The 72,089-nt window shown below is 42.6% G+C and overlaps 2 long non-coding RNA genes across 4 annotated transcripts; both read right to left on the bottom strand.

Moving 5' to 3' along the window:
* Positions 1-17,261: 17,261 nt before the first annotated feature.
* Positions 17,262-38,948, bottom strand: LOC110016929 (uncharacterized). 3 transcript variants are annotated; one of them, XR_013650573.1, is made up of 5 exons: positions 38,701-38,948; positions 38,335-38,373; positions 38,065-38,112; positions 21,449-21,528; positions 17,262-21,361 (listed from the first exon to the last, which is right to left on the bottom strand). It is a non-coding gene; the product is annotated as an uncharacterized LOC110016929 (long non-coding RNA). The 3 variants fall into 3 exon arrangements; XR_013650572.1 differs by having other exon boundaries at positions 38,335-38,948; XR_002875097.2 differs by lacking the exons at positions 17,262-21,361; positions 21,449-21,528 and adding an exon at positions 34,615-37,747.
* A 15,040-nt stretch (positions 38,949-53,988) lies between these two features.
* On the bottom strand, positions 53,989-63,757 carry LOC110016928 (uncharacterized). The gene is made up of 3 exons (XR_002292247.3): positions 63,400-63,757; positions 62,713-63,000; positions 53,989-56,730 (listed from the first exon to the last, which is right to left on the bottom strand). It is a non-coding gene; the product is annotated as an uncharacterized LOC110016928 (long non-coding RNA).
* Between the last annotated feature and the right edge of the window lie 8,332 nt (positions 63,758-72,089).

Genomic DNA, 72,089 nt, shown 5'->3' with positions numbered 1-72,089 from the left:
AAGGACGGTAGAGGGGCTTCAAGGACACGTAGACCTTTTTGTGTTGATGTGTTTCTTACTTTGGTGATTGTACATGTACAACCATTTTCTCCACATGCATCAAACTGCATCATATAAAGTCATGGTTCATTATTCCTATTATTCCTGAACCATCTGAGCACACAGACATGAGACACCTGACCACCATGATGCACCAACGGCCTCATCCATGTAGTTTCAGCAAAGGCTTTGTGAATTATTTAGCCTTTGTGATATTTACGGGCCCGAGGCTTTGTCCTCAAACATGCACGACCTATAAGGAGCTCCTCGCCTTTTGTTTGAGAGGCAGCATCATGTGACAAGCAGCCTCAATGGAAATGAAATGACGAGCAGAGCAGAGCAAAGGTTTTTGTGTGTGGCTATTTATGGAGGAAGATTTGGGTGTGCATGGACCACATGGAGAACTAGGTCCTGATGAAGAAGCTGCAGACATGGGTGGGGGGGGTCCATTCATCTGATCCACAGGGAAAAAGCATTTAACGCCACAGCATGCTAATGCTGACCAACGATAAAAACAAAACTAAAAATAACTCGGGAGCTCGCTAAGCGTTTGGTAATGAATGAGCAGCATTCATCTGTCTGAAAGCAACAACAAAAAAAAGCTTTTATCTCGATGAATAATTAGGTTTCCAGGTTAAACTTACAAATGAATCTATTTTGTGGCCTCCTGCTGCAGCCCATTGATACATGTTTCTAAAGCTTTTATCTTTTCTCCTTCCAGTCAAAAGTTTTTAAAAATCAAAGTTTTCCAAAATTCTGAGTTTTACTTCTGCTGAGGTGAGTTTATGTCCAAGCAGACGGTAGAAGATGCTAAACCTTCACTTTAAAGGAAGAAAAACCCTTTCTTTTTTTTTCCAAAGCGACAGAAAAGAATGCTTGATTAGAATAATTAGCACCAACTTCAATTTATCGGAAATTCAATTAAAAACGCTTCAACTAAATTGAAATAAACTGATTTCAGCTCAACAGGTTTTCACGAGTCATTGTTTCAGAGTTATTCATCATGGTTTGGTCATAACATCCCCTATGGGTGCATTTGGAGTTTTTAAAAGTGAAAAATGGGGGCTTGTGCGGGGCGCGCAGGTCACTGGCGTGCTGCGGGGGGCGACAGGTCGTGTTGAGCGTTTATACAACACGTACGAGTAAGTCAGGGGGACATCGGTGAGATGCAGGGGTGTCACACAGATTCAATCCCCCAAATCCTCCAGGCTGTAGTTTGACTAAGTGCAGTTTGTGTAGATGTTCCCACGGGCACTTCACGTGCACACCCCGTGCACGTGGCATTTCTTCGTTGTCAGTAAGGAGCCCGAACTCCCACCTCCCTACTGACTATAGAGTGTGGCGTAAGGACGCTGTACGACAGCATCACCCATACGCCATAACTGTGTGTAACCTTACAAATACGTCCCGAACACACTTGCACACAAACAACAACGGTACGTTTCCGATCCCCTCAAGGGAACGGCGAGACACACCTGCACTCCCCTTAAGATGCGATGGCTCCTTTCTACGACCTCTACAGCCCAGACAACCCAAAAACCCACAGACCCCATATGGGTCCATGTGACGAAGGCTTTCAGCGATTTGTTGTGGTGCAAAAACAGCAAAGTGATTGCCACGTTACACCACCTCCAGTTCAGTACAGGTGAAGCTGTTACACCCATCAAAACTGTCCTATGTATTTATTTCTGGTAACCAACAAGACTCACAATTCTATCATCATCATATCCGGTTCTTTGTCTGGAGTGGTGCAGACTTGCAGTATCAGCTGTTTTAGTCTGGAGTTCACGTCTTCACCTCATGCCGGATTGGCTTTTATCCAGAGACTCTTGCTTCCCCTGCGGATTCACACCTCGCTTGTTAGAGCCAAGATGGATTAGTGGGATGCCCCCCCCGACCTCTCCCTCCACGCCAGCTGAGACTGGGTCCGGTCCCACAGGCAGGACGGGGCTGGTACCAGCAGGGAAGGATGGATGGAGGAGTCGAGTGATGTGCCGTCCAGGCGTAGTCTCCAAAAGCCCCCACTATGCTGTCTGGTACTGTGTTGGGGGGGTAAATTGGGCTTCAGAGCCGCCTGCACAGCAAACAGAAGCTTTGGTTTGTTTTGTTTTTCTAACTCGACACTTCTGATCAGGTCGACAGTTTGCAGCAGTGTTCATTAACTGTGGATGCTTCATTCATTCGTTCGTTTATCTATGCACCCCCCCCCCCCCACACCTCTCACCCACCTCCCCACAATGATGGAAGAAAACGTTCTAAAACAAATGGGGCCGGATATCTCTCATGGGAATGGAAGAAAAAAGTTTCAAAATCAACTGATGAAACCAAAACAGGTGTGGGGATAACCACATATTTTGTAATTATTATGGGATGGCCACATGACCTCCGGTTTGGTGTCCAATTTGAGGGCAAAGTGTGACATCTTGTTGACAAATTGTACCTGCTTTTACTGCAGGATTAAGTCTACAACCAGACCTGAAGTTTTGTTAACCTTTGACCTCAGGAAGAGGGAGCCGAGGGAACATTCTTAAACAAAACAAAAAATCAACTTTAGTACCAGCAACAAAATTCACTGCCTACTTGGGATTTTGCTCTTTTGCCTCCAACCTCATTGGGAAGCTACTTGGGACAAAATGTTGGTCTTTAAGCTCAAATAGTTTAAATGGTGATAGTGTGGAGAGTTCAAAGAGGTGGCATTCCTGTCTTGTTTGAACATTTTTACTGGAATCTTGTGAATATTTTATACACGAATCAAGCTGAACGAAACAATACAACATATGATATGACTATAAGAAATGTGGGCGTGGTTAACCATAAACCTCTGTTGTCAAGGAAATCCTTAATTGCTCCTGATTCTTCCAAAAATGTCATCGACCCGTTTGTCACTTACACACAACCAAAAAATAAAATGGTTGCTATGGAGATAAAACCAACAGAAAAGGCGCCAAATTTGTATGAATCTGTCACATGACCAGGGTGGTAGAGGCAGATGGGGGGGGGGGGGGGGGGGGCACATGACAGCCGCTCAGCCAGCGTGGGCCAGACAGCACTGCTCACGGCTTTGATGTTAAACGTGCGTTTTAAAAGCAGAAACATCTTCGACGTGGTAAAACCTACATTCTAATGTAAGTTGCCAGATCCTGTCTCCAAACAAGCTCTTCAGCTTTCCCCATTATAAGTGCATCAGTTTTGTCAGTATTTAGAGGAGCTGTTGAATGTAAATTCCTCCTGAGGTATGTGTTCTGTAGTTTTAATATTTTGCAGCATCAAATCTTAGTTTTTTGGGCTCCTTTGCACCTCTGAAGGAGTGAGAGTAAGTGGAGAAAACATGGAAAATCCTCCTCTGGCAGGAACGTTCTTGCTATGAGGCAGCAGAGTTAGGCTCCAACGCTGTGTGTTTCCTGTTGAGACTGACGGGCATTAATTTAGGATGATACATACTGCAGCTCTGTTCTGCCGCAGCGGCCATATAACATGTTTGCTCCTCGCCTGGCATGTCTGGATGGGGCTTTGACGTGGGTGGATTCCTGCTATGGCAAAGTCCTATTTTCAGCTAATTTTAAAGTACAGCAGGAATACAGTCAGAGGAAGCTATGACTTCCATATCCTGTTTCCATCCATCAGTGCGCACAACATGCAAGCTGCACGGCAAGGACAAAAACAATCTGCTTCATGGCTGTGAGTGGGTGCATCGCACGCTGAGGATTTTTGAGTCATTCACAGGAACTTTCTGAAAAGGTTGACCGCATTTCTCTCCTCGTCCAGAGGCTCCATCTGTGGGCTTTGTTGCCCAGCTGCTGGTTCCTCATTCACTTCCTCAGCCTGATCCAGCTGTAATCCACCCCCCACGCCCCCAGCTCAGCTAGAAGAGACACCCCCCCCCCCCCCCCTCAAATTCTTGCGTGCTCGAACGTTGAGCCTTAAATCCCGGTCATGGAGAGGCATGATTAAAATCCCGGGCCCTGCAGTGCAGACGTTTGGAGGACGGCACGCTCCGTTCCAGCTCTGCAAAGCATGTGAATGGGATTTTTGGAAGTCGTGGAACAACAATTGGATAACCGGAGCCGAATAACCAAACCTCTCGCCGTATATTACGGAGCCCGTGTCCTGACATTAAAAAAACAAAAATATATCTCGTTCCCACAAATTAATATCTTGTTCCCACGAATTACTATTTGGTTCCCTCGAAATAAATAAGTTGTGTGAACTAAGTATTTATTTACTTATAAGTCATTCATAAACACAGATTGCTGCTGCGCCTAACGGACATAGCTCCTAGCGTCATAAACACGGATGTGAGCAATATTTGGATTTACAGCAGAGACCTTCTGTGTGTGTCTCATTACATTGCATTGAAGACACGGAGGATGTTTAGAGATCAGATTTATTTATTTTAATTAGCAAAAAAGTTTCATACTCGTTAGCAGTCACTTTACATCCGAAGGCTAGTAGGCTACATACTACATATCCCATAATGCATTATGACCAACCAATCAATTGTCTTGTTGTTCCACTACAGTTATAGGGACACAGTGATTGGTCGAGATGCATTATGGGGAAAACGTAATGCATGATGGGACAGGTAGCATACTAGCCTACTAGCCTTCGGATGTAAAGTGACTGCTAACGAGTATGATGCTTGTGTAGAGATTTTTAAAATAAATAAATCTGATCTCTAAACATCCTCCGTGTCTTCAGTGCAACGTTATGAGACACACACAGACAGAAATGGGAACGTATCTGCTGTAAATCCAAATATTGCTCACAACCATGTTCATGAATGCCTTATGACGCGAGTGTCAGGTTAATGATGGGCTAGTTAGCATGTAGTCTACTAGCCTTCGGATGTAAAGTGACTGTTAACGAGTATGTTAATAAAAGACAAGTCCTCAATATTATTATTCCTATTCGACCCTAAACTACAATATCACGTACCGCACCTGGCTGGCCGGCATAACAAGCTGAAGAGCTCTGCGGCGGAGATAGGAGCTATGTCTGGAGAATCGCTTTGGTGTGGCAAACAGCAAGCCATTCCACTTGTCTCCTTTGTGCGGAATGAAGAAACACTTTGTTTTCTCCTGGCATGGATCTGATTGGCTGGTCCAAGCAGCAGATTGATTGGGTGACAGTGAAAGGCTGCTGATTGGTTGATTTATTGAAGAATTGTACTTGCTCACTGCAGACCTCCTTTTTTACCTGCAGCACACACAGTTCACCCACAGGGAGCCGGTTTAGCTCGTGCTGGTTTGCGGCGCCTTCCGTCCGTGTAACCAGGGTTCGACTCCGGGCTGCTCCCTGTTCCCTTCTCTACCTCTGTGCCGGTCCTAAGCCCGGTTGCTTTGAGAAGGTTGCGTCAGGAAGGGCATCCGGCGTAAAACATTGCCAAGTTTACCATGCGACTTGTTCGCTGTGGCGACCCCTGATGGGAAAAAGCCGAAAGAGAAACAACAACACACAGTTCACCCACACCACCATACATGCATGGGTGGGGTCGAGGAGGGGCGGCCGGACTTCACCCTTGTGGGGGGGACCCTCTCGGCTGTAGTGGTTGTGGGGCGTGTGGCGCTGGGGGGGGGGTTACTGCGTGGCGACTGGGGGTGGGAAGAAGATCGTAAATGTGTGTGGGACAGACCTGGAGGCTGGCTCACCGGGATCAACTGGGGCTCTCCCTCCCCATCACAGATTGGGGAGGGCATTAGGGGGGCGGTGGGAGGAGGGGGTCAGATAACATGGCGGGTGAGGAGGGTTGTAGACGGCAGAGTAGTGGAGGGGTGGTGGGGGGGGAGCTGTGGTTGCGCTGTGATCTCTGGATGACTTGGGTCAGGTGCCGGGGCTGGCTTGCGGAGACGGGGCTCAGGCTGGGTGGTGGGGGGGTCATGGGTCCTCTGGGCCCTGGCTTCGTCCTTGGCCTGTGTCTCGGTGTCCGGCGGCCCCCATGGCTGCCGCCTGGTACGGCGAAGCGCGCCTGTCCTGTGGCCTGGGGCCCCCCCCGCCGGGTTCACCAATCATAAGCCTATGCCTCCCGGCGTCGGGGGGGGAGGGGAGGGGCCCTGTAGGGGTCCCCCTCTGCGCCTGGCTGGCTGGACTTTTTTTTTTTTCTATAGTTACAAAACATTTTTACAGACACACAACTATGGAATCTGTCCGTTACAAACATATTCATAAAAACATGAATACATTTCTTATTGACATTTATCCTACTCTAAAAACAACTAGACACTACACTCTTATTACAAGTACGAAGTGCACAGACAATCCTTTAGCAACAAATCTAACATCATACGATCAGACGTGGTGTTTGAAGAAACAGAACCTTCACGCTCTGAATTAAGCTGACGTTTTTTTGTGCGTTTGTGCCCACAGAGTTTTTTCTCAGTTAACGGCCTCGCTCTGTCCTTCTGTGGTCGTTGGACGCATCGATTTTGTAGGTACATTCTGCCGCCATCTGACCCAAGATGGGTTTCACTCCTGCAAAGTCAGCAGGGCTGGGCCTTAGATCGATGAGTAAATTGTATCAGAGACCTTCTGCTGCTTTACAAATATGAATTTTAATGTTTCTAATCTGTGCGTCACTCGTTGAATTAGATCTCTGTAAAGTGGAGATGGTTTTAAAGGGAAGAGGAAGAAAATGGTTTGCTCCGTTTCAGATGTTTTTATTAATTCATCAGTGACATATCTCCCCAGGAAATGAGTCTTTTTTTAATATGTTCCTAATGGCCCACTTAAAGGTTATGTCTATCAGATGGCTTAAGCTGGAGACTCTGTGGTGTTTTAATCAGAGAAGGCAATTTTGTTTCTCAATGAATTCTCCTTTTGTATACTTTACACAAGAAATGTCAGTTTTTTTATCAGAATAATGCTGAAATGGTCTCTTTTGAGGAAAAACTATCATCCAAGTTCTGCATGAATTTGTTGACGTCGATGCCCCACTTTCCACTCCTGAAGTTGAAGGATCACATGTTGCAGTTCCTCCAATGACCACTGGAGGCTGGTGGCAAAAGAGAGCAAATCATTTTGACTCTCATGTTAAAGAAGTCCAACCTCAAATGGTTGCACAGCATGGTTTTCATATTTTATTTTAGGATCTAAATTACCCTCATTCTGTTCGTGACAACTGTGTGGGTAAAGGGAGGGGGGATTTTATTCTGAAACAATTATTTTTGCTTATTCAAGCTCTTATTTCGTTATTTTTAGGGGTGTGTCCATTTAATTGGCTAAGGAGTGAACCACTGCTGATCTGACTCAATTCAGGTCTCATTTTTGCCGTCCAGATTTCAGTGTTCGCTGAAGCAACAGAGAGGCTGTAGGTTAATGGGACTTTCAGAACCACTTAAGTGTCTTTAACCCTTTTTCACCAGAACTTAAGTTCCAGGGTTGACGTTCTTTGAGCCCCATTATCTCTTCAACCACTTAGATAGTTTTTTAAAGACTTTTTTTCTTTTTCATGCATTTTGTAATCCAGTTGTAATCCATGGGCATCGCAAATAATATTTCATTTTTTTGACTGGACAGTGGAGATCATGGAAAGGTTCAAACGTTTTTTTCAAAAAATATTCTTTCATATTCATCAACACTTTGTTTTTGGTCAATTTTATCCCATTTCCGTGTCTGTAAATCTTGAAATGCAATGATAGATTCCTCTGTATGAATTTGTCTGCATTCTGTTGAGAAATCTGATTTATTATTGACATCACTGTTTACATATAATGTGAATACTGGAAGATGGCGATCACTGTCATTGATTAACAATTCATGAACTGTTTTATTGTTGATGTCACTGGTGAATATATATTATCAATTAATGGTGTGCCATTAAACGACGGGGACTACAGTAAAATCTGCAAATGTTATATTTTGTTGACAACATAAGACTTAATGGAACATGTTTTATTTGCTCTAACTATTAACAAAGTGTCTGTTGCAAAGTGTGTGTTTGGACACTGCCATAAAAGCATAAATACAACCTCTGTTTTTCTTATCTGTGATGGATTTCTATTGAACCAAAGTCCTGGTCTGTCCTGTCCTTTTCAGCCATCAGTAAGTCCAACCAAACAGCAACAACAGGGCGTTTGAAAAAACAAAGGAGATTTCAACATGCAGAAGTTTGTAAGCATGAGACAACATAGCTTTGCGTCATTCAAAGGGGTGGGATGTAGGCGTGTTTCCCTTCAAATACATTTTTTATATCCTTCCATGGTTTTGCACCACTGTAATGTCTCTTTTGAACTTACGTAATTCATATTTTTCTCAGTTGTTTTAGGCGTTGATGGAGATCCGAGCAGTTTCATAGGAACCACTAAAAACCCCATACATGTTGGAATGATCCCAACTTATGTGGTCATTAACTTCTGCACGGCTAAATTACAGTGCTTGAATTATAAATATATCACATTTTTTTTTGCACCAATCACTTGTGCACACAAATCAGGATCCCATTAACTCCACGTTTGGATGTATGCATCTGTCCATGGATTGATTCATGCACAGACCAGAGCGCGATAATGTATGTGGCTCAGATCATCACTCTTGAGAGGTCTTCACGCTTTGTTGCAAACCATGCCCACTTCACAGATCCTGCCCACATCAAGGAGGCGTTTTCTGAAGTGGAAAACAAAAGTGAAGGGAATCAGGGCTGAGTCCAGTCATGCTGCGACAAACACGACTCTCCGCGGGATAAAAAAAAAAAACCATGCCTGTCCAGAATGACAAAACTGCCATTACCTACACAGCTAACTAAAGTTAGAGATGACAGAGAAACTTAAAAACACATCTCAAGTGGGAGTCTGCAGAAATCAACCGCAATAGAGAAGTTGCATGAAAAGGCATTTTTCAGATGAAATGGTTGCAGCAGCAGCAGAACATCATCTGAATATTTACACTCACAATCATTTCCTGTACCTTTTTCATAAAAATTCTACCAGTGTGTGCAGAGGAATTCCCCCGCATCATCCGTTTAGGTGAGGAAAGAGGCTATTATAGCCCAGGGGGTCTACAATGACCACGGCAATGGCAGAATTCCAAACTTCTCAATATATCATGACTTTAGACTGTGAGCCTGCTGCTCTCTGTCTGCAGGTGGTTGTTCTGATGCAGTGACCAAAGTCAACAGTGCTCATGAATTTTTAATATCCATGGCACCCTCAAGACTGCGATAATGTCAAGCACCCGCTTTATGACCAGATAAATCAAGACATGATGGTGAATGGAAAAAAAAAACTGCTGCTTGTAAAGGTTGACATATCTTCTAAAAATCATGGTTAAAATTCTCTTTTGGTGGTGATGTATTTGGTCAAGGAGACAAGAGATAAAACAACTTCACATGTTTTGTTTGTTGTTAAATGATGGTCATACTGCAGGGCCACTCCCAGCATGAACCCAAAAAAATCTATGTCTTTATACTGAGGACCTTTCAAATGAGAATCCTTGTAGAATACAAAGTCAAGATAAATCACTGCTGCAGAACACTGAGTAAGACCAGGGGATGTATGATGACTGCTATGTTAATCAGCTTTTTCACCGTCTGCTCGTCCCAGAGGCATATGGAGCAAGATGTGAGGATGATGCTGCATCGCTATTGCTAATTTGAGCTTTCATTTTTTTTTGTACTTCTACCAAAATAATTCTATGTTGTTTGAGGCGGCCCTGTCATGCTGCTTTAAATAATCTTGATCACGAATAGCTTTTTGCATTTGTTCAGAAAGCTCAAATCACTGATCCACTCCAAAAATGTGAAACAAATGAAGCACACCTCCTCTTACTCAATCATCTCAATGATTCCATGAAAAGAAGCTAACATTCATAAGATCCTTTCTGTGCTATAAAAACAATAAAGTGCATCCACAGCTTCGCGTGAGACTAAACTATACCCACTGTATTGATAGTAAACTGCATCCACTGCTTCCTGAACAAAATAAACTGCATCCTCTACTTTCTGTGAAAATAAAGTGCTTCCTCTACTTTCTCATGTGCATAATTGTTGTATTTTCTTGTTTTGTATGTTGCAATTGTTCAATTAAAAAAAAAAAAAAAAAAAAAAAAAAGATAGTAAAGTACTTCCTCTACTTCCTGTGATAATAAAGTACTTCCTCTACTTCCTGTGATAATAAAGTACTTCCTCTACTTCCTGTGATAATAATTTACTTCCTCTACTTCCTCTGATGATAAAGTGCTTCCTCTACTTTCTGTGATAGTAAAGTACTTCCTCTACTTCCTGAGATAAAAAAGTACTTCCTCTACGTCCTGTCATTATAAAGTACTTCCTCTACGTCCTGTGATAATAAAGTACTTCCTCTACTTCCTGTGATAATAAATTACATCCTCTAATTCCTGTGATTGAAAAGTACTTCCTCTACTACCTGTGATAAAGTAAATCCTCTATTTCCTGTGATAATAAAGTACTTTCTCTAATTCCTGTGATAATAAAGTACTTCCTCTACTTTCTTTGATAATAAAGTACATCCTGTGATAATAAAGTACTTCCTCTACTTCCTGTGATAAAGTACATCCTCTATTTTCTGTGATAATAAAATACTTCCTCTACTTCCTGTGATAATAAAGTACTTCCTCTACTTCCTGTGATAATAAAGTACTTCCTCTACTTCCTGTGATAATATAGTACTTCCTATACTTCCTGTGATAATAAAGTCCTTCCTCTACATCCTGTGATAATAAAGTACATCCTGTGATAATAAAGTACTTCCTGTACTTCCTGTGATATAAAAGTTAGAAAGTACATCCTGTGATAATAAAGTACTTCCTCTACTTCCTGTGATAAAAAAGTACTTCCTCTACTTCTTGTGATAAAATACATCTTCTATTTTCTGTGATAAAGTACTTCCTCTACTTCCTGTGATAATAAAGTACTTCCTCTACATCCTGTGATAATAAAGTACTTCCTCTACTTCCTGTGATAATAAAGTACTTCCTCTACTTTCTGTGATAATAAAGTACATCCTGTGATAATAAAGTACTTCCTCTACTTCCTGTGATAAAAAAGTACTTCCTCTACTTCTTGTGATAAAATACATCTTGTATTTTCTGTGATAAAGTACTTCCTCTACTTCCTGTGATAATAAAGTACTTCCTCTACTTCCTGTGATAATAAAGTACTTCCTCTACTTCCTGTGATAATAAAGTACTTCCTCTACTTTCTGTGATAATAAAGTACATCCTGTGATAATAAAGTACTTCCTCTACTTCCTGTGATAAAAAAGTACTTCCTCTACTTCCTGTGATAAAAAAGTACTTCCTCTACTTCTTGTGATAAAGTACATCTTCTATTTTCTGTGATAATAAAGTACTTCCTCTAGTTCCTGTGATAAAGTACATCCTCTACTTCCTGTGGTAATAAACAGTGGAACTTGGTTGATGACAGCATACAAGTCATGGATCAGGGGAAGCGGCATCAAATATTCTCCAACTTCTTCAGTCAGAGTGATGGGCTGTGCTTCTGCAACGATGTTGCCGGTCTATTCCAGGCTATAGGTATCACATGTAATCCTATTGAATGGGGCCTATTCATAAACAGTTCATCCCGGAGCCTCAATGCTGCGTTGCTTCAGAATGGAAACAACTACCCGTCTCTCCCGATGGCCCACTCTGTACATCTCAAAGAGGACTACACCAGTGTCAAGATGTTGCTGAGTGCATTAAAGTATGACTACTATGGATGGGAGGTCATCTGTGACTTCAAAATGGTTTCATTCCTCATTTGTCTTCAAGGAGGTTTCAAGAAAATTTCCTTGTTCCCTCTCTGGGACAGCCGTGACACTAAGGCGCATTTTCACAAAAAGGACTGGCCACAACGGACCGGGATTTCTGTTGGGAAGAGCAATGTGAAGTGGGAGCAGCTGATAAAACCTCATAAAGCGCTTCTGCCACCGCTACACATTAAGTTAGGCCTCATTAAGGAATTTGTCAGTGCTCTTGACAAGGAGTCAAGCAGCATTTAAATACCTCCAAGATCTTTTTCCAAAGCTGTCCGAGGCTAAGATAAGGGCTGGTATCTTCGTCGGACCACAGATCAAGAAGATCATGGAATGTGAGGATTTTTCGCAAAGCTGTTGAACAGGACGGAGAGAGCGGCTTGGAGCAGTTTCGTTGCAGTTGTTCATGGCTTCCTAGGTAATCACAAAGCTGAAAACTATGTGGAGTTGGTGCAGACTCAAAGAATTACGGCAAAATGGGATGCAGAATGTCTCTGAAAGTCCATATCCTTGATTCGAATCTCGACAAATTCAAGGAGAACACGGGAGCTTACTCTGAGGAGCAAGGCGAGCTTTTTCACCAAGATATATTGGACTTTAAACGTCGTTACCAAGGACAGTATAACAAAAACATGATGGGGGACTACATTTGGGGGCTACTTCGAGAAAGTGATTCACAGTACAATCGTAAATCTAGAAAATCTACACATTTCTGAACTTTGTTGAGTGGTTTCGACTTGTGCAATTTTTGTTTTTGCCGGATCATAATGACGAAAATGAATAAAAATAGTTTTATTTTCACAAAAAAACGAGCAGTGGATGCACTTTATTATAATAAAGTGCATCCACTGCTCTCTGGAAATAAATAGCTGCATCCATTGCTTAATGGAAAGATAAATTGTTGTTTCTGTTTTAATTTCTTATCAAAAAGTGATGTCTTTGAAACAAACAGCTGTGGTGCAGAGGTGGGACACTTGACCCCTGATTGGAGGATTGGAGGTATGGTTCCCGCCCTGCCCACCCATGTGCCAAAGTGTCCTTTGTTAAGACACTGAACACCTAGTTGCTCCTGATGATTATAGGTTGGCGCCAGGGTTTGACAGCTTTTTGCCATCAGTTTGTGAATGTGTAAAAGGGACTGTGACAGTAAAACGCTTTGGGCCCTCGAGGAAGGTAAAAAAGCGCTGTACAAGTATACACCATATACCATTTTTAGGAGTAATGTTTCTTCTACAATCTACAAAAAAAGCCATTTGAATACATTTCAGTAATTTTCACTTTTAGTTACCATTTTCATTTTACTTTTTGTATAAATTATAAATAAAAAATTTTCAAAGCTAAAAGAGTCTTCAGAGAGACTTGGCCACTGTGAAACATTTAGCGACAAATGAACTGAGTGTCACAAGAACAGGCCAGAAGGCTGGTTCCAATTGCAGAAAGTTTTATTAGCTCAGCTCAAAGTCCACAAAGTTAAATTTGTGGACTTTAAGCAGGAGCAGCCAGGGGTCAATAATGAGCATGGGAGCATCAGAGAGGAAACAGGGGTAGTCAATATCCAGGCGAGATTCGGGGCAGGCGGCAGGTAAACAGATTCAGAGACAAAACAGAGTCAGGAAACAGAAGATCAGACCCAGATATAACGCTTGGTAAAGCAGGCAAAGTGGCACAAACAATATTTTACACTGAGTGAGGCTTCTGTGCGTTAGTACTTTAGATGTATAGTTATTTTTGCTTTTTTATTTATTTTTGTCCACAGTGTTTTCTTTTTCTTAGAAGCTCCTGTCAATCAGTCCATGTTTGACTCCACCTCTGCTTGGAAATCTGATCATCAGCTGGCTTTCTGATCAGTCCACTGACTGCCACCAGTGTCAAAGCCTCTTGGCTTTCTGATAGGTTTTCTGTTTTTGGACGCCCACCCTTCATTCCTTTGGTTTTAACTTTACTGGTAAAATTCTTTCTTCAGAAACGTTTGCCGCTTTTGCTTACATATTTTCACCTGCAAGGGTGGGCACATTTTCATGCAACATCTCAAGCTGTTTGCTCGTGAAACACACCGTGTGGCTGTCAGGTCACATACGTATGACTCAGAGTCTGGAACAGAAAATCACATCTGTGAGACTTTATATGTGACGCTGCACATTTGTGACTTTGAAATGAAGTCATACCTGTAACACAGATGCACACCTCTAAACCTATAAACGTAAAGTGCAAGACATTATCAAAGTCACACCACAGAAACTATTTTCAATTAGAATTTCATCTTTAGCTCAGACTTTCTGTGAATACAAAAAACAGCAAGATGTTTAGTTGAAAAAAGTCCTGATAGGTCAGCTCCCTCGAGGCAAACTGGCTGGTCTGAAGCTCAGTATCACAGAAAAAGCAATTTAGGGGGGGAGAAAAAGTTGAGGTGAGATTTAATCTCAAATGTCTGTGGCAAAGGCAAAGATGGCTAAAAGGTCATGTGAAATATGACTTCCTTTCCCATGAGCCGCTCTGACATGGACAGAGCGCCTCACGTTAGCGGTCCATCTTTTTCACACTCAGACAAATCAATGGCTGTCATTCGTTTTTTCACCTCCCAAAAGTTTACAGCCTTCTACCTGCCACATCTTCTAGTATAAATCATAATGCTCACATCCTATCTATCTATCTATCGTTATTTATCAATTTTTATTCAATTTTGTCTACCACCTTTTGTCTTTAGAAGCTCCTGTCAGTCAGTCCCTCTTTGACTCCACCTTTGCTTTGATGTCCACCTTCACTTTGTATATCAGAATTTACAAAATGTAAAAGAGTTAAGAAATGCATCCAAACCGACATTATTTTCCCCATATGTCTCAAAGGCTACTGTAAAGATAAACATCTGGCATGTGAGAGGTAAAGGGTTCTACTAATAAGCTGCCAGGATGCTTGTCGTTGCGGTTGATGCAGAGTCTATAATCAGTCATAGAGGAACCTGCTCTCTGCGACACTTTATTGACGTTGTTAGTTTTGCACATATAGTCACCAGGGTTTCTGTCCTAATTAGACGGGGATCTGTGACAGCCCACGTTTCCGTTTTCCTACACTTTAAAAGCGTTTGGAGGAAATCTGATTGGTGACAGTTAGAGAAACAAACAGTAAAATGGTATCATCAAAAGGGAAGCTCTATTTAAGGACATACTATTAAAGTAATGGAACACCAGCTCTGGGTAAACATCATCATCATGATGCAACAAAACCTGGTCCCAGCAGTGAACAAATACCAGTTATGAGAGCTCCAACAGGGTCTTATTCTCTAGAGTGTTTCTGAACATAATGATTTGGATTGTATGTTTTTGGTTTGGAGACAGGAGGCAGAGCTGGAGGTGGAAGAGATGAAGATGTCGAGGTTCTTTTAGGAAGGGATGAGGATGAATAAGATCAGGAATGGATCCATCAGAGGAACAGATCATAGCAGATGTTTTGGAGATGAATTCAGGTAATCAGATTTAAATCATACTCCAGTCATTCATCTTTTGATTTAACTTTAAAAGCGCTCCCAATGGTCTTTTTATGATGATTATGCTGTTTTTAGCCAAAATCATAGAGCCATAGTTTCTGCAGAGCGGCAGGAGTAAGCCTGCCCCCTTCCCATCATCTCTTTGTTTACACTCTCTCGCTGGCTTACAGCCATACAGTTTCGGACCGGATTCCAGCTTGTGGCCCACCGACTGGTGTACCGACGTCACTGCTACAAGCTTTTTCCAACAATCGTTTTTCGTCTGTTCCTGAATTACAACAGTTTGAATAAAGAAATACTCAGAAATCCAATCTTAACCTTATGTATGTCCTCAATCATCAGAAAACGACATGTTACAAACACCAAAAACACAGTTTTCTTTGGAGTGGGTCTTTGAGGTTTGGACTTTTTTTGTAAAAAAAAACGTTGGAGCCACCAGAAAAGAGGTCTAGAGGGAAGACCAAAGAGGAGGTTCATGGATGTAGAGGAGCTGGTTGGTGTGAGTGAGAAGGATGCAGAGGAGACAGAGGGTTGATTGGAGAAATTCAAATCAAGTTAAATCAATGAAATTATAAAAACGCACAGAACGCCCATAACCCTTTTAACCCCCCACACAAAAAATAATGAAAACAAATGAAAATGACATAAATAAAGCCACAGATGCTAAGGCTTTAACAGCAATATTAGAAAACTATCTGCTGCTAATTTGTGAAAAGAAGAAAACAACGTTTAAGCCTTTCATAGCCACATTAAACATAAAGCAACGATGTTGAGATTAAAAAGGCCAAAACAAAGCTGAATATCATAGATGATACCCGTGGCTGAAGTTCTTCATCAAACTGAAACAAACCGACTTTAAAATGTCAGAAAAACATCCAATTCCTACTCTCTCCACTCCATGCTTTGACTTGAACAAATGCCCCCCCCTGACTGGGAGCTGACCTGCTGTGAGAGAAGGCAATATTGAAACTTGAGGGGGTGGGTGGTGGGGGCAGACCAGCGGATAAACAACAGACAATTTTGTGAGAACACAGAGAGAGAGAGGTAGATCTGTCTTCATTTTAAGCTTGTCTGAGGCCGCTATCGTGTCTGCCCCCCCCCCCCCCCCCCCCCCCCCACCCCTCCAGGGAGGAGCTGATAAAAGGGAAGTCTTGTTGGAGGTCTCAGGTCTACCAGAATCCCCGCTTTGGGCTGTGGGCTCTCTGCACACTAAGTATCTTAGTAAAGTGTTGATGAGAAGCTTCTCCCCACACTTTGTCTGCCCCCTGCAGCCCCCAGCCCCCTCATAAATTTACGTCAACGCCAAGGACGTAATATTTTTCTATAGCAGTCACGTGTCTACCTGGTTTGTTATGTGATTGTTTCTGGAAAAAGCTGAAAGAGAGTTTAATTCTATAGACAGAAGAGGCGGATCCGTTTGGCGTGCAAAGCTGTAACATTTCAGAACCAAATCGACATCACGTTTTTTACATACAAACATACACTGGGAAAAGTCATATTTTTTATCTGACAAACAATTCAACCTGGCACCGTAAGGTTTGACGTTATTGATGGTGACGACATGTCCGTGTCAATAAACGTCCTCCACTCCAAGCAAACATGGGATGTATTTGGTTTGATAACGCGCAGAAGTGGCTACATGTTCAAACCTTGCTTTATTTAACTAGAGCTGCTTTGCTCATGTGTGTTGGTTACCACACATATAGGGGTGGGGACTTACAGCGATTTGCAGCAATAGCAGTTGTGTCTAAAGTTATGTTGAAAGAAAAGAGAAGAACAACGTCGAAAGCAACATCAAAAAGAACGTTGAAGCCAATCTGTAAAGGAATCTCGAAAGAAATGTCAAAAATCGGTCCACAAAGTATACATCTCCAGCCTACTCCAACTGGCGTCCGTTCCACCTGAGTGAACAGGTGAACTGCACTTATAATGACCTCCATCTACCCCAAATGACACGCCCACCCGTCAGGTCATTTTCTGTTTAAACAGGAAGTCACTTGCATTTAGCTAAACAGACACGTTTACAGTTTTGGCTACATTGATCAATATAGAAAAAAAAATGTTTTGCATTTGAACACTAATTTTACTTAAAATATATTTTGCGACATTGATCTTATTTATGTAAGAAAATATACGTGGTTATATCTATGTAGTAATTCCAACTATGTAAAATTGCATCCTCACATCCTTTCTAATATAGATCATAATAAAAGACGCCCTGAAACTGCTTGAAATGTCACTTTGAGAAACTTATCCATGTTTCAACACTTGTCTGCCCAAATTAAATTGAACACATTAGTCGTAACCAAACTGAAAGATGAGACCAGTTTGGCCCCATATTGGCTTTAGGTGGTGTTGATGGGGCTGATGGAACCAAAGAAACAGACTTCCCATTTCTTCCTTGTATCTCTTGCATCCGTTTAAACAGAGCCCCTGGTTACGATAATGTCCCAAGTTCAACATGCAACTTTCAATGTGAAACATCTGAAACCGACTGTCTAGCTGTAAGACATAAGAAGAGGAGAAAATAAGACGTTTACTGTGTTTGTTTCGGGGGTAAACAACCTGTTTTGAGTTTCTGAAAGGCCGCGTTCAGGCTTTACTTTTCTCCTCTTCCTGTGTCTGAAGTTATAATGAGCTTTTTCATTCTCCGGGAGTCAATTGTCTTGGGAAACTGTTATATATGTGCTTAGTTTGTTCGTGAGTCAGTGCCTTGGGTTGTATAAGTCAGAGTACCCTGGAGACTAAAAAAGAAATGAAATCCTGCCTCAAATGTTATGGAGGAAGAAGAATATGGTTCTGCTTCAAGAAAAGACTATTAGAGAACCACATGTGGCTTTTGGTGACAGTTGTTTACTATTTGTTCAGTTTCTTTTTTATAAATTCGTTCACTCGCTGATATTTCATCACATAACAATTTGCTTCTCTTGCAAAAAAAAAGGGGAGAAAATGTAAACATTTGTGAATATTTGTGGGGGAAAATCTGAAAACAAGCAAACACAGATTGTCCTTGTGGTGTGTGAACATTTGCCGAGTTGATGTGAGACTCCATGAACCCCCCACCACTTAAACATCCGCCCTGCAGACTCCCCAGGACAGAAAACTCGTTTGCATTTTGAAGAAATGTTTTTTTTCGTGGTGCTTTAATCTGCATCTGTGGAACGATGATGGTAATCCAGCACTGCTTCCAGACTAAACGTGACGTATTTCTATCAGTTTATGAGTCACAATGTCCTGAAATTTGCCAAGTTAAAAACATTTCCCCTTTTTCCTAAAATGTTGAACCTGCCCACCTAAAGCTCATCCCTTCCAGGTTGTTCGGTCGGCAGAATTTGCTGACAGAGGGTCTTTGGTTAAGATGTTTTTTGGCAGCGAGCGGCAGAACGTGTTACCTCAGCTTAGTGTGTGCGTGCTGAAGCAGATGCAGGTTTGTTTCTTGGATGAGGCGAGCGTGCCGCACAGGACAACCCATTGAGCCCGGGAGACTGCAGTTAGACAACATCGATATGTATCCGGGCTCCTCTGCTGACACCAGACATCGGAAAGGTCAAAGGAGTGAGCTCCATACTGATTTAGCAGCTGCTGGATCGAAGACACCACACATCCACACGACATCTATATAATTATGTATTTTCTCATGTATATAGGTGCCAGGAAAAGCAGCAACATATGGGCAATGACGAAGCCTTTCATATCACTTCATTAGCTGAGACCGCACCTTTTTCAGCTAAATATTTGTCTCTCTCAGATAAAAAAAATAGGCTTTCATAGATCACCATGTGTTTTGAAAAAAAGCAGTAATAATGAGTTCTGCTCAATGGCCATACGGTCTTGTGGTTGCAGGCATCCTGGTTTATGGTTAGTGGGAGGGACGCTTGGGCGCTGGTTGGGCTGTGGTCACATTGTGCTCTGGCTGACCTTGTCCCTTTTCCTGGCAAAGGCTCTCAGCCAGCCTTACTTGGCAGCATCGGTGGCTCAGAAACCAGCAGAAACTAAAGAGCACTGCAGCCAAAATGTTCCACTTCCAACAGCCGATCGTGTTTTAAAGCTCGCAAAGGTTTTTCTCAAGTTTTACAGACGTGAAGCAGACAATCATTTCTGTACATCTGATCCTTAGAGTTGGTTTAAAATAATACAGCTGGAAGGCCAAAAACATTTGATTTTTTATTTTATTTGACCTAATTTACAAAAAGAGTTTCATGTTCATTGGATCAAATGTCTATTTTAAATCAATTAAAAAAAATACAGAATAGAAGATGTTTTTCCTTTAAGTGAAATGAGTAGAATTAGTCTTCGTAAGATTTCTTCCAATAAGTTGTGACGTCCAGCTCTTTGAAGAAGTTAAATCATGAAATTCTCTGATCACTTCTGAAAATAAGTGTTTAATATCTTTAAAGTTGGTATATTTATAAACCTTCCAACAAATATAACCCTATTTATAAACCATAAACGTAGGACTAAAGTTACACATTTTAGGATAAATCTGTCATGAAATGTCAATTATGAGCCAAATAAACTTTCAAATTTCTAAAATCAAACAAGTCTGTCGGGAAAGTAACAAATAAACTTATGCTTAAAATATTATTTAAAGTAAATAGATAAAAAACTTTCTACAGCTCCTATGATATAAAACAATCAGGACTGTAGTTGTAGAGCAAAGAGAAGTTACAACAACTTCTTTCCTAGTCAAATGTCTTGAATCTCTAAAAACCGTAAAAGTAAAATAACCCTTGTTTAAAAAAAAATGTCTTATTTTCTGACTTGATAAAAAAATATTTGTATTAAGAATGTTTTTCAAAATAATCCTAAGAAAACATGTCTTAGTGACCTAGAATTCTGGTAAGACCATTTCTAGATTGCTTTTGCTTATTGAAAGAACATTTTTCAAATTTTAATAATTTTTAAATAGTTTCCAGGGGATGTTTTTGCAGCGTTCCCAAACTTCTGACTACAAGCATGAGGTTTGATCCATAACTGCATTAAAACAAACGTTTTGATTATGAAAAATGAATTCTGAATCATTTTATTAAAAATGTCACAAAATATACAAGAATACACCAAAATGAAAAAAAAAATTTCAATCATTTGATTGTTCATTTTATTACAGGGAGAAGAATCTGTATCTTATTTTATTACAATGTAAAAAAAAGATCAAATGTGGGTTATTTATTCAAAATATGTGAATAACGGGAGAGAATTTTTATTGCTTTACTTGAAATGCTATTTAAGAAATGATGCTATAAAAGGTTTAGGACAAAAAAAACATACATAACAAAGACAGAGATGAACAAAACTGAAATGCAGATGTTTTTATAGAATGTCAATTTTATTTATAACGCCCAATGTTATCTCATGGGCTTCAAACCAGTAACTGGTAGTTAAAAAACCAGGAACACAGGTTGAAAATCAGGAAAATCTAAAACTGTTTTCATTTGAATCCTTTTAACAACACAGTTTAGTCTTCAGAAAGACAGAAACCTCTGATGTCCACTAGAGGCAGCTTTCAAAAAGGCTTCATCTCCTCTAGAAAACAGGTCTGAACCCAAATGTGATCAATCCAACACCTCTTTAATAAACCAAAGGGAAACTAACACTTCAGTCACAATGTTCCTAAAAATAAACGAACAAACCTAAAATATTTATCGCAGCATCCAGAATATCTGCAGAGGTTGAGACCTCAGAGCTCCCTTTGAAGGCATCCTGAAACTATTAAGGCGAGTTTGCCGCCACTATCAGAGAGACGTGGGAGTAAAACTGCAAGCATGTACTACTCTGCTTGATCTCCAGCTTTATTGAAGTTTAAAGTAGGTCTGATCAAAGAAGCAGAGTTTCTTGTGTGAGCATTTGCATGCATATGTGTCCACCTGCTAAAAAAGATTGTTCCTGAAGCCGAGTGGCTGCCGACGGGAGCTGCTTTTGTTTCCTCACAAATCCAAGACGGTGGTGAGAGGCCGACATGAAACATCAGTGAGATTTCAAAGTGGAGCCAAGCCTGGAAAGGTGCGTGCCGAGCAGATCCAGACCCGGGCCGACCACGCGCTCGCTAATGGGCTTCAGGTTCCTGCTGGTTTTCTCGGTGGTGTGCTGATGTCAAAGAGCAGCCCTGCTCCCTTTCATATTCGGGGTAATTAGCCGTCTGCGGACATGCACGGTGACTCGGGATGACAAATCTAAACAGCAGATCTGGAAGCTTTGCTTTTGTAAACATCTGGGCTGGACTCACATCTGTAAGAAGCGTGTGGCTTTATTCACATGCAAACACCTTCTGGACTTATGATCATCCATTGCTGCTAATATTCTTACCTAAAAACATTGGAGAAATAGAAGATGGAGTGTCAATGAAAAATATATAAATGTGAGGGTAAAATCCTGAAATTATGCAAACAAAGGTCAAACTTTTCCAAATTACAATTGTACACTTTTTATTTAAAAAAAATCGTAATCTAAATTTTAAATTTCATAAAAGTTCAATGCTTATATTAAAGTTATTCTTGAGCAGTGTGACCATAAATTTATTGGACATGTCATATTTGAATATCTTTGCTGAACATTTTAAAAGCTAAATTTTATTTTGAAAAAAGCATAACTTTTTCTTGTAATTTTTTCCCTCCACATTTGTTCAACTGTCTTTGTCATAATTGTACGACTTAATCTTTGAAAAATGTTACTTTCCCCCCACAATTTTACAACTTTATTCCTAATAATTGTTGATTTTTTTGTTTTTCACATAATTGTGTAATGTTATTCTAATAAATCGTTAAATGTTTTTATGGCTTTAAGATATTTTTCTGATGTTTTCCTGGTAATTTGATTACTTTATTCTTGTAAATTGTAGATTTTAAACAACCGTAAATGTACAATTGTATTCTAGAAAAAATATTATTCTTGTTAATATTTACACTATTTAATTGTACGACTTTATTCTCAAAATATTTTAACTGTTTTCTTATAATTGCATGACTGTATTGCCATAAATGTACAACTGTATTCTTGTAAATTGTAAATTTTTCATAACTACCGTATTTTCGGGACTATAAGTCGCTCCGGAGTATAAGTCGCACCAGCCCAAAAATGCATTATAAAGTAGAAAAAAACGCAGATGAGTCGCACTGGACTATAAGTCGCATTTTAACGAGAAATTTATTTGACAAAATCTGAGACCAAGATATAATAACTTTTACAACCTCATATGACACAATCATAGCAGACTGTTTATCTCATAATTTCACAGTAATTCTTTCTCAAACCTATTTATTTATTCCTTTCATGAAGCATCATTGGCCAACTAATACTCTGTTTTCATCCTGTATTTGTAGAAATAGTTGTCATTTTTATTGCATTTCTGAATCTATGAAATCATTGGAAAATAGAATATTATGTTGTTAGCCTTCAAGATCTTACTGTAAAAAAAAGTTTGCTGATTCTCTGAGTCATTTAACATACTCTTAACACTTAACATACCTCATACATCAAATTGACCCAGGAACATCATCTCTGTTCCTCACAAATGAACATAACAGGAGGGTTAACAAAGTATTTATTTGAATTTATTTCTAATATAAGTCGCTGCGGAGTATAAGTCGCACCCCTTGCCAAACTATGAAAAAAAGGGCGACTTATAGTCCGGAAAATACGGTATATTGTCACGGTTCCGCCGTCAGCTGCCTCCCTCCTCCCTGCTCCTCATTGGAACCAGCTGCACCTCATCACCTCATCACCAGCAGACCTTCTTAAGGAGATCCATCCCAGCATACTACGCCAGTCCGTTACACTCTCTCCGGTGCCTACGCCTGGTCTCTAGCTAAGTCCAGTTTTGCCAAGTTAAGCCACGTACTTACCTTGCCTTATTCTACGCCTTCAGGTCCGCTCCTCCACGGGTGCCGCTGGTTCTTCCTCGTCACCGGCTGTCTACGCCGTCCTCGGCGCCTCCACTCGCTCCAAGCTGTGCTCGCCGTCCTCGGCGCTCCACCTCGTCACAGGCTGTCTACGCCGTCCTCGGCGCCTCCACTCGCTCCAAGCTGTGCTCGCCGTCCTCGGCGCTCCACCTCGTCACAGGCTGTCTACGCCGTCCTCGGCGCCTCCACTCGCTCCAAGCTGTGCTCGCCGTCCTCGGCGCTCCACCTCGTCACAGGCTGTCTACGTTGTCCCTGACATTCCTCCTTGTCCACGACTCGCATCACCCTCAGATTAAATCTTCTGACTCTGCCTCGTCTCCTGAGTTTCTTCCGGGTTTCAGCAACTGGGTCTCCATAGTGTTTGACTATGACAGAACGGACTGGCCATAGCCCAGACCCAGCTGACCCGGAAGGACTCCGCTTCGCCGTCACGCAGCAGGGGATTGCTCTGGGACGCCAAGCGGAATCACTGAACCAGATGGCCACCGTCCAGCAGGATCTTTTCCGTCGGCTGGATGGAATATCTCATGCCCTAATGGACCTTACCGGTCAGCAATCTTCCATCGCCGCAGCCAGCACCTCCTTCTCCGCCACCGGAAGTCCGGGCCCCGCTATCGCTAACGCAGCTAATGAAAACATCCGGCTTCAACCCGAGGTCTTCCATGGTGACGTCAAAGCATGCGGGGGTTTCCTCCTACAATGTCGGCTAATTTTCCAGCAGGCTCCGCGACATTACCACGCCGATCAAAGCAAAATAACCCTCATCGTGAACTCTCTTAGGGGTAAGGCGCTCCAATGGGCGCAGGCTTTTCTTACTGCCAATCCCATACACCAGGTCCCATTCGAGCGTTTCATAAATGAGTTTTGTCTGGTGTTCGACCAGCCCCGCAAGGAGGAAGAAGCTACTCGCCGATTACTAGCTCTCAGGCAACGCAGCAGATCAGTGAGTGACCATTTAATTGACTTTCGTATCCTGGCGGTGGAGGCAGGTTGGCCGGACATCGCTCTTAAGGGGGTGTTTTACCAATCTCTCAATGACTCCATCAAGGATCATTTATGTTCTCAGCCCGAAGCCAAGACTTTTGAGGAGCTCGTCACCGCGGCCTTGCGGTCTGACGTTCGCCTCCGAGAACGCCAGGCTGAGCGTCCCCACTATCAAAAGAAAACGGTGGTCAAACTCCTGCCTCTGACATCAAGCACTGAATCTCTCCATCCCGTTTCTCATGAACAGGTCAGAGGACCCCCGCAGGAACCTATGCAAATAGGACACTCCAAACTTACACCTGAGGAGCGGCAGAGACGTAGAGACGAAGGTACCTGTTTTTACTGTGGACAGTCGGGTCATCTCGTTCACCAGTGTACCTTACGTTTAAACGCCAAGACCCCCCGCTAGACGACAGGCCGCGGGCGGGTCACCCTCCTCTCACCACTGAGAACACCTTTTTGTACATCCCTGTCAAGCTATGTAACCTTTCAAGAACCCATGTTTGCAAGGCTCTCATTGATTCTGGTTCCGAACAGAGTTTTATTGATAACCATCTGGTCTCTGAGCTCAATCTTCCTACAGAACCGTTGGAACATCCCGTCAAGGCGGCTGGACTAGGAGGCCAACTCCTTACTCACATCACCCACCGCACCAAGCCCGTTCAACTAATCTCTTCTGGTAACCATCATGAATTCATGCAGTTTTATGTCACTCAATCCCCCCAATCTCCGGTCATCCTAGGTTTTCCCTGGCTGTGCGCTCATAACCCGCAGTTTGACTGGGTTAACCGGCACATCACCAACTGGAGTACTGCCTGTATGGCTAATTGCCTTCGCTCCGCCATTCCTTCAGTTCCCACAAGTCACTGTCCTACTCCGGAGGTCATCGACCTTTCCAAGGTACCGTCCTGCTATCACGACCTTAAGACGGTTTTTAGTAAGGCCAGGGCTGGCGCTTTACCACCTCACAGACCGTACGACTGCTCCATAGAACTTCTAAAAGGGGCTACTCTTCCCAGGGGTCGTCTGTTTAATTTATCAGGCCCTGAGAAGCAGGCAATGGAAAGATACATCCATGAAGCTCTCGCTTCCGGACACATACGTCCCTCCTCCTCTCCTGTCGGGGCTGGGTTCTTTTTTGTCCAAAAGAAAGACAAAACCTTACGCCCCTGCATCGATTTTCGAGAGCTTAATCAGATCACTGTTAAAAATAAGTATCCTCTCCCGCTAATCAGTTCCGCCCTTGACTCCGTCCAAGAAGCTCGGGTCTTTACTAAACTGGACCTTCGTAATGCCTATCATCTCGTCCGTATGAGGGAGGGGGATGAATGGAAGACAGCGTTTAACACCCCCCTCGGACACTTTGAGTATTTAGTAATGCCTTTCGGGCTCACTAACGCACCCGCCATTTTTCAACATCTCGTAAATGATGTGCTTCGTGATTTCCTCAACCGTTTTGTTTTTGTATACTTAGACGACATTCTCATTTACTCCCGTGACCAGGCCCAACACACCCACCATGTCCGGCAGGTACTCGAGCGTTTACTCGAGAACCAGCTTTTTGTTAAAGCTGAAAAATGTGAATTCCATGTTCCCACCATCTCCTTCCTCGGGTTTATAATAGAGGCAGGAAACATCCGCCCTGATCCCGCTAAAGTCTCTGCCGTAGCTAATTGGGAACCGCCTGAGTCCAGAAAACAGCTCCAACGTTTCCTCGGTTTCGCCAATTTTTACCGCCGGTTTATCCGGAACTACAGCAGCATTGCTGCCCCTCTCACTAAGCTCACTTCGGTCAATTTCCCCTTTATTTGGACTCAGGAGGCTCAGGCTGCTTTCGACAAGCTCAAGGCCTTATTCACCTCGGCTCCCATCCTCATTCAGCCCGACCCTCTTCGCCAGTTCATAGTCGAGGTCGATGCCTCCGACTCTGGGGTCGGGGCGGTTCTCTCCCAGCGTGAGAGCGAGACCGGCAAATTAAAACCTTGTGCCTTCTTCTCTCGCAAACTCTCCGCTGCGGAGCGTAATTACGACGTGGGTAACCGAGAACTTCTGGCTATAAAACTCGCGTTAGAGGAGTGGCGCCACTGGCTCGAGGGTGCGGCTCAACAATTTATCGTTTGGACGGATCATAAAAACTTAGCTTACCTCCGATCCGCCAAACGTTTAAATTCACGTCAGGCCCGTTGGTGCCTTTTTTTTGACCGTTTTTCCTTCATTATTACTTATAGGCCTGGCAGCAGGAATATAAAGCCTGATGCTCTTTCACGTCTCTCCAGCATCAGTGACAGTCAGGAACCCTCTCCCATTATTTCCCCCACATGTATTATTGGTCAACTCACGTGGGACATTGAAACCCGGGTCCTACAGGCCCAAAACGAAGAACCCGATCACCCTCCAGCTCCTGCCAACACCCTTTATGTTCCCTCCTCGCTTCGTTCTGCGGTTTTGGTCTGGGGGCACACCTCTCGCATTTCCTGTCATGGGGGCATTCAAAGGACTCTAAAACTCCTCCGAAGGAGGTTCTTCTGGCCCACCATGGAGCGCGATGTCAGGGAGTTCGTCGCCGCCTGCGAAGTCTGTGCACGCTCCAAGTCCACGCACTCTCCTCCTGCCGGTCTGCTCCATCCTCTGCCTGTTCCTCAACGTCCTTGGTCCCATCTCGCCATGGACTTTGTCACTGGTCTGCCCCCCTCACAAGGTAACACAGTAATACTCACCGTCATCGACCGTTTTTCAAAATCTGCTCAGTTTATTCCCCTTCCCAAGCTACCCACAGCCACAGAGATGGCCGAGATCGTGGTCCAGAACGTATTCCGCCACCACGGCATTCCCAGTGACATTGTTTCAGACCGTGGCCCTCAATTTGTGTCTCAGGTCTGGAGAGCCTTTTGTTCTGCTCTAGGGGCCACGGTCAGTTTAACTTCTGGACATCACCCCCAGTCTAACGGACAGGCGGAGCGTGCCAACCAGGAACTCGAGGCTGCGCTGCGCTGCCTGGCCGCTCAAAATCCGGCCAACTGGTCCTCGTTCCTTTTTTTTAGAATAATTAACTGGCTTTTTGTCATAATTACAACTTTTTTCTCACAAAAACTACGCCAGTCCGTTACACTCTCTCCGGTGCCTACGCCTGGTCTCTAGCTAAGTCCAGTTTTGCCAAGTTAAGCCACGTACTTACCTTGCCTTATTCTACGCCTTCAGGTCCGCTCCTCCACGGGTGCCGCTGGTTCTTCCTCGTCACCGGCTGTCTACGCCGTCCTCGGCGCCTCCACTCGCTCCAAGCTGTGCTCGCCGTCCTCGGCGCTCCACCTCGTCACAGGCTGTCTACGCCGTCCTCGGCGCCTCCACTCGCTCCAAGCTGTGCTCGCCGTCCTCGGCGCTCCACCTCGTCACAGGCTGTCTACGCCGTCCTCGGCGCCTCCACTCGCTCCAAGCTGTGCTCGCCGTCCTCGGCGCTCCACCTCGTCACAGGCTGTCTACGTTGTCCCTGACATTCCTCCTCGTCCACGACTCGCATCACCCTCAGATTAAATCTTCTGACTCTGCCTCGTCTCCTGAGTTTCTTCCGGGTTTCAGCAACTGGGTCTCCATAGTGTTTGACTATGACAGTATATGACTTTATTCATTTAATTGTACAACTTTACTGTGGTAATATTTTGACTTTATAGTATTCTGGTAATTTTTTTTTGAATAATTAACTGGCTTTTTGTCATAATTACAACTTTTTTCTCACAATTTTATGACTTAGTCTTGTATATTTTTTTATTTTACTTTTTTATCTTAGCCCCAACACACTGTCGTAAAGATTTGCTCCGAAACAAAATGAAATGGATCTTTTTCAGACCTTTTGCCCTGGACTCTGGTTGTAAACAAACACTCTCTTTATGTCATTTCACAGCGACTCCTTGGCATCTTTAATTTACAATGCCTATTAGGGCCAAAGGCTTTTTAATATTAAACTAAAGGCAATACTTGGAATACTTCAGCCCACACACAGAGAGCTGAGACCCACAAATCCCCACATACCTCATGACGGAGTGTGGGCCGATAAATCATGCTCTTCCCTTACTATGAACCCACAGGGCTTTTAAGGCTGCTGAGTTATTGGGGTGAGGATGCTGGGGGTGTGATTGAGAAAGGAAGACTGAGTAGAAAAGGCAAAATGATTAGCAAAGCCACAGCAGCACATGCCTTCCTGCTAACAGTCATTTTTCTCAATCCCACCTGTCAAACTGTGGACGTTCTAAGCAAGATTAATCTGTCGTTTAGGATGCAGGTGACTACCGTGACATTCGTCATGTAATGGAAGCAGAAGCTGCAGTAAACAAGCACACTCAGTCTATCTGGAGTGGTGAAATGTGGAGGGGGGGGGGGGGGGGTTCAATTTCCCATCGTCTGCTGGAGGAGCTCAAATGATCAACAGGTTGGCTTAACTCTTCTTTATTGAATCGAGAAGCTTCGGTGTCCAGAAATAAGCCTCAATCAAGTGAGTTTTGTTGGTGAGACGACAAGAAACGCTCAAGTGTTTGACCACAAAATGCCCTTTCATAAAGCAAGTCTTTGAACAGAAAACTAATATTTCACAATAGGAACAATTTTTATTCTTTTTATCCAAGCGGATAAGTCCTCCTGCTTTTTTACTGTGTGAGAAGGAACGTATCAACCAAAAATACCCCAAATTCTGATGGGCGGGGCGCTAAACAGATCGCTAAGGGAACATTTACATCAACTGGAGATCAGTTTGTATTAAGGGAATGAGACATTTTTACATTTTACTGCAGCTTGCTTTTGCAAACTGACCGGGAAGCTTCTCCGTCATTGTCTTAGTAAAGCCTTCCGTTGACTGTATATCAGAACTGGACTGAGTGACCCCCCCCCCAGCGTTCCAAACAGGAAGTACCCGTGGGCTCCAAGAAGCCCAAATCCCGTAGACTTTTCTAGAGAAATAAGCTGTTACTCATTCATTCTGTTGGTCAAAAGAACCATTCTGGATATGATACCGGTTTTTAACAATATATTTTTTCTGTAGTTGAAGATATAAACTGGCCAATCTGATGTCTGGTGTACATCAGGGATGCCCCTAATCGCCGTTTCTATTCTGCCTCGCTATCGACTGGGTGATGAAGCAAACAGTGGATAGAAAAGAAAACTACATCCAATGGACCCTTCCCTCACAGTCTGAACTAGACCACCTGGACTAGCCCTACTCTCACACAGCCAGCAACAGATACAGGACAAAATGTCAAGGCTTGCATCATTTTCTTCTAAAGTTGGCTTCATCATCCCCCTGAAGACCAAGATTCAGTAGATCAACTCTAACACCACAGAGCCAGGGAAGCTAGGCGACAACTCCCTGGTAGAAGTAGTCTTTCACGTATCTAGGCAGTGCAGTGAATCGACGGGGAGGATTTCAATTCAATTCAATTTTATTTATATAGCCCAAATTTACAACAACAGTCGTCTCAGTGGACTTCGTACCGGTAATTATATGGAAAACATACAATCAAAAAGGATCATAAATGCATAGAATTGACTAAACCTCCTTCGCTGTAAGGAAAAACAAAAAAAAAACAGAATTAGGAAAAAACGAAGAAACCTCAGGGATGCCCACATGAAGCAGGGATCCTCCCCCAGGACGGACAGGCAATGTACCAGAACTCTTAAAGAATTAACTTATCTGACACTACAACTACAGAGATCAAAAGGCGGAGTTGGGGTTGGCGGGGTCACACTGAGAAACCAACATTACTCGCCAGGAATGGAATCCAGGGTAAATATGAATTGAGGAAGACCATGGAACATGTGGAGGAGGGGCCTTGAGGCTGAAGTCAAGCAGACTGTCACACCTGGAAAGTGCTAGAAAGGATAGCCCAGGACAGAAGACAATAGAGAGAAGTTGTTGATGGCCTATGCCCCACCAGGGGTACAAAGGATAAGTACTAACTACCAATCAGATGCCTCAGTAAAAGTAGTTAATCACACATCCAACATTCAAGACATTTGACAGATTTTGTGTATTCCAGTTTTAAGCGGAAGCGGTGCAGCCTTCCAACAAGCTCACCCCTGGTTAGAGAACTGGTTGTACTAGAACAGTGACTCAGGTCGACTCCAACTAATCGGTGCTTACTGATGCGGTCGGGCTCCAAAACTGCGGCGTCCGTATTGCAAAAAAATTGGCGGCTGGATTGACTCCATTGGGAGTCCATTGGGTGACAACACACTCAGTCCAGTTTTCTGATAAGGACAATGATCCCAACTGTCCTTACAGGTGGATATGGGATGTGAAAGTCTCAGACCGCTCAGTGAACCAGTAGAGCAAAAATGATCATGCACATTTTTTCTGTAGACATGTTGTGGATAACAGGTTGTAATGAACACTTGTAGGAACCAGCTCAGTGGTCTTGTGGTAGAGTGTCCGCCCTGTGACTGGAAGGTCGGGTGTTCACATCCACACCGAGCCATACTAAAGACTCTAAAAATGGGACCCAATGCCTCCCTGCTTGACAATCGGCATTAAGGGGATGTATTGGGGGGGTTAAACCACCAAATGGTTCCCAAGCGCGGCTGTGTCTGCAGCTCACCGCTCCCCCAGGGGATGGGACAAATGCGGAGAACACATTTCACACACTTAGGTGTGTAACATCTAATGGTACTTTACCTTTTAACTTTAACAACACAGAAGGGTAAGTAAGGGTGTAGTAGGTGAGTCGCAGGCGTGACGTATGGATTTTCACTTTACGTCACATTCCCATCGAGTTTTAATAGGAACTTCAAGACACCCCTGCTCTCCTCAAAGATGCCCCTTGAACCAGCCGCTTGTGTCTACAAGCTTCAACAGACCAGAAAAACCCAAAAACCTGCAGCATGTATATGTGGTTCAGCTTTGGGTTCAGTGTTTTACCTTTATAGCTTCAGTAAATGAGATGAGCGATGTGTGTGAGAAAACACATGTTACTCTGACTTTATCAACAGATTAGTCTTTATACTTAGAGTAGGTGTTATTGCTATTCCTTTAAATTATATTGTAATTTTTTTGTTAAACAGATTTCCATTTCTTTATTGAAAATGCTCTGAACACTTCCCCACAAACTGCATAAAAGACATTTTTTCAAACTTGAATAATGAGGAAAGCAAATGAAAAGATCAAAAAAATGACGGACAGTCAATTTGAAGAAAAAAATGGTTAAAAGCTTTTGAGAAACAGAACCTTTTCATGGATATCAGATCAGGAGAATTAATGGAGAAAGATTTACTGACTTTGTTCTGTTTTCAGCAAACCGGGAAAACCTGAAGTGGGGAAAGAGTAAAACCTCCTCCGGCAAACAATAAATAAGAATGAAAGATACAAAAAAATCCTTTTCTAGTGGTGCAGTGAAAGGAATCTGCAGAGAAACCTTTGTTTGCACTCAAACGGACGTGCATCACTTCTGCCAGTAGACCAAAAATCTGAAAATGTTTTCTCTGAAAAATAATGAACAAAATATTCAAATTTGTATCCATAATCATGGAAGCTACATCATCAGAATTCATCACCACAAACAGATAAAAAGGATCTTCTGCTGCTGCATAGAGAAGCATCTGTGGGGAAAATTCGAGGATTCAAGGATCTTTATCGTCGTTTCACCACAAGACGGCCATCCGATCAAAACATGATCAATAGTTAAGCTAAATAAAAGAATATGCTAAAAAAACAGTATAACTGTAAAGACTATGTAAAATGATAAAGGATGAAGCGATGGAGAAGTGTCTTTTCTGCGAGATGAGAACCTAAGTTGATTGTTTTGAAAGGAGAACAAATGCAGTTTTTCTTGTTTATCCAATGTTTTTGGGTTTTTTAAATGAACCTTCTATTTTTTATATCCTCTGCTACATCAGGTTTATTTAGTGTTTGAAAAACATCCCACGTCCGTGTTTTGGGAAACGAGATCCTGGAGTTGACAGGATTTCTGAAATCTTAATTTCTTTTAGTGTTGCTTTATTTTTTATTACTTTCCTATTTTGTTGTCATTAGTTTGAGCGTTTTTCCCTCTTGTACCTGGTCTGACGTCCTGACAATTAAAAAAAAAAAGTAGGAGTTGACAGCACTAAACGTCACAGCTATGATCAAAACACCTTAAGGGCCGACAGGGATTAGGAATTAGGACTAGGAAAACGCTGGATCTTCTGGTGGAAGAAGTCAGACTTCTGTAACAGCGAGTTGGGGGGGCTTAATGTCTGTGAAGCACATTAGTGCAGGTCTCCCTCCACGGGGGGGGGGGTCCTCCAGTAGCAATGCCACAGCGCGAGGATAGCAAAAAGAACAAAAAAGCAAGAATTGGCCCTTTGCCACAGCAAAACCAGGCTGAGATGGGCCACAGCTCTCCACGAGGATGACTGAGACCAACAGCTGTTTTGGTCTGGATCTGGGGTCGCTGGACTCAGGAGGAGCTGTGGAGCCGCTAAAGCTCCCCCATACAATGTCTCTATATCCTGATGTCGTCCACTGCAGTAAAGCTTAGGTGGAGCTTGAAAACTTTTGTCAACATTGAAAAAAAAAAAAAAACAGCCTCCAGGAACTCAGTAAAGGAAATGTTTATTTCTAAGATAAGATCACAAAGTGCTTCACAATAGTCAAAAAGAACATAATCAAAATGCAGAAACAGGAATTAAGGACAATTCTCTCATTTATAGGACAGCTGAATCAAAGACTTAGTGTTAAAAAACATTGACAGTATACGAGAAATGGACTAAGTGACCCCGCCCCCTTGGCATTCCTAACAAGAAACTGCTCCAAGAAGCCAAAATCCCATAGACGTTGATGGAGAAATAAACAGATTCTAATAGATTTAAGTAAGTAAATCTATTAGAGTAATAAATCCACTGACCCTGTTGCATTTAGGTTAAAATGGAAAATCTGTACGTACTGTACTGTAAGCGTCAAGTGTTATTTCTACGACCTGTCGCCCGCAGCATGACCATAAAAAATGGGCATGAACATTTTTCTCTCTGCGGGTTCACTGAGCGGTCTATGACCTTGATATTTGTACAGGTCACCTGCGTGCCCCGTACAGGTTTAAGCATTTTTCACCCGCAGACAGCCCGTATCCATCCGTAAAGACAGTTGGGACTGACTCTGGATTCACACTGGTCCATCTGTTGTGAGGGTAGTTCGTCTCACGACTAAGTTCGTTTACATTGACTCTGTTGCGTGTCCGTCCCCTTGACCCTGCCCATGTGCTGACATTCGTCTGCACCTACATGCAGCAGCTCCAAAACAAAGCCAACTCTGACTTTATCTCCTGGGAACTAAAGGCCACAGACATGCAGTTGTAGAGAGTGGCCGAACTCTTGCATGTAATAATTTTCTGTCACTCCTACTTGCAAGTAGGGTTGTGACGATGGACGATACCATCGTCCATCGTGATGGGTGAGTGACATCCCGATGGAGAGACACCATCGTGATGCCACGCTGGGAGTCGACACCATAAGCCGCGGTTACATGTGAAAAATATCTTGACCGGATCAATGGTCGGATTAGAATCCAACCGTGTACATGGTTCCAGAAAAATGTTTTCAGAATATAACAAACGTTCACATGGGTCACACTTTCGGTCGGAATAAATCATTCGCACATGCGCAGTAGGGTTTGAAAAACCGGAAGCGGATATCAGTTGCACCGAGCGGCTATTTTTTTCTCAAACTTTATTGAATGTAACAATTCAATACAAAACAATGTTGCCGAGCGGCTTTATACATTTATATGTAAGCTCGGTAATATAAATGACGATCTTCTAAACGTGCTTTTAATAATGTTACGATTATTATGAAACGCCTGTTCGCTCATCGTTTTATTTATAATCCGTGTGGTCAGTGCTTTTTCTGTTGAAAAACGGAGCAAGAAAGAAGCCAGAATTAGCAGTATGCTAACACGGGCTAACAGCATTAGCTTTGGGTGGTGCAGCGATCTGCATCTTGGCTGCATGTAAACCAGTGGGAACAACGACAGCCTATATTTAGTCGGGACACGACTCGAAACACAAATCCACGTGATTGTTTGAACGATTTCTAAGGACTGATACACCGCCCCAAAGTGCTGTGTGTGTGCTCACGATCCTCTGCTCAGACACACACACTTTTAGACCCGGTTCTGAGTTTGGTAGCCCGTTCCCCTAGAGCTGCGGAACGGATTGCAGTTCTAAATCTCCCACATACCGCTCATGTAACAAAGCACCCCCCCCCACTTCCACTCAAACACAAAGCTGTAAGTCTGCGCTCCGCCGGTCCACTTGACTAGTTAAGTGCGGGAGCGGACCACTTCTTTTCTAGTTTGTTTGTTACTTTTTTTTGTTAAAGTCACTTCCCTCAGTTTATACTGGATAATCGCGGATGAGTCATTAGTTGAGAAATAAAATAAAGTAATAAAGTAAAATAACGAATAGCAATTATATAAGACAGAATATTAAATATACCCCCCCCCCCACGACGATATCATCGTCCATCCCGATGGTTGACAGCAAACATCGTCAACGGCCAATTTAAGGGACATCGCCCAACCCTACTTGCAAGTAAAACCTCTAAAACACGGGTGCTCATTACGTCGATCGCGTTGGACCGGTCGATCTTCACAGACATGAGGGTAGATCACAGGCCAGCAAAGATAAATAACCAAAAAAATGAAAATATACTTTTAAAAATCCGCCAGCAAATCGAAATCCTCACAGAGAAGTTTGTGACTTGATTGACATGCAGAACGGCCAATCCAACATCTTCCGATACAAACGTCACAGCACATGCGCGTTTAAATACATCTACTCATCTGTTAACACAAAAGTATCTCCTCACATAGATATGTGTACTCTAACTGTGTAGTTTTTGAATTATCAGTACGTTAAAAATGTTATGTACTAATAGTTCATAATACTATGTTTATTAAACTGTATTTTAGTTTTAGAGTTTTACTTAACCTTGTGGTTTGTCTGGAAAACTTAGTACGTGCTAACAGCAGGTTTACAGTCCTGGGATGTTACTTCACGCTACACACACACTACACACCATCACGGATCAGGCCTTTGCTCTGAACCAATAGCTAAATGGCACACCTTTTATCTCAGCCAGTGGCAGTTCTACACTAACTTACTCCCTGGGCGAGTAACCCCACCAGCGCTTTTTTTTTTGCACCATAAGTGTGAAGAGGAAATAGGAGGAAGACATTCTTAATAGTCTGATGTGTCAAAATAAAAGCATGAAGTGTCGGCTGCTGAAGCAATTCCAAATTAAAAGCTCCAAGCTTCCTCTTTGAATTAAGTATGTAGCACATTATGTGTAACGCATCAGGCACGGCAAATGCCGCCCCCAATGATGTGCCGCCCTGGGCGACCGCCCACATCGCCCATATCAAAAACCGCCACTGATCTCAGCCAATCACAATCACAAATGGTCTAATGGTTGTTGAGAATGGTTGATTTTACCCCCTTCTCTGTCATGGCCCTGTCCTCCAACTACCATCAGCGTCTAGGTTCTGGGGTTCATGCGTCTACCAACCGGGTTCATCCCAAGCACGCCAAGGACGCCATCAGCCCAGAGCCAAACCGCCAACGCTTATAGACTTATTCGTGCACATTTTTCTGTAACACAAATATTTTCTCGCATCCCTAACATCTCTCCTTTTTTTGAAATGATAGAGGCAGATGCATCATGGGAAAACTTGGCGCTGAATCTGGCCGAGCGACAAAAGAAAAATCACCTCAATTAAGTTAAAATCATCATAAAACTAAAGCTGACTTCTGTGTGGTTTCTGTGGTGATCATGGACTTTTTTTCATCCCACACAGCAATTTCCTCCTGGCAGGTTATCCGAGTTACATAAACTGATTGGTGTTTGTTTGTTGAACCGCAGTAAATGTTGGAATTTTGTTTTTAATAGGGCTCTGATTGAATGTAACAGCGCTCAATCAAAGCCACCAATTTCCCTGAGAATGGAGCCTCTGAAGGACGATAAAAGGAAAATAATAAAAGTTCTAGAGGAACGAGCAGCCCCACATGTGCTCGTTCATTTGAGTTTGCTGCTTGTTATTTCGATTTTTGGGTGATGTCTGAGCAGATTCTGGCCAAGTGGTGACTCATCTCCAGAAAGTCTCCGCATTAAAAAAACAATTAGATCACAGGACTGTAATGTAGATAATGCAGCACTGATCCGGAGCTCAGTACCTACTGCTGTGGTGTGAAACGGTGAGGGGGGGGCAGTCTTTAAGGGAGGGGTACATATAGGCGAAGGCAGCAGAGGAGGGAGAAGAGAAGAAACAGGAGTATGACTCATCCATAAGCACAGACACTTTGTGGGGACAAAGGCAGAAAAAACTTGATCAAAACGAGCATTTTCTCATCCGATTAGCTTTGATCTTGTTTGTGTTGTGAGACACTAATGATGGAAATAACTCTGAATGGTTTAACCTCAACCACTGTGATACTTCTCCCCTTTTTTATTATAGTTATTTTTTTAACATTCTTTAGCTTCTCCATATTCGGATGCATCAAAGAGTACAGAAGCGAAGCAGCGAGGTTTCTAATCTGAATTTTGCTAATTCATTTTCCCGGCGGACCTCCTAAGAAAGCCTCTTAAAATCATGGACTGATAATGAAGCTCATTAGTGCAGCTTCATTCTGCCCGTTTCACCCTCTGCAGCTCACTTATTCCTGGCAGGCAACACTAACAAGCAGCTGCGGATCTCACCCAGGAATCTCCTGCTTTATTCCGGAAATGTCAGACTGGGCCTTGTTATCTTCACAGCTTACTGGAGCAAAAGGATTAAGAACATTAAACTGATTGCTGATCATTTTAATCTGGGTATCACTTTTTGGCCCAAAACAAAATAGATGAAGATTGTAGTTATTATTTTATCACTCTTTTATTAGACAGCTTTACTTATTAAGACATAATTGATCCTGATTTTCGTGTGCATCGGAAAGAGCATTAATTTCAAGAAGAAAATCACTTGAAAGTAGTAAAATTAACAGTCTATGCCGCATTGCTACTTAAGAATTTGACCAAATAAAAAAAAAAGGAGCTCCAGACACGCATTAAAAAAGGTGAAAATTATCTGAAAAGGTTAACAGTTCAATAGAATTACGGTACTTCAAACAACAGCCAATAAGTATTTATGCGTTAGTTCTAAACAAATAGCCTGTATTTTGTGAGTTTTTTAATGAACCTGCTTGTTGTCTATGTGTAACAACAAAAGATGAAACATGCACTGACAAAAATGATGTTTTGGCCTTGTAAATATTTACTTAAAAATAGCCCGAGTTAAATTTACAAGCATTTTTTTAAGTAAATGACACTCCAAATTTTTTTCAGTGTGGATTTATTTAGTCTCTACACACTATAAAAAAAGGAAGGTATACTCAACTTTAGTGTAATTTAAACAATATTTATATGACACTTTTTTATGTCAAGTTACACAACATGGTCCACAGGGGCTGACCCTGAGACAAAGACATGTTTGGGGGGCCATCCACACCAAGAGGGGTCAACACCCACCACCCTGGCCTGGGCACACAGTGGTGCAGAGCCCTCCAGCCCTCCAGGCAGGAGCTGTCAATGGGACAGCAACTGGTGGACCAGAACTATTCCCAGTGTGAAAAGTCAAGATGGGGGGAAAAACACTGGAGCTAAAAAAAAACGAGGGACCAAATCAGAAAAAATAAAAAAGTTACAACTGAAATACTATTATGCTCCTAAAATAAAAGTAAAAAATCTTCAACGACTAAAGAATTTAAAAAAGGGTAAGAGAATAAAATGCATATAAGAAATCAGTTAAAAGTTAATATATAAAATATGCACCTATTTTCTCTTTAAAAATCACAAGTGTAAATAATATTTGACCTTTAATATAATGTCACAAGTAAAAACTCACATTAAGGCTGGACAATCATTTAAATATGGTCATGGTTTATTATTATTATTACGGTGATCATCATGAAGATACCTCATAATCTTAGATCATCTTCACATCCATCCATCTCATGTTTTGCACCTGAAACATACAAATTCAAATTTTAAAATTAAACCATACTACCAAATACATTTTATGTCAAATTAAATCTAATCATTTTCAAGAACATGATGTTCTTGAAAAAAAAGAAAGAAAGAAAAAAGGTTATCTATTATGTTTTTCATCTCACACTAACTTAAGGATGTACATTTATATTGCTTTGTTTTTGATGTACATGATGTGAACATAATTTTGTAATATTACCTGTATGGCCAGGTGTCCTGCAGTTGTCCAAAGTAGTTGCTTCAGCAAAAACGGCGGGGGAGGGGAGACAACATGACGGGAAGCACAACTCTTTTTTTTCTTTTCTAAAACATGTATCATGAAATTCACTCCTTCAAGCATGAACTTTACCACAATTTGCTTGGGTAAAAACACGCCTTCAAGTATAATGGGGCATTTCCAGGCAAAACGGACAAACAGTGATATAGCAACGTTAGCTAGCTCGTAAACTTAGCTAGCTAGCTAGCAAGAAAACAACATTTGCTCGCGCCGCTGCTTTAAACGAGGACTAGCTTAAGTAAGTGAGCCAACAGGAACGTACAAAGTTTGTTTCACTAAAAAACTTACCTTTGTGATCCACGTTGCAGTCAACAAAGTCCGCCAACATTTGAAATGTGGAGCATGCGCACCTGTCCGTCTGACGAAAGACCGCTCAAATGAGGGGCGGGGCTTTGACGTTGTGCTCCCAGTAGAGAGAGGCGAGTTAGAATCACTGATGTTACATTTACTTGGAAATATCAACTAATTAAGCCAACGGACTGGTTTAGTAAATATTACTTGGATTGAAGGATTAAATGTACATACAAAACAGAGGACTTATGATAAGAAAGATTTACCAAGTAATGCATCACATGATAACAAGTTTTTTTAAGTAAAAGCACAGAATTGGTATTATTTTGTAGGATTTATATTGTTAACTGGAATAATATTAAGAAGGCAAAAAAAAAATCATTTTTTTCAGTGCAAAAAACAAGGTTGAAACTGTGAAATGTGTCTAAAATACTGACAAAGGTTCACTCAAATTTTAATATAAATTATAAAATAAACAATTAATAATATAAATTATAGATATACTAATTTTACATTTTGTTAGGTTTTAATAAACATATTTCAGAGTTTAAAGCTTTTTGAAACTTTCATGTTAAATCTTTAAATGAAAAACAATGCTGTTGGGGCTAGGGGGGGGGGGTAATTTTTCGGTAGAGAGATAATAAATGTTCATAAAATGTAAAACTAGCACAGATTCTTAATAATCTTTGTTTCCAAAATAATGACAGGTGTTGAGCAAATTGTTTGCAGTGTCCAGCAAATACAAACATGACTTTGGATTTGGCGTGCATGCGTGAATGAATACATCATTAAAAAAGATGGCTGCCTTCAAATAGCTGCTTCCAGCCTTGGGTGATTATGCGGCGAGACGAGAAGCATCCCGGTGGCTCCCGATTATCAAAGCACAATACTTTGACAGCGGTTACAGTGAATCACACGCCTTCAATTAGTACTAAGAGAAGCAATATTGATTCAAATGGACCTCCACAAGTGCTGCTTCTGTGTTGTCAGCCGCTAACTAATGAGTTCCTACAGCGTTCTGCACTAATGAATGTCAAGGTGCTGCAGGTTTCCGTCGTGAGCAGGTGTAAAAAGTAATGAAAACCTGACACTACCTGAGCTAAATATCTGATTGAGGAAACGATGCTCTGTTTTGATGACTTTTTTCTCAGTCTTTGTTAAACAGAAATGCCAATTACGCCTGCTTTATGCCTCCAATATCACCTCTCCCTCACGCCGTTCCATGACTATAATATGGATTTGGTGTCCTGCTAACCCCTCAAGCACGCCGCGGCCAGGGCAGCATTATTTTGAATGGTCAATCACTCCAACCTAATGAGATTTCCCTCCAGGTTTGGCCGGCGTTCTCCCCCAGCGCGATGCCGGGCATTTGTTAGTGATAATACTATAAAAACAACCCTATGACAGCTAAAATTGGGTTTATGCCTTTCTCATATTTAGTAAAACTGAATGGGCAGTAACCGAATCAATCCGAGGGTCTAATGCCCTCCCCCTGTCAGAGCAGGAATTATGTAATAGCTCATAAAAGAGCAGAGGAAGGAACCGCTGTCTCCTTCAGTCGAAGGCGTCGGCTGTCTTTTCTTTGTGGGAACTTTCTCTTTGCGTCACCCCAGTGTTTTCTTGATGGGGAAACTGTCATTTATTGCCCTTTTCTGACACCAATCTGCTGGTGCAAAAAGGCGTGGAGGGAAACAGGAAGACATGCAGCAGAAAACCTGGGCATGGTGTTCCTGTTGATGCAGAATGTGGGGGTGTCACAGGAACCAGCGCTGCTTTTGTGAGCTCAAGGCATTAGGATTCTCATTGACCTCTGGTTTCTACACGCTTTTCAGATCCAGAAGCTTCCCGTGATGTCATCCAGCTCCAGCGCTGGGGGGTATTTTTTAAAGCCAGAACAGCCGCGCTCTTAAATAACGGCATTTTTGGGTGTGAACGAGCTCGGCTAATGACCAGCTCTGCCAGTTTCAACCCTTAAAGTGTGTTGGAGAAACACAGGAGGTGTGAATTTGTCAAATCCAGCATCTATGAAACGCAAGAAGATTTTGCAGACAAAGGGTCAAGAGAGTCGTGGAGCTCGGAGACAAAGTTTGGATGTGGGACTGTGAGTCACCCTGTTTCTGAGAGAAAGCCACTCTGCAGACACTTTCAGCACAGAATGAGTTCTCAGTTAAGAAACATTCAGACGTGTTGCAGATCTGCTGTTTAAAGCAACACTTTGACACCCAAACTAACATGCAAAGATCAGATAAATATTATAATCTCCTCCAAAACAAGTGAAAAATGTAAACTGCTTCACGTGTTTCCCTTGTTATAAGTGAAAAAAAATCTGCTTATTGGAGCTTTTGATTTGTAAAATGTCTTGAAATAAGTTCTTAGAAAATGAAGGAGGCTACAAACTGAGGGGATCTGGGATCTTCAAGATCACTAAACTTTGGAACGGGTTCAGTAATGAGCTCAAACGATGTTCAAATATTCAAAAAAATGTATCGAGAATTTATAATAAAAAAAACCTCTGATTTCATGACATAAAGATAAGAGGAGTTAAGGATCAACAGGTGTTTGAATAATTCCAAATACATGAGTGAACTTGAATGTGATAAAATAATCAAAGCTCTTTTAATTACAGAGTTAACATTATGTAATGTGCAATCGTGATTACTGAAATGTTTTTAATAATAATAAATAAGCTATTGATTTTCTTTACTTAATCTGCAATGTGTAGAAATAATGTGAAAAGTATGTGCATAAACTATTTCTAACAGTTAACTTTTCTTTTTAGCTTTTTCCCCTTTTTGAATGTTTAGGTGGAACTCCTTGTTTCTAAGATTTCTTAAGTCAAATTGACTTTCTGCACATTTTACTGCTTTCTAGTGATTTTCTTCTTAAGATTATTGTTCTTTTGCTATTTTCAGGCTACCTCTTTTTTATTGATTTAGAGCATAAATAAACCTAAAATGAGACCAAAAATACACATTTAACGACAACTGTCTTAAAAAGAAGGTTATACATGAATTATGGGTCAATTAAAACTTTCCGGTTTCCACAAATCAAGCCTTTTCCCTGAAACAACCCCTCAGCATTCACAAAGAAAACTTTTGCCTAAAAACTTTATTTCAGGAGAGGTTTGACCAACAATAAGATGTTTTCAAGACCAAAGGACTAAACAAGATACAAATGATTTATTGTCTTTTAAAAAGTTGTTATATTTCACTGAGAAGGTTCTGGTTAGTTAGGCTAGTCCTAATTTACACTAAAGGCCCGTACACACCGGGACGAATATTCGCCAGGCGTTATTCGCCAGCGTTTTTCGCCACGTTTTTTGTGTTCACACCCAGGCGATTTTCGCTGACGATGAGTGGAGTGAACATGCAATTTCATTCCCTGACATTAGATGGCGCTTAATGTAAAACAGAAATACTCCTGTACACAAGGTGGCGCTGCGCAACTTTACGCTTCTTAAAGTCGCTTTTCACTCAGAAGAAGAGAGCAAGTATCTACACGCTTGTCAGAATCAAACAAAGAAAACATGAATATTTCAAGCACCAGTAGCTCCAACTGGTGCTTGGTTCGGGGATGTTATAGAATGTCCGTCCGGGGGGGGGGCGACGCTTTCTGGCTCCTCTCTCTCTGTGTGGGGTGGGTGGTGCCGGGCCTGGGGTGTCGGCGCCTCCGGGGGTGGGCCCCTGGGCTGGGTGGCCCTGGCCCCTTTGCTGGGGGTGGGCTGGGGGACGGCTGTTTGACCACCGGGGGACAGTCTACCAGCTGTCCCCAACTTACCCCCTTCCTTATATAACCTCATATTAGGGTGAGGGGGTGGGGGGTCTAGCCTGCGATGCGCCTTGGGGGGGGGGCTACTTGGGAGTGGCCCCCCTCCTATGGTTGCCGTATGGAGTGGGCCCCCCCTCTTTCGGTTTTATTTGCACCTTAGACATGTAGGGTCCTTGGTAGGGGGGGTGCTTGGACATCACTGCAAGCAAGCAGCAGATGTCCTCCTGGCACCCTACCCGCCAATTTTAACCGCACCTTAGACATTTAGGGCCCCTTGGTGTGGAGGGTGAGGGGACATCACTGTGAGTAATCAGGAGATGTCCCCTTAGTGCCCTACTCGCCAATTTTAACTGCACCCCCCTTAGTACACACACCCCTCCCCCTTCAATATATACATTCAAACATAAACACACACACATGCACACAAACACCCTCTCAAACACCCATACACGCACACACATTTTACAAGGAAGGTGGGACCTGGGTCCATCTGTCCCCTACCCCTTCCCTGGTGGGGGGTGCGGGCCCCTTGGCGATGGCGGCCGTGTCCCTTGGGTGCCGGCTCCCTGGGCCCGGCGGTGCTCTCTCCGCACGGTGGGGGGGTTCATATTACACCTGAGCCGGGGGTGTTCGTGTCCCTGGGGGGTGGGTCCTGGTCCTTGCCCCTGGGCCCCGCCAAACGTCCAACATGGCCGAGCCTGGTCGGGCCATATTTATAACATCCCTTGTGGGCCGCCCTTTTTTCCCCGGGGTTCCCCCCTCCTGGGCGGGGGCGGCGGGCCCCTGCCTTGCTCCTACCTGGACCAACCGTGGGCCGGGTGGGTGGCTGCCTGGAGTGCGGAGCGGGTCTCCCTTGGGGGGTCCTGGCTCGTACCTGGGGTCGGGGCGGGGGGATGCCCGGAACTCCTGGGTGGTGGTGGGGTGCTCGTCTGGGGCTGTGGGCGTCCCTCTCCGGTGGGGCCCTGCGTTGGGCTCTTCCGGCGCGGCGGGGGGCTGCTTTCCTGGCTGGGCTGGGGCGGCGCTCTCTTTCCCTCTGCGCCTCCCTGCTCTCTGGCTCTGGGGGCCTCGCGGCGGTCCGGCTGGCCCTGGCCTGGGTGGCGGTCTTGGTCGCCCGGGGGGCGGTTGTTCCCTGCCTGTTCCCGTGTGGCGTTGAGGGAATTCCGGCTGCCGCTGCTGCTGCGGCGGGGGTATGGGTGTGGGGGTGGCTGGGCGCTCCTCCTCCTTCTTTTCACATTCCACCATCCATTTTAGAAGAACATAAACACTCACCTGAGCACAGGTGTTAGCTCACCTTTGCACTAATAGTTTGCATGATTGAATGAATGAAAGATTTCACACTAGTTGGTTTAAAGGCATAGGTATGCGTTCGTGAACACTATCTGTTTTGTGTGCATGTTGACATGTGGACATTTTTGCGGCTAGCAGGTGTGTTGATAATATTTGAGTGTGTGTGAACAGGCCCCGCCCTTTTTGTACTACATTTGAACCGTACCGTAACGATAAACAACCAGTAAACCTGTCTGCTCTATGCTGCTTCATGGTCTTACCCCCCTTCCCCTCCTATTATCACCCTCCTACCCCCCCCTCTCTCTAACGTCCCTCTCTCTTCTTCCCCTCTTTCCTTTTCCGTCCGGTCCAACACCAAAGATTTTCAAACATGATTGAAATTAATAAATTTTGGCCTCAATTACAAAAGGGGTTTATTCAGACATACTTTTGGTTTGTCTGAAGATGAATAACCCCTCTTGTTAAAATAAAATATGTCCAACACAAGAGGCCCTCAGCTCTCATCTGTTTGCCTAGCTGTTGGACAGGACAAGTTGAAAAAAAAAAAAAAAAAAAAAAAAGAATGTCCGTCATTATTGCTTCGCGGCTGTGTAGACGCTACTTGGCATCTATCTTCTTCGCTGGTATGTGTGCTCAGCAAGGCAGTTTTGTGTTTGAGCGCCCCCAAGTTGTGTTTTACTGTAACTTCAGAAGCTCCAGACACGTGAGCAAAAGCGCCATTCTCATTGGTCGAGTAGATTTCGACGCGACGCGTCGAAAAAAAAAACCGAACCCGAGGCGTTTTTTTTTTTGACGCTTTAACGCGTGGCGTTTTTTCGCGTCGGTGTGCACACTCTCGTTGGTGCCCTTTGTTTAGTCACGAGGCGTTAAACGTCGGCGAAAATCGCCGGCAAAATTCGTCCCGGTGTGTACGGGCCTTAAAGCTAACATACTTTGTGAGATTTGGGGTTTTTGCCTCTAAACAACCTGACAGTTTGTTTTTAATCCACTGATGCTGCAGCTAAAGTGTTTTAACTTTGGATTCGTGCAAAAACGATTCATTTTTTGAAGCATCATGATTGTGAAGACATTTGCTTTGGCAAAAATACATAAGCAAACATGTTAACTTGGATCAATTTCCAAAACATCCTTGTGAAGCAAACAAAGAACTCAATACTTTATTGACTTTAGCTTAGCGTGAAGTGAAGGAGATGTGACATTGGTTTGGAGGCTGGGAGCTATCAGGCATGAACCGTTCTGTAGAAATAAAGACTCATCTGATCTGGAGAATGCTGGAAGTCACCTGTGCTGTAATTCTTTTTGTTTTATTACAGGATAAATATAAATGTTTGTTCAAACAAAACACATTTTTTTACTACATTCAACTACATTGAGAAACGACAGTTTGGTGGATAACAAAACTGCCCTAAATCCCAGTTTTAATCGGTTTTCTTGTTGGAGCCAAAAGATATCTTTGGATATTGAGTTTTTATGAGCGGCAGGTAAAGAATGAGCTGCTAAACGCATCACATGACATGACGAGGATTTATCAGCGCCTGCAGATTATTTAGTTTTTCATTCAAACGCATCAAACTAAAGAAGGAGAACTTCTTCCATCAAACCATCCAGTAGTCTCATGGTCTAAAGTTTACTTTTGGCTCTTAAAACTTCACATTTCTACTGTGTTTAAGACAATAACCAACATTAATCAAAAAGTACACATATATACACGCTCACTTATACGTATAATAACGAGCCTGCCCTCTGCAGGATGCATTATGGGAATTAAAATTTGGTTTGTGTTGGTGTTGCAACACAAGTTAGTGAGTTCCTTCCAGGGATGAGATTGTGCTGTTATTTTAATGGTGACGTGCTTTTTCGATACAAAGAAAAGCCAATCATTGTCACTGAGGACGTTGGGCTGTACCATCTTTCTGTGCCTCCTGAACCTGTCTGCTCTGAGTCGTGTGGACGAAGGGACTCGGTTCAGTTCCATCTGCTGTTCTCTAGTCTGGTCAGAGTGGTGTTTGCCTGCACCCTGCTAGCCAGCATGGTTGAGTTCTGCTCCTTCAGATCTTTGGGTTTTTCCAGCCATGACAGCTGCTTATTTTACAAATAAGCTCTTTAGAATCAGACAACGTGATTTTCTGGATTTTTCTCCTCATTTTGTCTCTCATAGTTGAGGTTTACCTATGAATCAAAATGACAGGCCTCTCTCGTCTTTTGGAGTGGGAGAACTTTGCTTCACTGTATTTTAGTATAGATTCCTAAAAATGAACTGTATATTAATCTTTTTTGAATATTAATTATTGGATCTATATTTGTTTTGCATATATTTCTTCAAATACAGGGAAGTTAATGCAGATAAACAAGCATTATTTAACCTGGCAACGGAAGATTAAACTCTTTGCCATCTTGCTGCAGGACTGAGACTCTAACAAGATTTAGAAAAAAGACAGAATAAATAACAAGCTTTAATGCAATTTCCAACGCTGACAGTTTTATCTTTGTGAGGCAGTCTTCCTTCCGGCCTCCGCATGCAGGCTTGGTATGTAGGTCAGCGCTGTGACCCCTGCTGGACTTTCCCTTTGCTGGCGACGTGCTGTGATGACTTGTGGCAGCATCATCTGCTGTGACTCATTTACTATCCGGCATCAAAGAGAAAGCGCCGCTGCAACAGCTGCAAGTCCGTCCACGGCCGACGCCCACCCACGCTTCTGCGCTCCTCACGGATCACACGCAGCCTCACGGATCACACGCAGCCTCACGCGCGCCTATTAATCTAATCTTTAGGCAGAGAAGGGCATTCATTAGCGAGACCTCTCTCTCCGACGCTGATTTTCCTGTCTCTTTGATGAATTTTCTCTCTCATTCCCGCCGACACTTCAGCACTGTAATTGTGATCCCTCAAGGTAGGAAGAATGATATTAGTCTGACGAGCGCCACGTTCCCTTCTGCCACTCAGTGAGGTGAGGTAATGGAGAGTAATGTGCAACTACCTGCACAGTAACTTATTGACTTTGGAATTAATGCTAATAAACCACATGAAAAGTTTAAATGAGCTGCGTGTAAACTCTGAAGGAAAGCCTCAGAGATGCTGCCGCTGAGCCAAACGGGAGGTCTCCTTGGGTTCGATGACTAGAACACTTACATGTCCATGCCTATTAGTTCCAGACATGTACTAGATCAATGCCAGCTAAAGACTTCATGCTCCTCCTACCTGGACGGAACCTGCAGCTCATTTCCCCTCACAGTGATCTGGAGGAGTTGTTGCTTCCTTTGAGTAACTCGAAAGTTGTTTGCAAAGAAAAAGAGAAGAGAGTGGAGGAAGGAGCAAAAAATAGGTTTTGTCTGTCAACCAACAGCCTCGCAAGGTTTGGTGTCGCCGAGCAACTGAAGTTACAGTTTTTCCGGGAGAGGACAAAGCTGCTCGGTCCAGCGGGGTTTCCCTGAGGGGAAAATATCATACAAAATGTGCAAACATGCCAGAAAAAAGACAGACTCCTGGCAAACACCAAACATGTTTTATTTTAAAAGAAGCCACCAAATGAATCGGCTCTGTTGGAAAACTAAATCGTCTGTGGACCTCGTGGTGCTTTCGCATCCATTTCCTCCTACGGCCGTCCCACGTGCACTTATGTTTCACGTGCACACCCTGTGCGTGCAGTCAGTGAGGAGCCAGTATTCGCTCCTTACTAACGACTAGAGTTTGGCAGAAAGACGGCGTACGGCGGCATCACCTGTACGTCATACGTGCGTGCAACCTCCATTATCCTTATAAATACTTCACGGTACACTTCAAATACTTTGCCATACACTTGCCCCAATGCTCAACAATGGTATGTTCCATTTTCACATGACATTCCTTGAGATGGTGGTCTGAGCCTCAAGGGAACTGCTAAACACATCGATCCTCTCAAAGTCCCACTTCAATCATCCAGTGATCCATTTTTAAAGCTGCAGTTTCTTCGCCGCAGAGTTGTGGGCGTGACCGTTGGTGCAGAGCAACCCTGCCCCCGTTGTTCCTTCACCCATAACTTAGAGCTCCTGGTTTAGACGTTCTCCCACTAGTCTATGAAGACTCTCATTCATCCAGATTGGTTCCATTGTAGTAGGTTTAGGGGATGTCATCTGGACTTGGTTTTAAAGTTGGAAGACGTTTCACCTCTTATCCAAGAGGCTTTGTCAAGAATTGACAAAGCCTCTTGGATAAGAGGTGAAACCAAGTCCAGATGAAATCCCCTAAACCTACTACAACGTTCTCCCACTAGCTTACAGCCTCTCACACCCCCAACCTGACGTTAGCGATGCGACAAAAAGGCTGAGCAGTATCGTAGCTGTCCAGGTTCAGATCCAGATTCCAGCTCAGGCCAGGAAAACAAAGATGTTTGTCTGCAGGTGGATGCATCAGAAAGGGCCGGAGCACGGAGCCCAGGGTATGTTCTACCACACAAATACGAGTTTTTTCAAATGGCATTTTTTCAACTGCTCCTGATTCACAACAATTTGCATAAAGAAAAACTCAGAGATGCAATATTACTCTTGATTTTCTCTATAAATGTCCTCAATCATCAAAAAAATCCCACAAGACGATGTTAAAAACACCAAAATACATGAATTTTAGTGGCATGGGACTTAAAGGTGCAGCCGCTTCCCTCCACGACTCTCCAAGGGGTGTGTAGACCAAAAACATGCAGCATCCATACGGGTTAACCCCCTGTACGGGTGCACTTGAGTGTCTACGTTAGTTTTGGTTGGGCCTAAACCCTTAAACATTATCACGATTATTAGTTATAGTTTGAATAGTTTTCTCTTTTTCTCTCACGTGTTTCGCTTGCCAATGAAATAACGGGCACCACAAGCAGGAAGATTTTTTGTGAAAAATACTTTAAAAAATTTTACTAGCTAATCTGAAAAATGTTCATCTTTATGTTCCATATTTTTGTAAATGAAATGAGATTTTTGCCATTAGGAGATGAGAAAACATCCCATAGCTGTGGGTTTGAAGGGAAAGACTTCTGTTTGATGGTTTGGGTTGATGGAGCTGAAGTCTCCTCTTCCTCCTCGCAGAAGACCGCTCCTCTGTAAATCCTGACGTCAGATCCTAAATATTCTTTTCTATTTATAATCGGGGGATGTGAGATTTATTTGCACTTTGCAGTTGAGCTTATTTGGGAGCTGTCTGTGAGATAAATAGTGTTAGTGATATATTTACAGAACCTCTTTGTGCTAAAACAGCAGATGTGCTTTACTATAATGTTGCTTATGGACTGTTTGGATTTTAGATCTTTGCTTTAAAGGCAAATATGTTAAGAATTGTTGTTGGTTTTTCTTGTTTTTTTTAGCACAGTTTTGTGTCACATGGCAACAACTCATCAGCTGATTTCCCAAAACAATAACGTTTTTTTTTATCTAGTAGTCAGAGAGAAATCGTGCTAAAATAAAATTAAAGCTCTCTCTGTTTTTTTTGAACAGTTGAAATTAAAATCAGTGTGGTTAAAAAAAATGTAAACTGTGGAAATGAAACAACAGCTATAACAAATGTAACCCCACTAAAAGACATGAAAAAGCTCCGGTCTGTTCTGGATGATTTTCCTTTCAGATTTTAGTTGGCGGCTGATGAGCTTAACTATTCAAAATCCTCCTGTACTTAAAACCGGGTCACACAGGCATGAAAGACACTTTGCCCATTCTCCATGTATGTAATGTCGGTCTTTAGTGATTCATGCGTGACATTCGTCATTCGTAAGTGTTTCTGGCGCTCGTCTTCGTCCATGTGTGCAGATGTCCGCCGAGGCTTTCGGACGACAGGCCTTTACTTGATTTTGGTTCTGAGCTGCTCAAAATGTTTGGCCGGTTGGGAATTATGCAGTTTATGCATTTCCCACGTATATTATTATGTAAATATTTTGCAATTGTGCGTGATTTTGGCGAGATGCACACTCAAATTTGTGGCTTTTGCACGACCGTTCCAACAGACTTTTAATGCCCGTACCACCGAACGTTTATATCGCGTAACCGCCGCACATCACATTCAAATTACTAAATTGATGCATGAATATATAAACAGCGCAATAATTACGCACGGTTCTTGTCCTGCGTATATTTACGTGTTCTTTGCGTGGTTTATTTCTACTTATTCCGTGGTTTTAATAGGGTATTTCGTGATACATCTGTGAAAATTTTACTTTTTACTTTTTACTAATTTTTTTTCTTTTTTCCACATAGATTCACGTATGACCAACTTTTATCTGTACAATTTGCGGAAACGTTGTGGCCCTGTGACACGGCTTTCAGTCTTTTTTATAAACCAGGGTTTGTGTCGAAACGTAAAAACCTAAAAATTATCGTACCATCTGCAGCTTTGTCTGTGTTTAAAAGATACATTTTGCATTTATGCAAAAAAAAGAAGAGGTTTGGATGTTTCAAACTGTTTGTGACTCACATGGTTGGTCTGTAGCCTTACATAAATGGGGAAATAAGGTTTTTTTTATATGGTCATCATCTTTTTTTGTCAGAACTTTGAACGTTGGTTTCAAACGTCCATTTTCCGCCTCTGAATGAGTCTCTTCTGTGAAACTGTCAGAAACTTTGGTGTGGATGGACTCAAACGCCTGTTAAAGGAAATATCCAGAACAGAGTGAGTCACACAGACGCCAGCCCCCCCCCAAGCCTCCGCTGGGCAGTGCTTTATTACCCATTCCCCTCCAGGAGTGAAGTGGGATCTAAAGAGCTGCACAACCTATGCTTTTCCAGGCTTTGAACTGCCGGATGTCTCTGAAAACACTTCTCCAGCTACTCAGAGCACAGCTCGCCAATCTCTTGTTTGCATAAGAGCCATTGTTATAAATAAACATGTCTGGTGGAGGTGGCGTGAACAGAAGTTGAGGAGGAAACAGAACAGGAAGAACGCTGAGGGAGATTATTCTGTAGGTTATCTCCAAGAAATATTGAACAGGAGCTCCAAGTATAAAATGCAGGCTCTTATTTACAGTTATCTATGGGTTTTCTCATCTTTATAGGGTTATTAAAAAATTATCCCAGGCAAGGCGATGCAGCACATTTCAGAGATAATTCAGAGTGCTTTATATGAAAGATTAAAAGAGGTGTGGTTAAAAAAAATACTAAATGAATAATCAGTAAAAGAAAATATAGAGGAAGTTTTAAAGAAATTAATTTAAAGTCAGCTTAAAGTAAGAGTGTGGATGTAAACTTTTGAAGAAAAAAACTAATCAATTTCAGCTGAGAACAGATCTGTCTTGATCCTGGATTTAGGGAATCCAGGATCAACTGATCCGCTGATCTACGGCCTTCTGGAAGTCTGTTCCAGATCTGTGGAGCATAGAAGCTGAATACAGCTTTTCCATGTTTGGTTTGGACTCTAGGAACAGACAAGAGGCCGGATCCAGGTGACCAGAGACGTCTGGTTGGTTAATACTGAGTCAGGAGGTCAATCCTGTGTTTCGCTGCTAAACCACTCAAAGCCTTATTAACCAGCATCAGAACTTTGAAGCCGGTCCTGTCAGACAGGCAGCCACCGGAAAAACCTTAGAACTGGACTGATGTGGTTCTACTGTTTTGGTTCTTGTGACAACCAGAGCAGCAGTATAGATTTGGAATCCTCGAAATCATCCTAGTAAGTTGATTTTATGCCGGCCTGCATGTGTTTGTAAGAAATCTAGGTCTGTGTCCACGACTACATCCAAGTTTGTGGCCTGATTGGATGTTTTTAGATAAGTAGATTGAAGTTCTGTAGTGACCTCCAAGCGTTTCTCTGTAGCCCCAAAAACAATAACCTCTGCTTGGTTTCGGTTCAGCTGAAGTCATTGTTGTCCTAAATGCATTTACCAAGACGCTGTACAGGGCCTCGGCCTATGGTGTTAGTGTAATGTACATCTGTGTGTCATCTGCGTAGCCATGGTAACTAAAGGGAAAAGCTGTTGTTGACCGTGTTTACATCATTTCCTTTTTTGGTCATTCACTTTAGATGAGAGTTGGATAAGCATCTAAATGGAAATGGAGACACATTTACATAATGAAATCCATTTGGACAAAAGAAAACCACATTCCGAAGGTTTATGTGAAAGTTTGTGTCAGTGAAAAAAATAAACAAGACAAAAATGTATTTTGTGCATTTAAAGTGCAGCATAATAATGTAAATGAGGGGAAAGAAAAAAAACGTAGGGGGGGGCGGAAAGTCTCTGGAGTAGGAAGCCTTCATAATCACCAAACTGATTTCTGCTGTGTGAAACGTGGAGAATTAAAAATAACTTTGTTGTTTAAGGCTTTACCAGCTAACCTCCTTCTAGATTCCTCAGAGCCCCTCCTAGTTTCCATTTTCACTGCCTAACCTTTGGAATTGATAAATATTGATCTATAAAACATGTTGAAATTGACTTCACAGCCAAATGGTATCAAAAAAGACAGAATAGAAGAATTGATCAGGTAATTTTTGCCTTTTTGTAGCTTCTGAAAATAGATCGCACAGAAAATCAGCCCAACCTAATAATAAATGTATTCATTTATTATTATAAATTATTCATTTATGTTGAGTCTTTGTATTTTGTGTCTTATCTGAGACTAAAGTAACTGTTTACTTGCATGAATCTGGTGAAACTGTCTTCTCTGCTCTGCAGCTCTTTCCATGCTGAGTGTGGGGATGGAGACGCTGAACACATGTTGCCGCTGAAAATGAGCAAAGCAGGTAGAATGTGGACTGAAATTTAATCCTATCAAGCTGACCGTGTGATCCCCAGAGTTGCTGCTTGAAGCCTCAGTCACAACTACGGGCCAAAAATATTAAAGTGTTAGACCGCTCAGTGAATACGTTGACCAAAAAGGTTCAGATTTTTTCCATTTTTCAATCCTGTGCGCTTTGCAGGGAGCCCTTTAGTGCTGTTCACGCTCCTTATTGTGCAGCCTGATTGGTAGAAATGAGGAAATTAGACAGAATATACGTGTGGACATCCCACAGGCACTTGCGTGCGGTCTGTACTGTCTCACCTAGACTAGAGTGTGGCGTAGGGACGCCGTACGACAGCATCACCCGTACGTCCTAAGTTCTACTAGTCTTTTAAGTACTTTACAACACACTTACCACACGCACAATATTGGTACGTTCCGTTTCATGACGTCCCTTGAGGTGGCCGTACGAGCCTCAAGGAACTGAGAGACACACCTGTTCTCCCCTCAAGATGCAGCCGCCCCTTTCTACGCCCCTCCAAAGACCCGAATGACCCAAAAAAACCCAGCACCCCAGTGACTAGTGAGGTTCCTGCCTGGGGAGGCCCTGACGTCATCAGTCAGATTTACAATTATGTGAACCTTCAGAGTAGCTTCTTCATTGTTTGATTGACAACTGTTAAAGTGTGTTGTTCTGAATTTCAGTTCAACATCTTTCTTCTGTTTACAATCTGTAGCATTGAAAAAAAAATCACCAAAATTGTTGTTATTGACTTACTTTTACTTCTAAATGGAGTCCGTTGGCCGCTCCTTCTGAAGAATCACATGGAGAACCTGTTTGTAGAAGTTTTCCTTTCCTTTCTCAGTTTTAAAAGTCTCTCAGTTTCCATGGAGATCTCTGCCAGAGACACGTCTCCACAAATTCCAGAGTTTATACACAAAATCCTCCATTTAGAAAATGATGCTAAACAAAATTAAACTATAACTGGAAGGCTGCACTCGACTAACTCTATTATTCTTTAGCCGCAGTGTCACACCCTCTGGGATCACCAGCGCCCTCTGTCTTCAGACATGCGTACTGCGGGCCTCAGTGTCTTTCTGATGCACTTTTTTTCCAGATAAAAAAGACTAAATGAGTGGCACAAACTTAATCAGACAGTTGGCGAGAAATGAGCAGATGAAGTCTTTTTTTTTTAAAGCGTTTTTTATGAGGATATAAAGACTGAAACACTAAAGCGCATGCCTCCGCTGCAGCTCAGTCAGCGTGTGCGGCGAAGGCTGGGCGCAGGGGAGGCATTGGCTCCCGGTGCCTCACCTGCTGCTGTATCCTGTATTTTAACAGGAAATTTGTCAATTAGCTATGTTTTTACCAAAGAAATAAACATCTCTGAAAAATAATATTTGTTTTTTTATTTAAAAAAGTCTATTCATTTTGTGTGATTTATGTACGTTCAAGCTATATTTTGCCTCCCCGGACTGCATGTCACTGCAGCCCCCGTATGGCTATGTTTGGCCAAAAACTACACTGAGATCAGAAGCACCAAAACACTTTTATGATCATCAGAAATCAAACATTTAGCTCGACGTTCATCAATATAATTGAAAAGACAGTAAGAATGATCTGACATGAGAAAATCCCGGAAACATTTTCTCTGAGAGCTGAAATAAAGACCTGTGCATAGAGTCCGTGTGGCGTGTGTTGTATGTGTGCATGCTGGACGGCGGCGGCTTCGTGTGCGATGTGGCGGCACGGAGCTCCTGGTTGTTCTGGAATGGACACTTCAGAGGTAAACAGGACTGGAGAAACCAAGAGTTTCTCTGCTGCTTCCTTTCTTTTTGTATGTAGGTAAAAAATATGACACCGAATGGATCAAATAAATAAATATGCAATGTGTGCACAACACTGAGAGTAGAAACAGCAGAGTTTGCAGTCTGACTGCCACAGATCAGTGGGCAGACAGAAGTCATGGGGCTTCGGGGGCCGCTTAAGGTCCGTGGCCTTCACACCCACGTGATCCGACTCAGCTGTGCGTGTTTATGGGATGTGGGCTGAAACTGGAGAAGAACATCAGTTCTGTGACGTGAGCGCGATTTAGTAATGAAAGAAAATTGCATCAAAAGCCACAGACTTAATTTGGTTACAAAATGGATTCGGTTGAAATGTGATTTGAAAATCTTGCTTTTAGTTTCACGTGGGAGAAAATTACCCGCTTGATCTGACGGCTATGAAATCAATCATTCATCACAACAAAACAGGATTTTATCCAAATGCTTTGGTGGTTTTTGTATTTTTAAAGCAGATCGCTTTAACATTGATTGTTAAAAAATGCAGTTAATCAAAATATTTGCACTTTTGTTTGCTACTAAACACATCAGAACATTCGGTTTGATCTTGAACGTGGAGACTTTCTGGATTATTGTGTAAAAGCCTGTTCTCAGCCACAAGAACAAAAAGTCAGCTGCTGGTCTGTATTACTAATGAGACCTTTGGGAAAGGTTCAGTGTAAAAACTGCTTTCTTTCACATCTCCTTGGCTTGTTTTCTCTTTTTTTATTTTCTGTGAGCAAATTCTCCCTCTTCTCTGTTTTTTCAGTTTCCAGCCAATTTAGCACCAAATTAAATTTGGAGACATTTTCCATGTTCTCCTTCTGTCATTTGCAGTTTCTATATGCCACACATACATTCTCTTTTCACCGTTCTGGTGCCATCTGTCAGACCATTTCTAACATCCATTTTGCAGATTCACAGCCACCATTCAGGCTTTTTTTTAAAGGTTTTTGCAGATCTATAACCATCTTATTTGCCTTTCAAAAGCCAATTAACTGTCAGTCACTAACTTCTTTAGAGATGCAGATGCTAAAGCTTTATTAGCCAGTCCATAAAAAAGGTGGAGAAAAAAAATCCACACATACATATTTGCAACACTTTAATTAACTTCACATCTCATGAGCCCTTGACAAAATCATTGATACTTTCTTGATGTTTTTTCAAACGTTTTCTAACGAATTTCTGGAAAATCTGCTAAATAAACCTCGGACTTATAGACCAAAAAGACGAGCAAATCAGCTGTAGTTTTACTTTGTTGACTTTACTTTCGGTGACCCTTTGTCATCAAACTGTGGATTATCATTTGTTTCAAAGATTTTCTCATTCCTGTAAAGTGTTTTATTAGCGCAAAAAATGTGTTGTAGATTAAATATTGTACTTTAGCTCTTACCCCAGCTAATATTTCAGCTAACCCTCTGAACATTTAGTCACAGGGCTCCTTTTCAGCAGAATTAACTGTGGTAATGAAACCAAAGGTGTGATGTCTACATATGAGGAAACCAGCGCTTAAGAGGTTAAAGATCATATTTATTTTTCAACGATCTCTCCCTTCCTACCAGGTTTCTCTCTCATCCTGTCATCTTTTTCTTTCTGTGAACTATATCAGAGTTTTCCAATATTTGTTTGGCGATTACGGGCTTTGGGATTTTTTTTATTGCAGAAAAGACAAACAGAAAATACCTTTGATTGGAGTTTTATAGAGCATAGAATTAGGTGAGGGATAATGCCCGACGAGGTGTCCCGTCTCAGGAAAAGATTCATTTCAGATAATAGACACGTCGAAGGGGATTCTCCTTTTAATACCACGGTCACTTACAAATGAAACATTAAATCAAATATTAGTACTTTAATCTTATTTTTACATTTGAAGTCAAACATAGCAGCATATTTGTTGTCATGGTAACGCCTGCAAAGGCTGCACTGATCCTGTTCTGCTGCAGACTAAGGGGAGAAAAAGCTCTTTATGTGCATCATGAGAAGTGATCCAAAGCATTATTTTTTATGCTCTTTTTCCATCTGTGGGGGGATGTAGAGAGACATAACATAAAAGTGCTTATATCCAAAAGTAACTAATTTTTTTCTTTTTTTTTACAATAAAATGATGAATAAGGAAAAAAATAACTTAAAGGGGTGAAGCAAAAAAGGCTTCGGGGTGACCCAAGGCCAAAAGAACAAACAAAGCCCCACCCATCTAATACCAGAAAACATCTAACCTGAATTAAAAGAGAAGGGAAAAACAACACAACTATGCTCCCTAGACCAACAAACAGGAGAAAACAGCAGTTCGCCCTTACAGCTACACAAAAACATCACACAGAACACTACAAGCCACAATAGTCTACTAACACAGGTCAAAATTCAAGTGGAGAGGCGAGCCAAGCTGGCAGAGCTCCCTTCTCGAGGCCTGGAGGTCCACGCGGTGCTTTAAAGGCTGCCGCCATCAGCTGTCGTCCAATGGGAAGCCACAGCTTTCCTGCACCACACCTGGAAAATATAAGAGACGAATAGACACACAAAGACTTACACAAAACACAGAGGTCCCCACTCTGACACAGAAACAAAGCGCACACACACAAAGGCACAGGGAACGGTCAGAGGGAACGGTCGCCTCTCACTGCATGTTTGTGTCCAGATGATGAAGCTGAAGTTTGTTTCCTAGATCGCTTTGATTGAAGAGAAATCCACCGTCAACTCTGATCATTCCATGTGTTTCCAAAAGACAATCTCTTTCATCACCTAATAGTAAAATGTATCAAGCAAAAAGGTAAACAAGGCAGAAAGACAGACTATTTCAAATGAATGAACCTTGATTAAAGAACCATCAACAATGTGACAAAGATTCTGTCATGTCCACCGGAGACATGTGAAGGACGGAGATCTTTTCTCCCGTCTTCTGTTGTGATAAACTGTGGAACAGCGTCTGTCCACCTATGTTCCACGCTTCTGCTGTTCTGGTTATCAACTGGAGTTCAGGGCAGCCCAATAATAGGAAACATTCAGGCTATTCGACCGGAAACGTCTTTTTTAGGTGCCCATTATCACTTTTCAATGGACACCCTGCAGCCAATCAGAATTGAGGATTCACCCAAACCAGGAGTCTACAACTTTTAGCTCTAAAGGTCCCGAATGAACGAAAACCAGCCAGAGCCGCAAAGTCCCTCCTAAACATTTAGAAAAAGAAATCCTTCATTTATTCAGCTTTTAAATATTTACAATGATTTAACGACAACATTGTTAAATTCCTGTTGTATTACTTTTGATAGCGGAAAATACAAGTTCCTTTCAAAATAAAACACATCTTGTGTCAAATCAGATCCTGATACAGTAGATTTGCAATTATACTTTAAGAACTTTGCCTCTGAACAGAAAAGAGACGTAGAATACAAGTTTAAAGTTGTTCTAATAATAAATCACTGAGAATAGATCAAACCATCGTTTATCTGACGTGTTTGGAGGAAGGGCAAAGCTGATTTAGTGTAATGTCAGCCGTGGTTAATTAAAGAAAAAAGGTTCGTTTTTACTCATGTATGATCACCATAGTTTAAAAATCCCTAAATAAATGACTAAACTGAACTAAAATCCATTATTTATCCAGATTGTTAGTATAACCAGTGAGCCACAATGGAGGAAAAAAAGAGGCTGCCTACGGCTCCAGAGTGCTTTAGGTTTTATATAATCACTTATTTCTATATAATACTGTAATACTTCACAACAAAAAATGTTCCTTTTTGTCTTGTTTGAAGTTTGCTGCGTTCTGATATTTTACCACAGACTCAGGGAGAAAAAAAACGGAGTAAAAGCAGTCGGCATGATTAAAACATGAGGCTGAACTAAACTGGGACCAAAGACGGAAGTTTGAAGCAAAACAAGCTTGAGAGTAATTGGCATGAGGTGAAGCTGCATTCTGTGTGAGCGGCAAAATGGAAGGTTCTGTTCAGGTTATGTAATGCCACAAACACAACACCGCAGCACAAACATACAAAGTCCTTAAGACGTTTTTAATGACGACCCAGCAATGTTTTAGAAATAAATCCACAAAAGTCAAAGAATTGGGATGTAGCCCACCTTATTACAATGATAAATAACAAAACAAAACACAAAGAAAACAACACCAAAAGTTGTGTTTGTGCCAACGAAAAACATTTTTACTTTCACAAAAAATGTTGTGGTTGTGAGAAAATGTTTTTCAGTTGAAACGATGTGTTTGCAGACCTGAAGAAGGGAAGCAGAGTGAGATGCTCTCCTGCATGATCGTCATAGTAACAGCCTCACTGTCACACCATCAGTTTTAAAACACACTTTGCACTATTGACAGTAATTACCACTATAGAAATAAATCTGCATAATTTGTATTCAATAAAAGACCAAGATAGTGTATTTTCAGTTTAAAAGTGCATCTTTCTTTTCAGAAAAAAATCATCTGTGACTAAGTTGTTTTTTGAAATTCCTCCACAGAAGTGTTTGTGAACGCCGACCGTCGGTCATCCTTTGCAGTGAGCATGAGCAGAACCTGTTTGTCTGCAGGCACCTGAAGGGAAGCACCACCTTCCTCCACCTTTTCTTTCATTTTGATTTCCAGCAATTCATGAGGGAAATACCTGGATCTTATCAGGGTCATCTGTTTATCCTGTCCTCCTTCTTTTCCAAGAAAACTGCTTCCCGCTGCACTTAAATAATACAAAACATGCGTCCAGGACAGTTGGCCTACATTTAATAACAGCCTTAGGAGACAGCTGGTGTTTGGAAAGAAGGCAGTTTGTCGATTCAATACAACAACATGCCAGATACATTTCTAGAAACCTTTGTGTATGAATGTTTTCATTTAATCCAGACACGTTGTGGTTTTGATGTTTCATCAATGTGATTATTTACTGTACTATAGGATAGAAACCTTGAGAAGAGTGTGTAGGTCAGTGTAAATGATGGTGACCCTTGTGTTATCTTAGATGACCCCCCCCCTTCCATTGACGTGTTCTCCCTACCATGACAAAGGTGGAAAGATTTCATGTAATCCATGGACACCAGTGAAGATCACAAATCATTGAAGAAAAAAGGTTCAGAGCACTGTCTAGTGGGTCTAGATGACCCAACTCCCAATGGTAAAGTGCCTAGGATAGCACAAGGGTTAACTTTTATGTTTTTCCAGTGGAATGACTCCGTTTGAATTTGGGATTATCAATGTCGAGGGCATTCTGAACTGATGATGTCCCGAAATCCTAAACTGTGATTTGATAATCAGATCACAGGGGGCGGGGCCAGCATCTGTCTCAGCATTTGGACAGTAACACAAACATTTATGGAACATGGGAGATTGGTTCACGGATGGAATAAATCAGAGTCTGCGTAAGCCTTTATGAAAAAGATGCAAGCTCCATGAGCAGTTTACGAGTAATGAAGGCTTAACGAGTCAAACAATCTGTATGAATGCTCATCTATGAAGTAAAATTCTTGACCCTTTAGCGACAAAGCTGTCACAGGTAACAACAAATTGCCTGTGACAGCAGGAAATTCGGAACTACTGTAACCCTTCAAGCATTGTCCAATTAATGTCATTCCATCTGGCATTCAGATTCGGGCCGACATGCAACACTTTACTTTAGAAAAGCGTTGCTTATCGACCCAAAGTGTCAGAAGTCCAAACTCTGTTTCCCCCTCTGGTCCCCGGCGGGAGCCGTCCCCAGAGTTCTAACCACACTACATCTCCCAGCAACCCCAGCGCACACTTCCTGGATGCCGTACACCTGACTCTCATGCATTCATCAACCATACTTGAGCACTGCTCTGAGCTTCACTCAGTGTGACGTATTGTTTGTGCCACTCTGCCTTCTTTACTGAGCGTTATATCTGGACCTGATCTTCTGTCTCCTGACTCTGTCTGCTTGCCGCCTGCCCCGATTCTCGTCTGGGTCGTGACTACCCCATCTATCCTCTGATGCTCTCATGCCTGTTATCGCCTGTTATCAGGTCCCGAATAGCGGCTGACATGAGCCTCCTCCATAGGGCGGCTGAGCCCTCCCTTAGAGACAGGGGGAGGAGCTCTGTCACCCGCGGAGAGCTCGGAGTAGAACCGCTGCTGCTCCACATCGAAAGGAGCCAGCTGAGGTGGCTAGTCCGGATGCCTCCTGGACGCCTTCCTGGAGAGGTGTTCTGGGCATGTCCTACTGGGCGGAGGCCCCGGGGAAGACCCAAGTCTGGAGAGACTACGTCTGTCGGCTGGCCTGGGAACGCCTCGGGGTCCCCCCAGAGGAGCTGGAGGAAGTGGCTGGGGCGAGGGAAGTCTGGGCATCTTTGCTTAGTCTGCTGCCCCCGCAACCCAGTCCCGGATAAGTGGAGGAAGATGGATGGATGGATGGATGGATGGATGGATGGATGGATGGATGGATGGATGGATGGATGGATGGATGGATGGATGGATGGATCCTAGGCACTTTACCATTGGGAGTTGGGTCATCTAGACCCACTAGACAGTGCTCTGAACCTTTTTTCTTCAATGATTTGTGATCTTCACTGGTGTCCATAGATTACATGAAATCTTTCCACCTTTATCCACCTTTGTCATGGTAAGAATAACACGTCAATGGAAGGGGGGGGGTCATCTAAGATGGCACAAGGGGTTATTCAAACTGGACCAAAGCCTCACTGTTAGTTTACTCAAGGACAGCATGGACTCAATACAATGCGGGCCAAACTGATGGAGTGGGGGTGGGTCATCAACAGGGAGAGACGCAAAAGAAGCCAAAACAAATCAGCAAAGTGAACTTTGCTGATTTCTATTAACATAAAAAAGATGCTGTTTGTTAGTTTTGATGATAACCTCTATGTATACATAAATAAAAAATACATGAAGAAATGCATGGTTTAGGATTTTAAATACAGTGAATACTAAATGTGAATGCTCACTGCTGAAAGTTTTTCCTGAAAATAAACTAGTGCAGCCGCTAAACTGCCTCCTAACATCACCTGCTGCATTCACTGTCAAACTGGGGAAATATTTGTGAGCACAACAGAAGCAAACTCACACCGAGAAATAAAAATCCATACAAAACAGAGCCGCATGGGGCCGTCGAGCGCTGTGTAAACAACCCGTGCAGGTTCCAGGTGGGTTTCACTAAAAAAAACTTGTAGCAATTCCCCTGGGACTGGTTTGCTGAGAAGTAATAGAAAGAATAAAATAAATAGTTTATCATAAACTACCAGCACAACTTTTCTCTCGTACCTTCAAAGAGTGTCCTGATGTTTACAACATTTACAGGAGCATCAGCAAACAGAGGCGTGTTTTCACACCCAAAGAGTGTTGTGTGTTTGACAACTTCTGCAAAAATCATAAAAATCCAGGAAAAAAACCCCACACAGCAGCTGCAAGCGAGATGTTGATGCTGAGATGATGAAATGATTCAAATCTGTAGAAAATCGTTCAGACGTAACGATTAGGATCATTGATAAACGGAAAAAAATGCCTCACTTTCAGCAGGATGCGTTTCCACACACTTTAGTCTACAGCTGCAGGTTCGTTTACCGCTGCGACTCCCACTCTCACGTTGGGAAAAAGGCGGGCCAAAGAGCGCCTGTTGGCGTCTGAATTATGCAGCAGCGTGTTGGTGTCACACAAAGACGGGTGTGATGTGATATCTCGTTTAGCCTCTGCTTGGGTTTGCTGCCAAGACTCTGAGTGGGCTAAGCCTGAAAATAGAAGGGTTCTTTCAGGAGGAGGTCAAACTGCCAAAAATAGAGCCGTCTGCAGCACAAGAAGCCTGTCATCGTGACGTTCACTTCTTTAGTTATGTCACCGGCTCTGGACACAGCGACCTCATTGGTGAGAAGTTTACGGCTCAAAGAAAAGGCTCCATTTGTTCATTCAACTGACTTATTGGCTGCTGCTGTGAAGAAGAAGAAAAAAAAGACTAAATTTGCATCGGGATATTCTGCACAGCTTTTTTTAGCTCCGAAAGAAATTTTGAGATTCTGAATTAAAAACAAAAAAATGAAATGATTTGAAAACAAAAACATGAGGAACAAATGCGTCTTCTTAAAACTAAATTGATTTGTTGCATTTTTGGTAATTTATCAGTGTCTGTGGGTCAGGGGGTCTGTGGTTTTCTTCCATCCTGAGCCAATTTAAAAATAAAACATAAACCCCATCACGCTGTATGTCGCTAATTAAAATCCCGCCCGATCATCTTTTTATCTGTTTTCAAAGCTTTCCCAGTGGTCATTTAATTATGATGAAATCTAAAAATCTGTGTTGTTTTCTGGGACATAGTTTCTGCAGGGCGGCAGTAGTTCATCAGAAATTCGCCTCTGAGTTGTGGGCGGGAATGCTGGCACAGGGCAAGCCCATCCCCCCTTCCCCTCCCAGTTGCTAAGAGCTCAGGCCAGTGTTTTCGAATCCTTCTTTCACCCCGACAATCCGTGCATTGCAGCGTCGCTGTCGCCCCTCTAAATCATCCACCTTGCCAGTTAGCTTACCTCCGACTTTAGCTTGCTAACCACATTCTCCAGTTCCACCGTCTGGTCTGAATACGTCTTCAGACTGAACTCAGTACTGTCCAGGCGGGTCTCGTGCTTCTCCTGATCTTTTTTCATGGAGTCTGTTTTGTCGTTCAGATCCTTTGTACTCGAGTCAATCCGCTCCAGTATTGTTTTTTCGGAGTTAAGAATCGCCTTCATTACCTCTCTCATGTCCGGAGGGGTCCGAAGCCTTCACGGCCTGTTCTCTTCCAGTTCCAGTTTTGCTCAGGATTTTACAAAGCAACGCTGAAAATGCAAAAAAATGAGGTGAAGGCCGTTCACTGGCATGTAGTTGTTAAGCTGGAGAATATTTGGTCGTTTTGGAGTGTGTAATGTATTTCAACAAGTCGTCCTTTTGAGGAACTCTGTAAAACACGTCTTTACATGGCTACGCTCACCAGCGCCCCAGAAATTACTTTTTAAAAGTAGCTCATAGCGTCGTGGCGATGATCTGATGAGTTTTCCGGAGGGGAACGCAGCAAACGTCATGCTGGCTCAAACTGAAAGTGTCTATTTCAAGATCTCAGCTCACAGCAGCGATTAAAGTCAGGGGCTGATTACCAACGCTTTGCCATCGGTCTCACCTGGCCCCCTCCCACATACAAGGATCACACATCCTGCCATCAGTGTGTTGCTTGAACTTACCGTCAAGGCAGCTGCTCCTGTTTCAGCGTTGGAAGGATTTTCTGCTCCTTAGCGAGGAGCTGAGCTCAGTTTTTTGCTGCTTCTTTTCTGGAAGAGCTGCTAACTGCTAAAAAACACTTTCTGTAACGCCGGTAAGAACCTGTGAAGATCGCTGAGATGTTTTCTTCCTCGTTTTCACTCCTCACATGAATACAAGTCCTTCAGTGTTTGACAGTCTCATCTTGCAGGGAGTTTCTGAAGCTGCAGACAAAGATCAGGATGAAAATGTTGATGGAAAAAGAAAAAAAAGACGCTCAACCGGAACATTTTGTCACATTAACCTGAGATTAAGTAAGTCATGAAAACTTAGATTACTCATTTAAAGTCATCTCCTGATTTCACAAGGATTTGAATAAAGGATAATGCAGAAATGCCGTTTTATTCTGAATTTTCTTTCCATGTCATCCATCATCAGGAAAATGCTACAAGAACATGTTAAAAACACCAAAAGCACCATTTTAAGAAAATAAAATACCTGAGTTGAACTTAGTACACTTATTCTAAAGCAGCTGCAGGCTGATGCCGCTAAAACTGTGAGCCAGGCAGCACTTTATCTCATCATTTTAGCGTCTCTGTGGTTTTTAGTGTCTTATCACCACTGCAAAGTGTGATCTACGTTCCTTTCTCGCCTCACGTTATCCACTAATTCTCTCACTTCCCTAAATGAATATATTAGGCATTGCGCCCCTTACTGGGTACCGTTGGATTTTTTGTGCGGGGAAACTCAATTCATTGTAAAAAGAACAATGCAGGGAAGCCTCTTCAGGAGGAAGATTGTAAGTGAGGATGACGATGAAAGCTGAAATTAGTAGAGGAAGAAAATGAGAAAGGAGGTGCATTTTCCTGCATTTATCAAGTTCGTTAGTGCTAAAATGCAATTCTGGTGAACTGCATGATAAAATCCTGTGATGTAAAATTCTAAGGTTGAGTGAAAATGAAATACTTACTACATGATTTTATTGTGAGCAAAGTTTCCAAAGTTTTTTAAAGTAAAACCCAATAGATGGTTTTTTTCAGTGTATGCCCTTTAGGCTCCGCCCCTTGGCACGTGTAAACCTATTTGTTACCAAAAAAAAAACACAATCAGGTTAAGAAATTAAGCATAAAAATGGGGAAAGTTATCGACTAAAAATGCTAAATGAGTTTGACCTTTATATACATCTTATTGAATGTGATTTCTGGTTTAAAATGTCATTATTTAAATGTTTTTTTTAATGCTAAGACTTTGTTTCAGTGTGACGATGAAGTGGCGTCATTATAACACCATAGATCACGACTCGTGCAGAATTTTCAAGTTAACAAGAGGATTAATGGGAAATACTCGCTTTACGCTTTTCACAACAAAAAAGGAAAGTATAGACCAAAATACTTTTTAATTAGGTAAAATCCTGAAATAATTCATTTCTTAGTGAAGTTTTGGGACAAAAGCTGCAGCTCATATTCAGACTGCTGATGCAGTTTGTATTGTCCGTTAGTCAGAAAACAGCTTAGGTGACGTTTATGCAAAGGTGCTTTTAAACATGATGATTTCAATATTAAATCAATTCATTTTTTTAAATTAGAACCTGGTAAATGATGTTGTTTTTCCATAAACGTTGGGAAGGTTCTCAAATAGAACATTTTTCCTGTCTCATCAGACTGACGTTCGGTTCCCCATCGACCGACGGAGCCTCACCAGTGAAAACAGTTGCGGTTCAGTCAGGACAAAACAGCTTTGGTTGTCAGGCAACGCCAAGGACACGCCATTCTTCTGCTGTGTGGCATTCAGGCGTTTCTGAAACAGTGATGACATTAAAGTAAAAAAATCACAGCCAGGCGTGAATAAAAACCTCTGGAGAAGACAAAGGCGGAGGCTCTCAGCCACGTCGCTCTTTGTTTGCTTCCATGAAAGGAGGAGGAAAACCATGACTTCAATTTCAACAACATCACACCTTTGGCATTGAACGCTGAAAAAGAAATCATCATGTTCTTCCAGTCTTCAATCATCTGCATGTCTGCACACATTTCCAGGCAAACATGCTCAGTCAGACTTGACTTAGAGATGAAGGATCCAAAAGCAGAACATTGGCGAAGCTCGCCATCCTCCGACCATCTCATCCCTCATGGGGGGTTAAAGCAGCCTCAGCCGGATGTTTGACTTTTTGAGGCCACAGACCAAAGTTCTCAGCAGTTGTTGAAATTTTCTTAAAATTTTGAGGAATTTTGGCATCAAATGTAGTGTCTGCCTCTGATTGGCATGTGAAGAGCAAAGGTCAAGGTTCAGCCATGATGGACCAGCCTGAATGCAGAAAAGAAGACTTGTGAAGCACTTTTTCCAGTTAAAATCACAAAGTGCTTTACGACGTACAAGGAACTAAACTAGGAAATAAAACAAAATAAGTAGGACAGAATAATGCAAAGTGAGCTTGTCTGAATAAAAAGGTCCAGAAAAGCTTTTCAAAAAGAATCAGCCACTCAGAAAGGCAGAAAGGGGCTACTGCTTTGACGGATACATCTCCAACAGTTTCGGGTCGTTATAGTTTCCGGGTTCTGGGAATTTGATTTGATTTGATTTGAAATGGTTCGTTTCAAGCAATCTTCTTTCTCTTTCGGCTTTTCCCATCAGGGGTCGCCACAGCGAATCATCCTTTTCCACCTCACTCTATCATGGACATCTTCTACCCTAACATTAGCCAACTTCATGTCCTCTGTTAAGACATCCATGTATCTCCTCTTTGGCCGTCCTCTCGCCCTCCTGCCAGGCAGCTCCATCTCCAACATCCTTCTACCAATATATCCACTATCCCTCCTCTGAACATGTCCAAACCATCTCAGTCTGGCTTCTCTGACTTTGTCCCTAACACAGACAACATGAGCCGTCCCTCTGATGTACTCGTTCCTTATCCTGTCTAACCTGGTCACTCCTAAGGAGAACCTCAACATCTTCATCTCCGCTACCTCCATCTCAGCCTCTTGTCTCTGTCTCACTGCTACCGTCTCTAACCCATAGAGCAGAGCTGGTCTCACCACTGTCTTGTACACCTTTCCTTTGAGTCTTGCTGGCACTCTTCTGTCACACAACACTCCTGACACTTTCCTCCACCCGCTCCAACCTGCCTGCACTCGCCTCTTCACCTCTTTTCCACAATCCCCATCACACTGAACTGTTGACCCCAAATACTTAAACTCCTGCACCTTCTTCACCTCAGCCCCCTGTAACCTAACGCTTCTACCTTGATCCCTCTCGTTCAGACACATGTATTCTGTCTTACTACGACTGACCTTCATGCCTCTTCTTTCCAGAGCAAACCTCCACCTCTCTAGCTGTTCCTCCACCTGCTCTCTACTCTCACTGCAAATTACAATGTCATCCGCAAACATCATTGTCCAGGGAGATTCCTGTCTTACCTCGTCTGTCAGCCTGTCCATCAGCATAGCAAACAAAAAAGGACTCAAAGCTGATCCTTGGTGTAGTCCCACCTCCACCTTGAACTCCTCTGTCTGACCTACAGCACATCTCACCACCGTCATACTTCTCTCATACATGTCCTGAACTACTCTGACATACTTCTCTGCCACTCCAGACGACCTCATACAGTACCACAGCTCCTCCCTCGGCACCCTGTCATACGCCTTCTCTAAATCTACGAACACACAATGCAGCTCCTTCTGACCTTCTCTGTACTTTTCCATCAACATTCTCAAAGCAAAAATGGCATCAGTGGTGCTCTTACGGGGCATGAAACCATACTGCTGCTCACAAATCTCCACCTTCTTCCTAAGCCTGGCTTCCACTACTCTTTCCCACAGCTTCATTGTGTGGCTCATCAACTTTATTCCTCTATAGTTGCTGCAGTTCTGCGTGTCACCCTTGTTCTTAAAGATCGGAACCAGAACGCTTCTCCTCCATTCCTCAGGCATCTTCTCACTCTCTAAAATCCTATTGAACAACCTTGTTAGAAATTCCACTGCTGTCTCTCCTAAGCACTTCCATACCTCCACAGGTACGTCATCAGGACCAACGGCCTTTCCGCTCTTCATCCTTTTCAGAGCCTTCCTAACCTCATCCTTTCCAATCTCTGCTACTTCCTGCTCCACAACAACCACATCTTCCTCCCTTCTTTCCCTGTCATTTTCCTCGTTCATCAGCTCCTCAAAATACTCCTTCCATCTTTTTTGTACACTCTCCTGAGTTGTTAGCACCTTTCCATCTCTGTCCTTAATCACCCTTATCTGTTGCACGTCCTTCCCATCTCTGTCTCTCTGTCTGGCTAGCCTGTACAAGTCCTTCTCTCCTTCCTTTGTGTCTAACCTGTCATATAGCTCATCGTAAGCTTTCTGTTTGGCCTTTGCCACCTCTCTCTTCACTCTACGCTGCGCTTCCTTGTACTCCTGTCCACCTTCCTCAGTCCTTTCTACATCCCACTTCCTTTTAGCCAACCTCTTCCTCTGGACGCATTCCTGTACTTCCTCATTCCACCACCAAGTCTCTTTACCGTCTTTCCTCTTTCCAGATGACACACCTAGCACCTTCCTACCTGTTTCCCTGATAATTTCTGCTGTAGTTTCCCAGTCATCTGGAAGCTCATCCTGACCACCCAGGACCTGTCTCAACTTCTGCCTAAATTCCTCACAAGTTTCTTCATTCTGTACTTGTGAGGAATTTAGGCAGAAGTTGAGACAGGTCCTGGGTGGTCAGGATGAGCTTCCAGATGACTGGGAAACTACAGCAGAAATTATCAGGGAAACAGGTAGGAAGGTTCGTTTCAAGCAATCAAATAGGAATAATACACAAAAAAACAAATTACAATCCTCAGTTATACATTCATACAAAGATGTATCTAATTTAGGATAATTAAACATCAAATTAAATATTGTTTGAAAGGGAGAGGAAGGAAGTGAACTTATGTGATCCCACCCCTGTTCTACCGTAACTATTTTATAACATGATTTATCATTATCCGGTTCATAACTTTTATCAGACAGTATTAAGAATCCTTAGGTATCAATAAATCACATGACAAAGATGAATTACTTGATTATTATGTAAAAAATAGACATATAAAATCATGTATATGATTTAAAAAAATACAATATCAGTCAAATGGACATAACACTGTTTAAAAATCTTCACAGCATAAATTGATCAAGTATCAAAAGTTAGAAATGTGTGCAAATCATGTTTCATTAGGAAAAATCATGAATCAGAGGTGTAGGGAGTCAGCAGTTCTTTTTTTAAAGTCCAGTGAGTTGTCTAAAACAGGGGGGTCGGAGTCCAGGCCTCCAACAAACTTGCCTTATTGGCTAAACACACCTGACTCAGGTAAGGAAGGATTTCTGGAAAACCAGCAGGATGCCGGTCAACGCCTGGAGTTTGACACTCCTGATGTCAACCAAGATGAAAGCAGCTGCAGGTATTTTTATTTCCATATAACTATCGAGAGCATCCTCTCCAGCTGCATCACTGTGTGGGGGGGCAGTTGTACACACAGCAACAGGAAAGCCCTGCAGCGCATAGTCAACACAGCCAGGAGAATCATTGGAACACCCCTCCTCTCCCTGCAGGACTTATACATAACCCGCCTCACCCAAAAAACACTAACAATAATCAAGGATGCACACCACCCTGCACAAAACCTGTTCAGCCTTCTGCCCTCAGGGAGGGGGTACAGGAGCCTCTGCTCCCGGACCACTAGACTCAGAAACAGCTTCACACACCAGGCCATCAGGATGCTAAACACCCTCTCCCCTCTCCACCTACCCACCACCCATCTCCCCCCATGAACAGTGCTCAAACGACCCCCCCCCCCCCCCCCCCCCGCTGCCTTGAGACACTGCCTTAAGTGCACTCGCACTTTTATAGCAAATTGCCTATGTTGTATATTGTAAATTGTATCTTTTTCTTTCTTTTTACTTATTTATTTTATTTTAAACGTATACTTTGTTTTTATTTTTCTTCCCCTGAACAGACACGAGAGAGTAAGAAACGGATTTTCGATTCATTGTATGTGATGCACATGTGAAGAATTGGCAATAAAGTTGACTTTGACTTTGACTATGGTGAATAACCAATCAGTTAACCAATCAGGAACTCAGCTTTTGTGTCTGTGACGTGTTGATGATGCGATCAGTCCAACATGGAGGAGAATCTTATCATTCTGCTCTCCTTATTTGCATGGAGACTATACTAAAGAGGTCCGCCAATTTTGTTCCTATTTGTACCTTTTCCCTCCTCCACCTAAAGCGGGACAGCAAGTCGTCAAACTGGATCCCAGAGGGATGGAAGTAGCGCTGAAAGCGCCGTCATTGGGACGCGGCTCCTGCAGGGGACGGTCTCTGATGTCATGGAGAAAACAAAAACTATAAACCCGATGTCTCAACATCATCTGTGTCTTCCATGAGATGTACAGACGAAGCTGGACAAGAACTCATCCCACACGAGGAGGGAGCGTCCCGTTTCTGAACACGTGTTGAGAGACTCTTCATAAACAAACGTGAGCAAAACAAGGAAACAAATGACTTAAATCAATAGGATTTAGCTAAAGCTTTTCTGACTCGCAACATGGAAAAACCTTTTATTTCCAAGTGGCGTTTTTGTTTTTAGCACAATTTAGCTCATTTCCGGTATGCATTTCATTCATTTGTGACTTTCTTTGGGCGTTCTTTTAAAACTGCTATAGAAGCTAAAATGCAGTCTGTGAAAGGCCACTTTTTTAGTCAAAGCCGGTCTCTTTTTCCCTCATGGGTGAGAACAACACATGAAGTGTTACAGTACGTGTGAAAGTCTCACAATGGATGTGTGGCAGAAAAAGAAGTGGTTGTTGCGCGCCAGCAGAGGATTGTGGGACAGATATCCAGCATTTTTGATCTTTTTTCTTTTGTCCCATCGTGTCTGGTGGGAAAATAGTCTGGATTCTACCTTTGTTTAGCTTAAATCGGGTCACAGGGCGAAATAAGACAATGTATTTCAGCATCATTGTGCTGCATTCTCCAATATTTACTCATTAAACGTGAGCTATCTGGAACAAATTAATGACAATTCACACATCTTTACACTGTGCATATGAATGTGGGTTTTTTGTTTCATAGCACTGCTGTAGTTGGAGTTTGCATTGAGCCTGCATGTTAATGCATTTATTTGTTTTAAATAGTTTTAAACTTTAAATATGTATAGATTACAGGAGTTGTCTAATTCTTAAAATAATCCTGTTCTGTTGATTTTTCTCAATATCTTACATTTGGCATTTTTTTGTTACTAAACATCTTTTAGGAGCCAAACAGAATCTTTTTTATTTACAATTTCGTGTCTTTCGTGTCTGGATGGATGCATGGATGGATGGATGGATGGATGGATGGTTGGATGGATGGATGCATGGATGGATGGATGATGGATGATGGATGGATGGATGCATGGATGGATGGATGATGGATGATGGATGGATGGATGGATGGATAGACGGATGGATGGATGGATGGATGGATGGATGGATGGATAGACGGATGGATGGATGGATGGATGGATGGATGGATGGATGGATGGATGGATGGATGATGGATGGCTGGATGGATGGATGGATGGATGGATGATGGATGGATGGATGGATGGATGGATGGATGGATGGATGCATGGATGGATGGATGATGGATGGCTGGATGGATGGATGGATGATGGATGGCTGGATGGCTGGATGGATGGATGGATGGATGATGGATGGATGGATGGATGGATGGATGGATGGATGGATGGATGATGGATGGCTGGATGGATGGATGGATGGATGGATGGATGATGGATGGCTGGATGGCTGGATGGATGGATGGATGGATGATGGATGGATGATGGATGGCTGGATGGATGGATGGATGGATGGATGATGGATGGATGGATGGATGGATGGATGATGGATGGCTGGATGGATGGATGGATGGATGGATGGATGGATGGATGGCTGGATGGATGGATGGATGGATGCATGGATGGATGGAGGATGGAGGATGGATGGATGATGGATGGATGGATGGATGGATGGATGGATGATGGATGGATGGATGGATGGATGATGGATGGATGGATGGATGGATGGATGGATGGATGATGGATGGATGGATGGATGGATGGATGGATGATGGATGGATGGATGGATGGATGGATGGATGGATGGATGGATGATGGATGGATGATGGATGGATGGATGGACATAACTCTACCTGAACACAGAGAAAGCTTTGGAAAGTGTCTCATCAGTAAATGTGGTTTGGAGTCTCAAGAACACATGGAGCTGTTTTCCTCATTTTCATCTTCATTCATTCTCCTTTGATTTACATTTATTTCCTTTATCGAGGCGTTTTGTTTTACAGAAAAACATGTCTGTAGCCCCGAGAACACGACTAAGACCACGTTGTCGAAGCATCTTTAAGGTTTTCTTTAAACAGTTCTCATCTAATGTCCTGCATAAGTAGCTTGAGGTTCGGTTCAAATTCAATAGTTAGAAGGTGAGCTGATGGAATAGCAATGACATGGGGGGTGAGTTGTCATCCTGACCTCAGCCCCCATAAGGCACGGCGTTGTCGGACTTCCTCCAGAGTCGCACTTCCCAAAGGACAAGCAGGGAGCTGCTGGCAGAAGCTAAACCAGACTCTGGCTTCACGTCTGACTACAGGTGTCAGTTCAC

This window comes from Oryzias latipes, chromosome 17 (genome assembly GCF_053564925.1).
Source record: "Oryzias latipes strain Hd-rR chromosome 17, Olatipes_Hd-rR_3.1".
In the NCBI taxonomy this organism is placed as follows: domain Eukaryota; kingdom Metazoa; phylum Chordata; class Actinopteri; order Beloniformes; family Adrianichthyidae; genus Oryzias; species Oryzias latipes.
Note: the sequence above shows the minus strand (reverse complement) of the source record. Positions and strands in the feature narration are given on the sequence as shown.